The sequence below is a fragment of the Schistocerca piceifrons genome, chromosome 9 (assembly GCF_021461385.2).
Source record: "Schistocerca piceifrons isolate TAMUIC-IGC-003096 chromosome 9, iqSchPice1.1, whole genome shotgun sequence".
Classification (NCBI taxonomy): domain Eukaryota; kingdom Metazoa; phylum Arthropoda; class Insecta; order Orthoptera; family Acrididae; genus Schistocerca; species Schistocerca piceifrons.
Genome location: NC_060146.1, coordinates 214,509,148 through 214,581,236, shown reverse-complemented (window position 1 = coordinate 214,581,236; position 72,089 = coordinate 214,509,148). Strand labels below are relative to the sequence as shown.

Sequence of the window (72,089 nt, the reverse complement as noted above, 5' to 3'; positions counted from 1 at the left end):
GACATGAAACCATCCAACTTTTGAAACTAAATACTTGATATGGGCATAAGCCGTATGGCGAGTAATTTTTGAGTTACAGCACATGCGAAAATGCAGCTTGTCGCTGGATGAACGGTCAGTATTGGCAGACATGAAAGCAACCAACATTTGAAACTAAATACTTCATATGGGCATAAGCCGTATGCCGAGTAATTTTCGAGTTACAGCACATGTGAATATGCAGCGTGTCGCTGGACAAACGGTCATTATTCACAGGCATGAAAGCAACCAACATTTGAATCTAAATACATCATATGGGCATAAGGCGTATGGCGAGTAATTTTCGAGTTACAGCACATGCGAATATGCAGCGTGTTGCTGGACCAAATGTCAGTATTCACAGACATGAAAGCAACCAACATTTGAAACTAAATACTTCATATGGGCATAAGCCATATGGCGATTAATTTTCGAGTTACAGCACATGCGAATATGCAGCATGTCGCTGGATCAACCGTCAGTATTCGCTGACATGAAAGCAACCAACATTTGAAACTAAATACTTCATATGGGCATAAGCCGTATGGCGAGTAATTTTCGAGTTACAGCACATGCGAATATGCAGCGTGTCGCTGGACGAACGGACAGTATTCACAGACATGAAAGCAACCATCATTTCAAACTAAATACTTGATATGGGCATAAGCCGTATCCTGAGTAATTTTCGAGTTACAGCACATGCGAATATGCAGCGGGTCGCTGGACGAACCGTCAATATTCACAGACATGAAAGCAAACAACATTTGAAACTAAATACTTCATATGGGCATAAGCCGTGTGGCGAGTAATTTGGGAGTTACAGCACATGCGAATATGCAGCGTGTCGCTAGACCAACCGTCAGTATTCACTGACATGAAAGCAACCAACATTTGAAACTAAATACTACATATGGGCATAAGCCGTATGGCGAGTAATTTTCGAGTTACAGCACATGCGAATATGCAGCGTGTCGCTGGACGAACGGTCAGTATTCACAGACATGAAAGCAATCAACGTTTGAAACTAAATGCTTCATATGGGCTTAAGCCGTATGGCGAGTAATTTTCGAGTTACAGCACATGCGAATATGCAGCGTGACGCTGGACGAACGGTCACCATTCACAGACATGAAAGCAACCAACATTTGAAACTAAATACTTGATATGGGCATAAGCCGTATGGCGAGTAATTTTGGAGTTACAGCACATGCGAATATGCAGCGTTTCGCTGGACGAACGGTCAGTATTCACAGACATGAAAGCAACCAACATTTGAAACTAAATTCTTCATATGGGCATAAGCTGTATGCCGAGAAATTTTCGAGTTTCAGCACATGCGAATATGCAGCGTGTCGCTGGACGAACGGTCAGTATTCACAGACATGAAACCATCCAACATTTGAAACTAAATACTTGATATGGGCATAAGCCATATGGCGAGTAATTATCGAGTTACGGCACATGCGAATATGCAGCGTGTCGCTGGACGAACCGTCACTATTCGCTGACATGAAACCAATCAACATTTGAAACTAAATACTTCATATGGGCATAAGCCGTATGGCGAGTAATTTTCGGGTTACAGCACAAGCGAATATGCAGCGTGTCGCTGGACGAACGGTCAGTATTCACAGACATGAAAACAACCAACATTTGAAACTAAATACTTGATATGGGCATAAGCCGTATTCCTAGTAATTTTCGAGTTACAGCACATGCGAATATGCAGCGTGTCGCTGGACGAACGGTCAGTATTCACAGACATGAAAGCAACTAACATTTTAAACTAAATACTTCATATGGGCATAAGCCGTATGCCGACTAATTTTCGAGTTACAGCACATGCGAATATGCAGCGGGTCGCTGGTCGAACCGTCAGTATTCACAGACATGAAAGCAACCAACATTTGAAGCTAAATACTTCATATGGGTATAAGCCGAATGCCGAGTAATTTTCGAGTTACAGCACATGCGAATATGCAGCGTGTCACTGGACGAACGGTCAGTATTCACACACATGAAAGCAACTAACATTTGAAACTAAATACTTCATATGGGCATAAGCTGTATGCCGAGTAATTTTCGAGTTACAGCACATGCGAATATGCAGCGTGTCGCTGGACGATTGGTCAGTATTCACAGACATGAAAGCAACCAACATTTGAAACTAAATTCTTCATATGGGCATAAGCCGTATGCCGAGTAATTTTCGAGTTACAGCACATGCGATTATGCTGCATGTAGCTAATTGAACGGTCAGTATTTACAGACATGAAAGCAATCAACATTTGAATCTAAATACTTCATATGGGCATAAGCCGTATGCCGAGTAATTTTCGAGTTACAGCACATGCGAATATGCAGCGTGTAGCTGAACGAACAGTCAGTATTCACAGACATGAAAGCAACCAACATTTGACACTAAATACTTCATATGGGCATAAGCCGTATGCCGAGTAATTTTCGAGTTACAGCACATGCGAATATGCAGCGTGGCGCTGGACGAACGGTCAGTATTCACAGACATGAAAGGAAACAACATTTGAAACTAAATACTTGATATGGGCATAAGCCGTGTGGCGAGTAATTTTGGAGTTACAGCACATGCGAATATGCAGCGTGTCGCTGGACCAACCGTCAGTATACACTGACATAACAGCAACCAACATTTGAAACTAAATACTTCATATGGGCATAAGCCGTATGGCGAGTAATTTTCGAGTTACAGCACAAGCGAATATGCAGCGTGTCGCTGGACGAACGGTCAGTATTCACAGACATGAAAGCAATCAACACTTGAAACTAAATGCTTCATATGGGCATAAGCCGTATGCCGAGTAATTTTTGAGTTACAGCACATGCGAATATGCAGCGTGTCTCTGGACGAAGGTCAGTATTCACAGACATGAAAGCAACCAACATTTGAAGCTAAATACTTCATATGGGTATAAGCCGTATGCCGAGTAATTTTCGAGTTACAGCACATGCGAATATGCAGCGTGTCACTGGACGAACGGTCAGTATTCACAGACATGAAAGCAACCAACATTTGAAACTAAATACTTGATATGGGCATAAACCGTATGGCGAGTAATCTTCGAGTTACAGCACATGTGAATATGCAGCGTGTCGCTGGACGAACGATCAGTATTCACAGACATGTAAGCAACCAACATTTGAAACTAAATTCTTCATATGGGCATAAGCCGTATGCCGAGTAATTTTCGAGTTACAGCACATGCGATTATGCTGCGAGTCGCTAATTGAACGGTCAGTATTTACAGACATGAAAGCAACCAACATTTGAATCTAAATACTTCATATGGGCATAAGCCGTATGCCGAGTAATTTTCGAGTTACAGCACATGCGAATATGCAGCGTGTCGCTGAACGAACAGTCAGTATTCACAGACATGAAAGCAACCAACATTTGAAACTAAATACTTCATATGGGCATATGCCGTATGCCGAGTAATTTTCGAGTTACAGCACATGCGAATATGCAGCGTGGTGCTGGACGAACGGTCAGTATTCACAGACATGAAAGCAACCAACATTTGAAACTAAATACTTCATATGGGCATAAGCTGTATGCCGCGTAATTTTCGAGATACAGCACATGCGAATATGCAGCGTGTCGCTAGACGAAGGGTCAGTATTCACAGGCATGAAAGCAACCAACATTCGAAACTAAATACTTCATGTGGGCATAATCCGTATGCTGAGTAATTTTCGAGTTGCAGCACATGCGAATATGCAGCGTGTCGCTGGACGAACGATCAGTATTTACAGACATGAAAGCAACCAACATTTGAAACTAAATACTTGATATGGGCATAAGCCGTATGGCGAGTAATTTTCGAGTTACAGCACATGCGAATATGCAGCGTGTCGCTGGACGAACGGTCAGTATTCACAGACATGAAAGCAACCAACATTTGAAACTAAATGCTTCATATGGGCATAAGCCGTATGCCGAATAATTTTCGAGTTACAGCACATGCGAATACGCAGCGTGTCGCTGGACGAACGATCATTATATACAGGCATGAAAGCAACCAACATTTGAAACTAAATACATCATATGGGCATAAGCCGTATGGCGAGTAATTTTCGAGTTACAGCACATGCGAATATGCAGCGTGTCGCTGGACCAACCGTCAGTATTCACAGACATGAAAGCAACCAACATTTGAAACTAAATACTTCATATGGGCATATGCCGTATGCCGAGTAATTTTCGAGTTACAGGACACGCGAATATGCAGTGGGTCGCTCGACGAACCGTCAGTATTCACAGGCATCAAAGCAAACAACATTTGAAACTAAATACTTGATATGGGCATAAGCCGTATGGCGAGTAATTTTCGAGTTACAGCACATGCGAATATGCAGCGTATCGCTGGACCAACCGTCAGTATTCACTGACATGAAAGCAACCAACATTTGAAACTAAATACTTCATATGGGCATAAGCCGTATGGCGAGTAATTTTCGAGTTACAGCACATGCGAATAAGCAGCGTGTCGCTGGACGAACGGTCAGTATTCACAGACATGAAAGCAACCAACATTTGAAACTAAATACTTCATATGGGCATAAGCCGTATGCAGAGTAATTTTCAAATTACAGCACATGCGAATATGCAGCGTGTCGCTGGACGAACGTTCAGTATTCACAGACATGAAAGCAACCAACATTTGAAACTAAATACTTGATATGGGCATAAGCCGTATGGCGAGTAATTTTCGAGTTACAGCACATGCGAATATGCAGCGTGTCGCTGGACGAACGGTCAGTATTCACAGACATGAAAGCAAACAACATTTGAAACTAAATACTTCATATGGGCATAAGCCGTATGCAGAGTAATTTTCGAGTTACAGCACATGCGAATAAGCAGCGTGTCGCTGGACGAACGGTCAGTATTCACAGACATGAAAGCAACCAACATTTGAAACTAAATACTTCATATGGGCATAAGCCATATGGCGAGTAATTTTCGAGTTACAGCACATGCGAATATGCAGCGTATCGCTGGACCAACCGTCAGTATTCACTGACATGAAAGCAACCAACATTTGAAACTAAATACTTCATATGGGCATAAGCCGTATGGCGAGCAATTTTCGAGTTACAGCACATGCGAAAATGCAGCGTGTCGCTGAACGAACGGTCAGTATTCACAGACATGAAAGCAACCAACATTTGAAACTAAATACTTCATATGGGCATAAGCCGTATGCAGAGGAATTTTCGAGTTACAGCACATGCGAATATGCAGCGTGTCGCTGGACGAACGGTCAGTATTCACAGACATGAAAGCAACCAACATTTGAAACTAAATACTTCATATGGGCATAAGCTGTATGCAGAGTAATTTTCGAGTTACAGCACATGCGAATATGCAGCGTGTCGCTGGACGAACGTTCAGTATTCACAGACATGAAAGCAACCAACATTTGAAGCTAAATACTTCATATGGGCATAAGCCGTATATCGAGTAATTTTCGAGTTACATCACATGCGAATATGCAGCGTGTCGCTGGACGAACGGTCAGTATTCACAGACATGAAAGCAACCAACATTTGAAACTAAATACTTCATATGGGCATGAGCCGTATGCCGAGTAATTTTCGAGTTACAGCACATGCGAATATGCAGCGTGTCGCTGGACGAATGGTCAGTATTCACAGACATGAAAGCAACCAGCATTTGAAACTAAATACTTCATATGGGCATAAGCCGTATGCCGAGTAATTATCGAGTTACAGCACATGCGAATATGCAGCGTGTTTCTGGACGAACGGTCAGTATTCACAGACATGAAAGCAACCAACATTTGAAACTAAATACTTCATATGGGCATAAGCCGTATGCCGAGTAAGTTTCGAGTTACAGCACATGCGAATATGCAGCTTGTCGCTGGACGAACGTTCAGTATTCACAGACATGAAAGCAACCAACATTTGAAACTAAATACTTCATATGGGCATAAGCCATATGGCGAGTAATTTTCGAGTTACAGCACATGCGAATATGCAATGTATCGCTGGACCAACCGTCAGTATTCACTGACATGAAAGCAACCAACATTTGAAACTAAATACTTCATATGGGCATAAACCGTATGGCGAGCAATTTTCGAGTTACAGCACATGCGAAAATGCAGCGTGTCGCTGGACGAACGGTCAGTATTGACAGACATGAAAGCAACCAACATTTGAAACTAAATACTTGATATGGGCATAAGCCGTATGGCGAGTAATTTTCGAGTTACAGCACATGCGAATATGCAGCGGGTCGCTGGACGAACCGTCAGTATTCACAGACATGAAAGCAAACAACATTTGAAGCTAAATACTCGATATGGGCATAAGCCATATGCCGAGTAATTTTCGTGTTACAGCACATGCGAATATGCAGCGTGTCGCTAGACCAACCGTCAGTATTCACTGACATGAAAGCAACCAACATTTGAAACTAAATACTTCATATGGGCATAAGCCGTACGACGAGTAATTTTCGAGTTACAGCACATGCGAATATGCAGCGTGTCGCTGGACGAACGTTCAGTATTCATAGACATGAAAGCAACCAACATTTGAAACTAAATACTTGATATGGGCATAAGCCGTATGGCGAGTAATTTTCGAGTTACAGCACATGCGAATATGCAGCGTGTCGCTGGACAAACGGTCAGTATTCACAGACATGAAAGCAACCAACATTTGAAACTAAATGCTTCATATGGGCATAAGCCGTATGCAGAGTAACTTTCGAGTTACAGCACATGCGAATATGCAGCGAGTCGCTGGACGAACGTTCAGTATTCACAGACATGAAAGCAACCAACATTTGAAGCTAAATACTTCATATGGGCATGAGCCGTATATCGAGTAATTTTCGAGTTACAGCACATGCGAATATGCAGCGTATCGCTGGACCAACCGTCAGTATTCACTGACATGAAAGCTACCAACATTTGAAACTAAATACTTCATATGGGCATAAGCCGTATGGCGAGCAATTTTCGAGTTACAGCACATGCGAAAATGCAGCGTGTCGCTGGACGAACGGTCAGTATTCACAGACATGAAAGCAACCAACATTTGAAACTAAATACTTCTTATGGGCATAAGCCGTATGCCGAGTAATTTTCGAGTTACAGGACACGCGAAACTGCAGCGGGTCGCTGGACGAACCGTCAGTATTCACAGGCATGAAAGCAAACAACATTTGAAACTAAATACTTGATATGGGCATAAGCCGTATGGCGAGTAATTTTCGAGTTACAGCAGATGCGAATATGCAGCGTATCGCTGGACCAACTGTCAGTATTCACTGACATGAAAGCAACCAACATTTGAAACTAAATACTTCATATGGGCATAAGCCTTATGGCGAGTAATTTTCGAGTTACAGCACATGCGAATATGCAGCGTGTCGCTGGACGAACGGTCAGTATTCACAGACATGAAAGCAACCAACATTTGAAACTAAATACTTCATATGGGCATAAGCCGTATGGCGAGCAATTTTCGAGTTACAGCACATGCGAAAATGCAGCGTGTCGCTGGACGAACGGTCAGTATTCACAGACATGAAAGCAACCAACATTTGAAACTAAATACTTCATATGGTCATATGCCGTATGCCGAGTAATTTTCGAGTTACAGGACACGCGAATATGCAGCGGGTCGCTGGACGAACCGTCAGTATTCACAGGCATCAAAGCAAACAACATTTGAAACTAAATACTTGATATGGGCATAAGCCGTATGGCGAGTAATTTTCGAGTTACAGCACATGCGAATATGCAGCGTATCGCTGGACCAACCGTCAGTATTCACTGACATGAAAGCAACCAACATTTGAAACTAAATACTTCATATGGGCATAAGCCGTATGGCGAGTAATTTTCGAGTTACAGCACATGCGAATAAGCAGCGTGTCGCTGGACGAACGTTCAGTATTCACAGACATGAAAGCAACCAACATTTGAAGCTAAATACTTCATATGGGCATAAGCCGTATGCAGAGTAATTTTCAAATTACAGCACATGCGAATATGCAGCGTGTCGCTGGACGAACGTTCAGTATTCACAGACATGAAAGCAACCAACATTTGAAACTAAATACTTGATATGGGCATAAGCCGTATGGCGAGTAATTTTCGAGTTACAGCACATGCGAATATGCAGCGTGTCGCTGGACGAACGGTCAGTATTCACAGACATGAAAGCAACCAACATTTGAAACTAAATACTTCATATGGGCATAAGCCGTATGCAGAGTAATTTTCGAGTTACAGCACATGCGAATAAGCAGCGTGTCGCTGGACGAACGGTCAGTATTCACAGACATGAAAGCAACCAACATTTGAAACTAAATACTTCATATGAGCATAAGCCATATGGCGAGTAATTTTCGAGTTACAGCACATGCGAATATACAGCGTATCGCTGGACCAACCGTCAGTATTCACTGACATGAAAGCAACCAACATTTGAAACTAAATACTTCATATGGGCATAAGCCGTATGGCGAGCAATTTTCGAGTTACAGCACATGCGAAAATGCAGCGTGTCGCTGGACGAACGGTCAGTATTCACAGACATTAAAGCAACCAACATTTGAAACTAAATACTTCATATGGGCATAAGCCGTATGCAGAGGAATTTTCGAGTTACAGCACATGCGAATATGCAGCGTGTCGCTGGACGAACGGTCAGTATTCACAGACATGAAAGCAACCAACATTTGAAACTAAATACTTCATATGGGCATAAGCCGTATGCAGAGTAATTTTCGAGTTACAGCACACGCGAATATGCAGCGTGTCGCTGGACGAACGTTCAGTATTCACAGACATGAAAGCAACCAACATTTGAAGCTAAATACTTCATATGGGCATAAGCCGTATATCGAGTAATTTTCGAGTTACAGCACATGCGAATACGCAGCGTGTCGCTGGACGAACGGTCAGTATTCACAGACATGAAAGCAACCACCATTTGAAACTAAATACTTCATATGGGCATGAGCCATATGCCGAGTAATTTTCGAGTTACAGCACATGCGAATATGCAGCGTGTCGCTGGACGAATGGTCAGTATTCACAGACATGAAAGCAACCAGCATTTGAAACTAAATACTTCATATGGGCATAAGCCGTATGCCGAGTAATTATCGAGTTACAGCACATGCGAATATGCAGCGTGTTTCTGGACGAACGGTCAGTATTCACTGACATGAAAGCTACCAACATTTGAAACCAAATACTTCATATGGGCATAAGCCGTATGCTGAGTAATTTTCGAGTTACAACACATGCGAATATGCAGCGTGTCGCTGGATGACCGGTCAGTATTCGTAGACATGAAAGCAACCAACATTTGAAACTAAATACTTGATATGGGCATAAGCCGTATGCCGAGTAATTTTCGAGTTACAGGACACGCGAATATGCAGCGGGTCGCTGGACGAACCGTCAGTATTCACAGGCATGAAAGCAAACAACATTTGAAACTAAATACTTGATATGGGCATAAGCCGTATGGCGAGTAATTTTCGAGTTACAGCACATGCGAATATGCAGCGTATCGCTGGACCAACCGTCAGTATTCACTGACATGAAAGCAACCAACATTTGAAACTAAATACTTCATATGGGCATAAGCCGTATGGCGAGTAATTTTCGAGTTACAGCACATGCGAATATGCAGCGTGTCGCTGGACGAACGGTCAGTATTCACAGACATGAAAGCAACCAACATTTGAAACTAAATACTTCATATGGGCATAAGCCGTATGCAGAGTAATTTTCGAGTTACAGCACATGCGAATATGCAGCGTGTCGCTGGACGAACGTTCAGTATTCACAGACATAAAAGCAACCAACATTTGAAACTAAATACTTGATATGGGCATAAGCCGTATGGCGAGTAATTTTCGAGTTACAGCACATGCGAATATGCAGCGGGTCGCTGGACGAACCGTCAGTATTCACAGACATGAAAGCAAACAACATTTGAAGCTAAATACTCGATATGGGCATAAGCCGTATGCCGAGTAATTTTCGTGTTACAGCACATGCGAATATGCAGCGTGTCGCTGGACCAACCGTCAGTATTCACTGACATGAAAGCAACCAACATTTGAAACTAAATACTTCATATGGGCATAAGCCGTATGACGAGTAATTTTCGAGTTACAGCACATGCGAATATGCAGCGTGTCGCTGAACGAACGGTCAGTATTCACAGACATGAAAGAAAACAACATTTGAAACTAAATACTTCATATGGGCATAAGCCGTATGCAGAGTAATTTTCGAGTTACAGCACATGCGAATATGCAGCGTGTCGCTGGACGAACGTTCAGTATTCACAGACATGAAAGCAACCAACATTTGAAACTAAATACTTGATATGGGCATAAGCCGTATGGCGAGTAATTTTCGAGTTACAGCACATGCGAATACGCAGCGTGTCGCTGGACAAACCGTCAGTATTCACAGACATGAAAGCAACCAACATTTGAAACTAAATGCTTCATATGGGCATAAGCCGTATGCAGAGTAACTTTCGAGTTACAGCACATGCGAATATGCAGCGTGTCGCTGGACGAACGTTCAGTATTCACAGACATGAAAGCAACCAACATTTGAAGCTAAATACTTCATATGGGCATAAGCCGTATATCGAGTAATTTTCGAGTTACAGCACATGCGAATATGCAGCGTGTCGCTGGACGAACGGTCAGTATCACAGACATGAAAGCAACCAACATTTGAAACTAAATACTTCATATGGGCATAAGCCGTATGCCGAGTTATTTTCGAGTTACAGCACATGCGAATATGCAGCGTGTCGCTGGACGAATGGTCAGTATTCACAGACATGAAAGCAACCAGCATTTGAAACTAAATACTTCATATGGGCATAAGCCGTATGCCGAGTAATTATCGAGTTACAGCACATGCGAATATGCAGCGTGTCTCTGGACGAACGGTCAGTATTCACAGACATGAAAGCAACCAACATTTGAAACTAAATACTTCATATGGGCATATGCCGTATGCCGAGTAATTTTCGAGTTACAGCACATGCAAATATGCAGCGTGTCGCTGGACGAACGGTCAGTATTCACAGACATGAAAGCAACCAACATTTGAAACTAAATACTTCATATGGGCATAAGCCATATGGCGAGAAATTTTCGAGTTACATCACATGCGAATATGCATCGTGTCGCTAGACCAACCGTCAGTATTCACTGACATGAAAGCAACCAACATTTGAAACTAAATACTTCATATGGGCATAAGCCGTATGCCGAGTAATTTTCGAGTTACAACACGTGCGAATATGCAGCGTGTCGCTGGATGACCGGTCAGTATTCGTAGACAAGAAAGCAACCAACATTTGAAACTAAATACTTGATATGGGCATAAGCCGTATGCCGAGTAATTTTCGAGTTACAGGACACGCGAATATGCAGCGTGTCGCTGGACGAACGGTCAGTATTCACAGACATGAAAGCAACCAACGTTTGAAACTAAATACTTCATATGGGCAGAAGATGTATGGCGAGTAATTTTCGAGTTACAGCACATGCGAATATGCAGCGTGTCGCTGGACGATCGGTCAGTATTCACAGACATGAAAGCAATCAAAATTTGAAACTAAATACTTCATATGGGCATAAGCCGTATGCCGAGTAATTTTCGAGTTACAGCACATGCGAATATGCAGTGGGTCGCTGGACGAACCGTCAGTATTCACAGACATGAAAGCAAACAACATTTGAAACTAAATACTTGATATGGGCATAAGCCGTATTGCAAGTAATTTTCGAGTTACAGCACATGCGAATATGTAGCGTGTCGCTGGACCAACCGTCAGTATTCACCGACATGAAAGCAACCAACATTTGAAACTAAATACTTCATATGGGCATAAGCCGTATGGCGAGTAATTTTCGAGTTACAGCACATGCGATTATGCAGCGTGTCGCTGGACGAACGATCAGTATTCACAGACATGAAACCATCCAACATTTGAAACTAAATACTTCATATGGGCATAAGCCGTATGGCGAGTAATTTTTGAGTTACAGCACATGCGAATATGCAGCTTGTCGCTGGATGAACGGTCAGTATTCACAGACATGAAGCAATTAAAAAATTGAAACTAAATACTTCTTATGGGCATAAGCCGTATGCCGAGTAATTTTCGAGTTACAGCACATGCGAATATGCAGCGGGTCGCTGGACGAACCGTCAGTATTCACAGACATGAAAGCAAACAACATTTGAAACGAAATACTTGATATGGGCATAGGTCGTATTGCGAGTAATTTTCGAGTTACTGCACATGCGAATATGCAGCGTGTCGCTGGACCAACCGTCAGTATTCACTGACATGAAAGCAACCAAAAATTGAAACTAAATACTTCTTATGGGCATAAGCCGTATGCCGAGTAATTTTCGAGTTACAGCACATGCGAATATGCAGCGTGTCGCTGGACGAACTGTCAGTATTCACAGACATGAAACCATCCAACATTTGAAACTAAATACTTGATATGGGCATAAGCCGTATGGCGAGTAATTTTTGAGTTACAGCACATGCGTATATGCAGCGTGTCGCTGGACGAACGGTCAGTATTCACTGACATGAAAGCAACCAACATTTGAAACTAAATACTTCATATGGGCATAAGATGTATGGCGAGTAATTTTCGAGTTACAGCACATGCGAATATGCAGCGGGTCGCTGGACGAACCGTCAGTATTCACAGACATGAAAGCAAACAACATTTGAAACTAAATACTTGATATGGGCATAAGCCGTATGGCGAGTAATTTTCGAGTTACAGCACATGCGAATATGTAGCGTGTCGCTGGACCAACCGTCAGTATTCACCGTCATGAAAGCAACCAACATTTGAAACTAAATACTTCATATGGGCATAAGCCGTATGGCGAGTAATTTTCGAGTTACTGCACATGCGAATATGCAGCGTGTCGCTGGACCAACCGTCAGTATTCACTGACATGAAAGCAACCAAAAATTGAAACTAAATACTTCATATGGGCATAAGCCGTATGGCGAGTAATTTTCGAGTTACAGCACATGCGAATATGCAGCGTGTCGCTGGACGAACGGTCAGTATTCACAGACATGAAAGCAACCAACATTTGAAACTAAATACTTCATATGAGCATAAGCCCTATGCCGAGTAATTTTCGAGTTACAGCACATGCGAATATGCAGCGTGTCGCTGGACGAACGGTCAGTATTCACAGACATGAAACCATCCAACATTTGAAACTAAATACTTGATATGGGCATAAGCCGTATGCCGAGTAATTTTCGAGTTACTGCACATGCGAATATGCAGCGTGTCGCTGGAACAACCGTCAGTATTCACTGACATGAAAGCAACCAACATTTGAAACTAAATAGTTCATATGGGCATAAGCCGTATGCCGAGTAATTTTCGAGTTACAGCACATGCGAATATGCAGCGTGTCGCTGGACGAACGGTCAGTATTCACAGACATGAAAGCAACCAACATTTGAAACTAAATACTTCATATGGGCATAAGCCGTATGCCGAGTAATTTTCGAGTTACAGCACATGCGAATATGCAGCGTGTCGCTGGACGAACGGTCAGTATTCACAGACATGAAAGCAACCAACATTTGAAACTAAATACTTGATATGGGCATAAGCCGTATGGCGAGTTATTTTCGAGTTACAGCACATTTAATGTTGATTGTTATTTATTTTCTATATTATTCAGTACGTCGTTAGTTTTATACATGTATACTTGTACATATGCGCAACCGTTAGTAAACATTACAACTTACATTTTACAAAGTAAGAAATACGTAATTTTAACTCATTCACCTCTAAACATTACCGCACACGTAACATTACAGCTGTTGTACCGATCACAATAAACGTTCGAATATCCGACCATCAAATTCAGCTCATTTGTGCACGCTTGATACAACACGTTGTTTTGCTGGTTTAAGTGCCTCTGCACATTCCCTAATGAGACCAGCAGCATCCATAATACGACTAAGCAGTTCATCCCGCGTATCCTCCTTTTATTTGTACACCTCAAACTTCATCTGACCGCATGAACAAGATACTAAAGCCTTAAGGTAGGGCGATCTCCGTAGCCAGTTAACTGTACTACCGCGACCAATCCAGCGATTAGGGTAAGTGGAGTTGAGATGTTTCCTCACACGTTTGGTACAATGTGGAGGGACTCCGTCGTGCTGGAAGTACATTGCAATGCGCGTGGTGAAATGAACCTCCTCAAGGCGTTCAACGAACGAATTTCCAAAAAGAAGTGCAAGTAATTTTCTCCCGTCATTCTTCTAAAACGACCTATCAACATGTCACCAATCTTGCTGCACCAAACATCGAGCCTCTCTAGCATACTGCGACCGTCGTTGATTATGATGTGTGCTGTTCATTTCATTCTGTGCAAACATGGCTTCATCAGTCGACAGTAGTAACGGAAGCAAATGATGACTGTAGTTTAACCAGTAACGAAACTCAAGATTTGTGGGACTGTCGCCAGTGTGAAAATTGTCGACACGCTGTATGTGAAATGGGTACAAGTTTGTCGCTTGTAATGTTCGCCACACACGTGTTTTCGCTGCAACATTTCAACAATGTGTTGCTGTTCCTACACAGGTTGGCGTACGACACGTCCAGAAGAAAAGTGGGACCTTGGAAGAGTACCTGCTTCTTCAGGCAATGTGCTCAAAGCTCCGGTGAACACTACACGGCCTTGAGTAAAATTCGAGGTGTTCTGAGAACGCAGGCGGTTTTCCTTCGTGAGAGGAGTAGCACTACCATCGCACAAGCCGTGAACACACACAATATGTATCTGCGTGTTATTCTTAGGCGTTTTAGCAAGAGCCTATACAAACAGAGTTAGCCGATGCTTCCCTCCGATACATTCTCCATCCCTCGCAACTAATTTGCTCACAACGCACTATGGACAGCTGCGCGTTCAAGCGCCTTGTTTAATGGCAGAAATACATCACGTCAAATAGGTTGTAATCAGCGACGTAGGTAGAGCCAGACAAAACGTCAAAGACGTTGTGTGCAACTCGCCCGAAAACAAATCGACAATAAGTGTGTACTGTCCTGGAAACTATTTGCAATAGGCTGTACATCCATACGAAGTCTGTTGCTTGAAATGGGCGTTGCTGTCATACCCGTGAATATTGACTGTTCGTCCAGTACGTTTTATGACATTGTACAACAGTGAAATATCATGATTTTGCAAGTATGTAGCACAATATAACTGTGATTTTATCGGCGATTGTGTTAAGTGTTGCGTCAAATATTGCAACGTGGAATAAATTCCTGGCATTCCTTAAAAATTACACACCCATTTCTGGGAAAAAGAGCTGCAAATTTAAGTAGCACAACCACAGATCTAAGTCACCAACGGAACCACGGCTGTCTGAGAATTTCTGTGAGAGGGACACAACGCTGGGAGGCGCCAGATCAGCAAACAGAACTTTTGCCACGTGTGCCTGATGTGACCATGTGTACATGTAAGCCCTATGCCACTTTCAGGTTGTTACATCCAGTCACAGCATCACATTCTTGAGACTCTGATCCAAGTATCACAAACGGCAACCGTTCGCGGATCCACCATGCCAGAGTTTCTTGAAGCCTTGGGGAACATGAAACTCGGAATGGCTACTGGAGTGGATGATCTTCCAGAGGCGTTCCTCAGTAAGATCACCGGAAAGGCGAAGATACCAACCGAGTGGACGTCGTCCACTGCACTCTCAATTTAGAAACAGAACCTAAGCCCTATCGAATATCGAATGTCCCAACTGTTGACCTGTACACCTCATACCACATACCATGAAGATAATCATAGCAGCAGATTACTCAAAGTTTTCAGTATTTAATAACAGTCAATGTGGTTTTGTGAATCGCTGTGAGACCATAGATGCTATGCAACTCATTTGGTTACTGACCTGGAAAAGACTTTTGACCGAGTTCCATCTGATGTCGTTTGGTCTGCCTTGCAAGAGGATGAAGCACCTGAACACTAGCATTACAGAGATGCTTCGGGAATTCAAACTGGAATCACTGAAGGGAAGAGAAAGTTCTGAAACGTCTCTGTGAAGTCGTTTCATAAGACGCTTGTCGAATTTGGTACAACTTATTCACTTTACTACCTGACTTTAGCTCAATTCATGAACTAAATGGTTCAAATGGCTCTGAGCACTATGGGACTCAACTGCTGTGGTCATTAGTCCCCTAGAACTTAGAACTAGTTAAACCTAACTAACCTAAGGACATCACAAACATCCATGCCCGAGGCAGGATTCGAACCTGCGACCGTAGCGGTCTTGCGGTTCCAGACTGCAGCGCCTTTAACCGCACGGCCACTTCGGCCGGCAATTCATGAACTCTTCCAGAAAGACTGAGCACTCAAATAAGGCCTGTTGAATATTATATGTGTGGGGTTTCGGTTTTGTTTTGTGGGAAACGCTGAGTTGGTCATCGTCTGCTGGGAGCAGACTATGTTGCTTCTCGATCCAAGGAGAGCACAGGATGACCAACTTAGGTTTCCAGTACCTGAACAGAGAGGTTTACCCATCTTAGTCGAAGGCTGTGTCGAAGGCTGTATTTGTGTGTGAGGTTGGTGACGGAGGGCTACCCCTCTGGTAGCTTCCGCTGCACGGGGAGCTAGGTAATCTCGAAAGAGAAAGGGGCACTCTTCGGTGAACGCTTGGTGAGCACGGATCGTAGCTCTAAAGGGGGGTTTCAGGTGATAGGAATCAGGTTGAGTTAGGATTTCGTTATGTTTAACTGTTGAAATACTTAAGAACTTCAGCTTAATGAAGCGTGTGAAGCGAGTTGTTTTTCCGAATGTGCCATAATTATATTGCTTTAAATAGGCGATTTTTGGGTGTTTGAGTTAAAAGTGTGGAAGTTACTTTGTTCATTTTGAACAACGATGATGTAGAATTTCAAACGGTAAATCTGATTAGGAGGAGCTGGTTAGAATCACCTAAACCGTACGTGAGTGCAATACTGTGTCGAAGCGAGTATGATTTTTAATCTTATATTTTGTGGAAGTTGCTTTTGTCTTGATGTGTCGATTTTGTGCCACGTGCTTGGTAATCAATGACCCTTCTGGTCCACCACGGCAGCGCAATAGGCTTTATTTTAACAGTTTGCTTGTTTAATGAGCTATTATTTCTGCAAGAATATCTGTTCTTTCGTGCGCTTTCTACAAAGCAGCACAACAGTTTGATTCGGAATACACCACGTGCTCTAGTTCAGCCGTTTGCAAGCAGCAGATGCAATTAGTATGTTGAATAATTATCGCACAACCTCGTCCATTGGTTAAACCTCTGTCCAGAATAGTGCATGCGTAGAATGGTAATGCGAATCTCACTGAGATATTTTTATGGTATGAATGCAAAGGAGATGATAGTATCATTGTCTCCCTTCCCCGTTCTCTGTGTTTCTTCTTCTAGTTAAATTACGCTCTGTTACATTGTCACGTAATTCTTACATTAAACATTTCTAATCAGGCACCAGTTATGTGTAGTTAGGATGTGCAACCAAATACTTAGATACAATAAATAATCTACGTGAAAGATAAATTCTGTGGTGTTGATCTTACTCACTTATTCTGTTTTCCAATCCTGAATTAATCAAGTTGCTTCATGCATGACATGGAGTGCTATTTATCTGGCTACTTAAAGAAATTTGCATACTAGTAATTATATTATTAAAGTAATTAAACTAATAATTTTCCAGCTCTGTTTTTTTTTTCTAAATGGTTAGGAAGGTCTTGGGCGGGTGGCGACCTTGAATTTCTGAATTTTTATCATTATTTGTGAGAGAGAAGCAGCTAGAATTGCGAGATAACGTATATGGCTCGATGGGACACGTCGTATAGATAGTAATATGTCACAGCTCTTTTCGAGGAACACTGTCTAGAAAATTTAGAGAAAAGACTCTTGAAGCTGACTGCAGAACGGCTCTAATGCCGCCAACGCACATTTCGCGTACGGACCACGAACATAGCACCAGAGATACTAGAGTTTGTGCGGAGGCGTACAGACAGCGAGTGAAATAGAGCAGGAAATGACTAGTAGCGGTACAGGGTACCCTCGGCTACGCACCACAACATGGCTGCTGGGTATGTACGTAATGAAGATGTTTCCAGCTTGCCTGCCACAACCCTAAAACTCGGTCATTACGTGCTGCTTGGTTTTTACGTGACTTCCTAGTACCTGTAGGTGTCCATCAGGGACATACCCTTTCTGCTCTCTTCTTAGTCATACTAATCGATACTGCCACCATAGATCTTCAGAAATGAGCGCCTCGGACACTTACACATGCTGGTCACATTCTATTGACTGCTGAAGACAAGAACGACCTTGAAAGACAAGTCCAAGGACGGAAGAACCGACTTCAACAGTTGGAACTACACTTCAGTGTAATGAAAAGTCAATAACTGCTAACAGATAAAAATAATGTGCACACCAAGATCATCGATAGTATAAATCTGACAAAGATAAAAGTCTTCAAGCGCCTTCGCTCAAAATTGATTGGTTTCCTTTGTGGTAGGAAGATTCCAGACCGACTCAAATCAAAAATATACCGCTCTACAATCCACCCAGCGCTCTTGTACGGTGTAGAATGTTGTCCCGTAACAAAAGAAGGAGCGCAGCGACTTGCTGTAATGCAAATCAAAATGCTTCGGTGGCCATATGGCCCCATATATTACGATATTGTGATCAGTGGTGAAATTCGTAGGCGGTATGGAAACATACTTCGAGCAGATCAAAAAATAATAGCTAAACGCAGCGTTTCGTAAGAAGTCGATAGTAAACCATCTTTTCTACTGTGTAAATAACAATAATAACACTCAACACCATTCAAATTACCATACGAATTACAACAGCTAAAAATTCAAGGATGGTGAGGTGCTCCCAAAAGCCGCACAGCCGAATGAAGGTGTTTTATTCGCAACTACCAGTTTCACGTCAGTCTATAGACGCATCTTCATGTTTATTTGTCAAAAATACAAATCACTGTGTGAAATTTTTGAAATGGTAGAAATGCAGAACCATGGTGTTTACATTCAAAAGAAACAATGACGAGTACTCAAAATGTTTATATTTCCATAATGTAGATGGACAATTACGGAGTCTCAGCTTACCGGAAGTTATCCAAGTTAAAAGTCAAACTACAGTGGTGGGGTGTCATAATAAAACTGATTACACTCAAAACATGCTTTTAAAAATGTACAGAGCATGACAGCTGAATGACCTAGGCCTAGAAAACAGCGGGGGGGAAACTAATAATGAACGGGGATAAAATGCCTAAAAATAAGTACCTTCCAGGGAAAGTGCTATAAGTATACGGGAAATATTACAACAAAAATAATTAGTACGAAACGAAAATTTCGAGAAAGCAAGAAATCTGAAGGAAAGCTTACCGGATAACGCCACGTAGGATATATAGTAAGATCCGGTACACAGCAACTGTATACAACCAACGAAGTAAAACTTAAAATCGCCTGTACTGTGCGCACTTCCGCCGTGTTGATAACCGACCGATGCAGTGTTTGGAGCCTGTGGAGGCCAGCAATGCACTGCAAGGCGGATGGCGGCTGTGCCTAACAGGAAAACAAAGTAAACTCACAAGCAGCTGCAAGGAGGAAATCATAACTGGGAAAACAACGGAAAGCTGGGAAACGGATTACAAAACTTAGAAATCAGTTGTTTATTGTAGGTATAAATGAAACTAAAGTATCATTTGCATCACATCGGTTCCTCAGTATTATAAAATTACTAAAGAAGTAGTATTTAAGTATAACGCAGTTGATAAACTAACCGGTACCTCAGTATTATAAAATTACTAAAGGAGTAGTATTTAAGTATAACGCAGCTGCTAAACTAACGTGAAAATTATCCTAATAGCGACCGGTGACAATTCAGACAGTCATAATTCGACAGGATACTGCAGTGTCTCAATTCAATCTGATTATTCAGACTTAAACCTCAAGCTCGCTTTCATTTGTATTTCTTTAAAAACATTTAAAACAAAATGTTTCAATTGACTCTGAGCACTATGGGACTTAACATCTGATGTAGTCAGTCCCCTAGAACTTAGAACCACTTAAACCTAACTAACCTAAGGACATCACACACATCCATGCCCGAGGCAGGATTTGACCCTGCGACCGTAGCGGGCGCGCGGTTCCAGAACGTAGCGCCTAGAGCCGCTCGGCCACTCCGGCCGCCATTTAAAACATGTCCTTTTGCCGCGCGTGGTAGCCGCGTGGTCTTGGGCGCCTTGCCACGGTTCGTGCGGCTACCTCCGACGGAGGTTCGAGTCCCCCTCGGGCATGGGTGTGTGTGTTGTCCCTAGCGAAGTTAGTTTAAGTTAGTTTACGTAGTGTCTAAGTCTAGGGACAGATTACTTCCGCAGTTTGCTCCCACAGAAGCTTACCATAAATGTTCCATTTCCTCAGCCCCTTAAATACAATACGCTAACTTTTTTCAATGTTGGAAATAGAGTGATCCGTTTCTTTTAGATGAGCTGAGATACCTGATTTGTGGCTGGCAACGTTTATCTGTTCTTTAAACCATATATTAAAATTGCTTCCAATCTGTCTTATACACTATATGATCAAAAGTATACGGACACTCCCAAAAATATTAGGTGTCACCTACTACCAGGTACTCCATACCAACGACCTCAGTAGTCATTAGACATCGTCAGAGAGCAGAATGAGGCGCTCCGCAGAACTCACGGACTTCGAACGTGGTCAGGTGATTGGGTCTCACTTGTGTTATACGTCTGTACGCGAGATTTCCACACTCCTAAACATCCATAGGTCCACTTATTCCGATATGATAGTGAAGTGGAAACGTGAAAGGACACGTACAGCACAAAAGCGTACAGGCCGACCTCGTCTGTTGACTGAGAGAGACCACCGACATTTGAACAGGGTCGTAATGTGTGATAGGCAGACTTCTATCCAGACCATCACACAGGAACTCCGAACTGCAATAGGATCCAATGCAAGTACTATCACAGTTGGGCGGGATGTGAGAAAACTTGGATTTCATGGCCGAGCGGCTGTTCATAAGCCACATATCACGTCAGTAAATGCCAAACGACGCCTCGCTTCGTGTAAGGAGCGTAAATGTTTAAACAGTGGAAAAACGTTGTGTGGAGTGACGAATCACGGCATACCATGTGGCGATCCGATGGCAGTGTGTGGGTATGGCGAATGCCCGGTGAACGTCATCTGCCAGCGTGTGCAGTGCCAACAGTAAAATTCGAGGGCCGTGGTGTTACGGTGTGGTCGTGTTTTTATGGAATGGGCTTGCACCCGTTGTTGTTTTGCATGGAACTATCACAGCACACAGGCCTACATTCATGTTTTAAGCACCTTCTTGCTTCCCACTGTTGTGATTGCATATTTCAACACGATCGAACACCTGTTCATAATGCACGGCCTGTGGCGGAGTCGTTACACGACAGTAACATCCCTGTAATGGACTGGCCTGCACAGAGTCCTGACCTGAATCCTATAGAACACCTCTGGGATGTTTTGTAACCCCGACTTCGTGCCAGGCCTCACCGACCGACATCGATACCTCTCCTCAGTGCAGCACTCCGTGAAGAATGGGCTGCCATTCTCCAAGAAACCTTGCAGCACCTGATTCAACGAATGCCTGCGGGAGTGGAAGCTGACATCAAGGTTAAGGTTGGGCCAACACCATCCTGAATTCCAGCATTACCGATGGAGGGCGCCACGAACTTGTAAGTCATTTTCACCCAGGTGTCCGTATACGTTTGATCGCATAGAGTACATTTATGCGGCTAGTCGCTGCAGGCAATCTCATGTTCCTGTTATTGTATTCGGCGTTTTCACTATGTCTGTATCTACTGCCTACATTCCTTGGAATAAAGAATACTGGACGGATATTTTTCTTTTTCTGTTTTAACTTTCTGCCAAGATATTCCGATGTACGGCAGTCTGTGACAACTTGGTCTGACGATATTTTGATGAGATGGAGTTAGCGTTGTGGCCGAACCAACAGTGCTCGCCGAATGGACGGAGTGAATGAAACTTTTTTTTTTTTTACTGAAGACCTCTTTATTGAGCTTCTAAACAAAATCCCTATCTTAACAGTTCAGTGCTGCTATATGCTGAATAGTGCGGTGTTCTCATTAAAACGCTTCCTTTTTAAGCAGTATGCTGTGTAACCGGTGTAACAGTGGCCTATGAGCTGCCTTTCTGTACTTGATGGGATGAGTAGTTAACGGATGGTTAGATGTGCTGGTACTAGTAGGTTTCAAGAAAACGTCAAAAGAGAAAATAGAGGCATTCATCATAGCGCAGAGGTCCAATTACGGTAAGGAGTTATCCCCACTATGAGCTACTGGAAAATGAATTTCATCCTGCACAGAGTTCAGACGATTTACAATCTGATTATAATCATCATTTGAACCTCTGTACAGTATAAATACGTCATCTGCATATCGCAGGCACAAAATAATCTTATCATTGTGCTATATGGATTGGTGAACATACTGATTCTCTAAGTGCATCATGTAGACGTTGGAAAGGCAATAAGACAAAGGGGGAACCCGTTGAAAGTCCACTCTCTTGGGTGTAAGTACAATCTCCTAACTTATAATACAAGAACTTCAAAACAATTTCTAACGACTGTAAGACCTCTTCCAGATCTTCTTTTGGACGTCCACTAAATGCCCATAAATTCCTAGCTACGATTTCCTGGACACGTTTTGTAGGGATGTTCCAGTACATAACGTTGACATCAAGCGTCACAATACTGGTGCCTTCTGGTATACTTAGCTGTGAGAATTCACAAGTTAAGTGCTCTCTATTTTGGATTGTAGTCCGAACCGGATGCTTGTAGTATTTATTATTTATTCAGTTCGTACTAGAGTCTTATTTTTGGGATAATATTTCCCGTGCACTTACAGTACATTCCCTAGACTTTAATTATTTTATAGTAATTTTCCATTTATTATTAGTTTTCCCCCGCTTTTTCACTAGGCCTGGCTCATTCAGCAGTCATCCTTTGTACATTTTTACGAGCGTCTTTTCGGTGTATTCAATTTCATTATGACAACCCACCATTGTAGTTTGGCTTTTAACGTGGATAACTTCCCGGAAGCTGGGATTCCGTAACTGTGCATCCACATTGCGGAAATACACTGAAGGGCCAAAGAAATTGGTACAGACAGGCGTACTCAAATACAGACATATGTAAACAGAATGAATACGGCACTGCGGTCAGAAACGCCTATATAAGACAAAAGGTGTCTGTAGCAGTTGTTGGATCGGTTACTGCTGCTATAATGGCAGATGATCAAGATTTAAGCGAGTTTGAACCTAGTGTTACAGTAAGCGCACGAGCGGTGGGACACAGCACCTCCCTGGTAGCGATGAAGTGGGGATTTCCTGTGCGACCATTTCACGACTGTACCGTGAGTATCAGGAATCCGGTAAAACTACGAATCTCCGACATCGCTGCGGCCGGAAAAAGATCGTGCAAGAACGGGACAAACGACGACTGAAGAGAATCGTTCAACGTGACAGAAGTTCAACACTTCCGCAAATTGCTGGGCCATCAACAACCATCAGAGTGCGAACCATTCAGCGTAACAACAATGCGACATACCACACGTCAGAACTGCTACAGAACCTTCCAGGAACACTCTTATGAGTTTAAACACTTCCTCTGGCCACCAAACTTCCCAGGCATGAACATTATTGAGCACATCTGAGATGCGTTGTAACGTGCTGTTCAGAAAAGATCTCCACCCCTTCGTACTATTACGGATTTATCGACAGCCCTGCAGGATCCATGATGTCAATTCCCTCCAGCACTACCTCAGACATTAGTCGAGTCCATGCCACGTCGCGTTGCGGCGGCCGTACACGACATTAGGCTGGTATACCAGTTCCTTTGGCTCTTCAGTGCTTAACCATTGTGAGTACTCGTCACTATTTCTTGTTGAATGCGAACACTATGACTCTGCATCTCTACTGCTTAAAAAATTTCACACAGGGATTTGTATTTTTGGCAGATAAACCTAAATATGCGTCTACACTGACGTGAAACCAGTAGTTGCGAATAAAACACCTCCTTACAGCTATGTGGCTTTTGGAAACACCTCATCGTTCTTGACTTTTTAATTGTTTTAATTTTTATGATGATTAGTTATCGAGTATTGAGTGTTGTTATTGTTATTCAAATATGTCTCGAAGCACTATGGGACTTAACATCAGAGGTCATCAGTCCCCTAGACTTAGAACTGCCCGAGGCAGGATTATAGCCAAAAAAGTCACTCCAGGTCAGCGGCTTTGTCATATATTATTTTACGCGCCATGAAATAGGATAAGAAGAAGAAAAGATAACAGAATACCTTTGTGAGGGTATGCGACGTAGTCCAATGAACGAAAAACTTGATCAGGCCTACACAGATGTGGCATCATGCGACCATGTCGGAACTGTAGTTGCTCGGTGGGGCAAGCATAGGCACAACTTGTAATGACTTGTTTGAGCCACCATTGCCTCGGTTGCCTGGTCTCATTATTTTTCTTAGTTGTCAGATGTATGGTCACAATTCCCATTACATATTCTCCAACTGATGTTTCACATTTGAAAACGACTATATAGTTCATTGAAACCCGTAATGTAAAACATTTTTTAAAGAAATATTTACTTATATTATAGTCACACACCTTTTCGACAAATATGTCGGATTATAGAATTATAGCGTAAGGTCCCTACCCCCTCTGTCCTAGATGCATGCACTGATTCGGTTGAGAAGGCTGTCAAGCAAGCTCGTCCACATGCTCTGGAACTGGTCTTCGATATTCAAGATAGGGCCATTCGGACAGAGTTGACGTTCCGATCGTTTTTATTGGGGACTGATCTGGAGATTTTGATGGAGCACACAAGTAACTGAACATCACATAGACAGTTCAGAGAGGCACAATCTGTGTGTAACAGAATGGAACACCTACAGCCATCTTTATGATGTCATTTATTGTACGGCTACCAGTTTCGGTGTTTCAGCGCTCCATCTTCAGGCCTTCACTGTATACAAGATGCATCAGTGGTCAACATCTATAACTGGTTTACGCAGACTACCTGTGTTAGCGATGCTTTCTCCACTATTAATATAATTCATGGTTGAAGAGACAACATTGCTGATACAGGTAGTCTGTGTAAACAAATTATACAGGGTGGTCCATTGATCGTGACCGGTCAAAATATCTCACGCATAAGAGTCAAACGAAAAAACTACAAAGCACGAAACTTGTCTACCTTGAAGCGGGAAACCAGATGGCGCTATGGTTGGACTGCTAGATGGCGCTGCCATAGATCAAACGGATATCAACTGGTTTTTTTTTAATAGGAACCCCCTTTTTATTACATATTCGTGTAGTACGTAAAGAAATATAAATGTTTTAGTTGGACCACTTTTTTCCCTTTGTGATAGATGGCGCTGTAATAGTCACAGACACATGGCTCACAATTTTAGACGAACAGTTGGTAACAGGTAGGTTTTTTAAATTAACATACACAACGTAGGTACGATTAAACATTTTATTTCGGTTGTTCCAATGTGATACATGTACCTCTGTGAACTTATCATTTCTGACAACGCATGCTGTTACGGCGTGATTACCTGTAAATACCACATTAATGCAATAAATGCTCAAAATGATGTCTGTCAACCTCAATGCATTTGGCAATACGTGTAACGACATTCCTCTCAACAGCGAGTAGTTCGCCTTCCGTAATGTTTGCACATGCATTGACAATGCGCTGACGCATGTTGTCAGGCGTTGTCGATGGATCACGATAGCAAATACCCTTCAACTTTCCCCACACAAAGAAATCCGGGGACGTCAGATCCGGTGAATGTGTGGACCATTGTATGGTGCTTCGACAACCAATCCACCTGTCATGAAATATTCTATTCAATACCGCTTCAACCGCACGCGAGCTATGTGCCGGACATCCATCATGTTGGAAGTACATCGCCATTCTGTCATGCAGTGAAACATCTTGTAGTAACGTCGGTAGATCATTACATAGGAAATCAGCATACATTGCACCATTCAGATTGGCATCGATAAAATGGAGGCCGATTATCCTTCCTCCCATAATGCCGCACCATACATTAACCCGCCAAGGTCGCTGATGTTCCACTTGTCGCACCCATCGTGGATTTTTCGTTGCCCAGTAGTGCATGTCATGCTGGTTTACGTTACCGCTGTTGATGAATGACACTTCGTCGCTAAATAGAACGCGTGCAAAAAGTCTGTCATCGTCTCGTAATTTCTCTTGTGCCCAGTGGCAGAACTGTACACGACGTTCAAAGTCGTCACCATGCAGTTCCTGGTGCATAGAAATATGGTACGGGTGCAACCGATGTTGATGTAGTATTCTCAACACCGACGTTTTTGAGATTCACGATTCTCGCGCAATTTGTCTGCTACTTATGTGCGGATTAGCCGCGACAGCAGCTAAAACAACTACTTGGGCATCATCATTTGTTGCAGGTCGTGGTTGACGTTTACATGTGGCTGAACACTTCCTGTTTCCTTAAATAACGTAACTATCCGGAGAACGGTCCGGACACTTGGATGATGTCGTCCAGTATACCGAGCAGCATACATAGCACATCCCCGTTGGGCATTTTGATCACAACAGCCATACATCAACACGATATCGACCTTTCCCGCAATTGGTAAACGGTCCATTTTGACACGGGTAATGTATCACTAAGCAAATACCGTCCGCAACGGCGGAATGTTACGTGATGCCACATAATTATACGGTTTTGACTATTACAGCGCCATTTATCACAAAGCGAAAAAAGTGGTCCAACTAAAACATTCTAATTTCTTTACGTACTACACGAATATGTAATAAAAATGGGGGTTCCTATATAAAAAAAACGCAGTTGATATCTGTTTCACCTATGGCAGCGGCATCTAGTGGGCAAACCACAGCGCCATCTGGTTTCCCCCTTCAAGCTAGACGAGTTTCGTTCTTTGCAGTTTTCTCGTTTGGCGCTTATTTCGTGAGATATTTGGCCCGGTCACTATCAATGGACCACCCCGTAGATGTTCACCACTAAAGCATCTTGTATACATTTGGTGTTAACTATATCTCAGCGTCAGCTAAGGCCTGAAAATGGTGCACTGAAGCACTGGAAGTGGTAGCTGTACAACAAATGGCATGGTAAGGATGGCTGTAGGTGTTCCAGTTTATTACATAAGGTAATGGCTGAAGTCCCTCAGACATCCAATCACAAGGATGGACGTAGAAAAATAATCTATGTATGGTGGAGCATTGCCCTGTAGAAAATTGTCTCCATGATGCTGTCAAATGAGAGGTGATACATGAGAAGGCATGATATCAGTGACCTATGGTTGCCCCCCCCCCTTGCCCCAGACGTCGCTCAGTTACTACCAGATGCAACATGAAGCCATAGTCTATGGCTCCCCACAACATGGCACCAGGGATTATGGCCCAACGACTCTTCAAAACATTGGAACAATAGGACCTCTCCCAACGTCGCTGCCGCACCTGCTGCCAACAGCAGGTGAAGACAATCCAACGCCATCCATCAGCAGTCCATGCTACCTGGCACGACACCACTACAAATGCAGCCTACACACGAGACAGTAATTCTCTAGTCCGGCTGCTGTTACTCTCATATAGTAGCGCGAGGTGACACAGAATGTTGCAACCAGTCCATTCCTTTTTTCTCAGAAGGCAGGTGTGAATGTGGAGGAGATACAATGCGCTTGGTGCCCAATACTATGATCCTCCCTTGTGGTTCCATGCAGTCGAACATTAGGCCACTGTTCCATAAGTCTGGATATTGCAGAATTCGACTAGCCAGCGGGATTCATAGTGAGAACCCCTTGCAAACTCGGTCAGGTGTTGACAATAATGTCTCACACAAGTGTGCAGGAACTCTGTGTCCTTCTGTGATAACTCATACAGCTGACGCTGTTCACATTCCTTATACATGGTTTCTCAGGGGTGGCCGAGCGGTTCTAGGTGCTACAGTCTGGAACCGCGTGACCGCTACAGTCGCAGGTTCGAATCCTGCCTAGGGCATGGATGTGTGTGATGTCCTTAGGTTGGTTAGGTTTTAGTAGTTCTAAGTTCTAGGGGACTAATGACCTCAGAAGTTAAGTCTCATAGTGCTCAGAGCCGTTTGAACCATGATGCCTCAAACTCTTTGGATCAAACTGGAACGGGAGTTAGTGGGTTCACAGCAGATTATACTGAGAAAGGGAATCAGTGGGTTCACAGCAGATTATACTGAGATAGGGAATCAGTGGTTGGAAAAGCATATTTATTGTGTTATGGACATACACAGTGAATACCACATAACAACAACAAAGATCATAGTAACTGTTCAGTGAAACCACTGCCAGTCTCAATGCATGTATTGCAATAGTGCATGCAGTTCTGCTGCTCTCCTAAGAAGATCCCTGGGCATCTGCTGTACACTGGAACATACAGCGGGTGATAAACAGCGTACAGCCCTGACCACCAAACAGACGTGCTGTACACATCTTCGCTCACATCATGTGTGTTGTGTGACGACCACATGCATTGCACCTGTGCATTAACCTGTGCCACACACACACACACACACACACACACACACACACACACACACACACACACACACACACACACACACACACACGCACACGCACACACGAATATCCTAGTTGTCGGTTTCCCGTACTACCAGACACTTTGTGATGTATCCGTGGTGAGCCGTGATACTGTGTATATTGCATGATGTGTAGTCAAAGGTGGAACATTACTCGTCACAAGAGTTCGTATACACGAATGAAATGTATGGTCCAGCAGGATGTAGTGCCTGTAAACTGGCATTAATGTACAGAGAATACTTTCCCCATAGACGACATCCTCATTGGAAGAAGTTTATCTCAGCAGATACCAACTTATGAGAGAAGGAGTCATTCACACTGCAGAGAGATGGCCAACGTTCCCACCAAAGACATCTCCAAACACCAGACCTTGAGGAGAGGTGTTGGATTTTGTGGCCAATCACCTAGCAGCAAGCACCTGTCAAATTACCAATGAAATGCACACTTCGAAGGATACAGTGCGGATGGTGGTTGTGGACCAGATATGACACCCCCATCACAAAGAACACGTAAAAGTACTGTGACCCACACATTCAGTACTGTCAATGGGTTACCCACAGCAGTGCTGTAGTTCCAGACTTCACACAGATTCTTTTGCTCCTGCATGATGCCTCATTCACCCATTATGGTGTTTTCAGGAGCCACAGCAGCCATGTCTGCAGTGAGGACAATCCCCAGGCCACCCACATTGGTGGGCACCAGCAACGATTCTCTGTCAATGTATTGATGGTCATTGTTTGACATCACCTAATACGACCCTACTTGCTGCCTCCCATTTGAGTGGTCCACATTACCTGGTTTTTCTATGGGATGTGCTGCCACAGTTCTTGGAGACTCCACCCCATCTTGTCAGTTGAAGGATGTGGTTTTAACAAGACTGTGCACCAGCTCACTTTGCTGTTAATGTCTACGAACACCTGAACAACACTTGCCCTCATCATTGGACTGGAGTTTTCCTTTGAGGCTACATCAAGACGTTAGTGTGTGCATTTCCATATCTTAATATAATAAGCGAAAGGCTATTTACAATTTGTACAGAAGGCAGATGGCAGTTATAAGAGTCGATGGAACCAGTGGTTGGGAAGGGAGTGAGACAGGGTTGTAGCCTCTCCCCAATGCTATTTTTTGTGGCGGTGTTCGTAGCGACAAACACTTGGCTGTAGAAATGGCTTACGAAGTCACCGCCACACTTTTAATAGCGGGCCGACCGGTCCGCTGGAACAGTAAACAGAAAGATGAAAGCCCAAACACTCATATTAAATAAAAGTCGGTACTTATCTTTATTGATGAAGATACAGAAACACAGTAGTGAACTTTGTGTCTACAGAAATCTGTCTAGTTCGAGTCGGAGCGGCTAGGTCAGCGTCGGCTGACGACAAACAACAACTCTGCTGCGATGAACACACAACTGACTAACAAGTACACAATTCGGTGGCGAGTATACAACTGAGCGGCGAATACAGAACTGTCCTAGCGCTCGCGACTCCTGCGCTTAAGAACCCAGAAGCCAGCGGTGGCGCTCGCAGACTTGCGGCGATTTCCTGTATCGCTGGCGCTGCTTATGCGGACGGCGTCCGGACTTTGATGGTGCCAACCTTTTGGCAGCGGGCTCGGTTGGCATTACTGGCTAGGACATAACACTCCTCCCCCCCAAATCGCCGCACCGTCGTTGAATAATGACGTGGCGAGCGTCGACGGCGGGGGAGGGGTCTGGCCGCAGGCGTAGCAGAAGAGACCGGGGCGGAGACTGTTGTCGGTGGCAGTCCCCGGTCCGCACCCCAGCATTGGCTGCGAGGGGCCTCGGGAAACACCGACTGAAAACCGAGGTCAGGGCGCGACGGGGCGTCGGGACCCACGAAGAGAGGCAGCGTCTCCTGACGCTGCGTCGACGGCTGCTGAGTGGGCGCCGGACAAGGCGCTGCGGTGTCAGACTCCTTGGGGGTGCCCAAGGAAAGCGGCTGCAGGACAGGCTGCACAGCCACCGCTTGGGAAGGCGGCCCGGCTGAGGGGTCGACGTCCATCAGCTCCGAAGGCGGTGGCGACTGAAGAGGGACCACAGGCGCCGGAGCGACCACCTGGGGCGCTCCCGGAGGAAGCTGCGCGGGAGGCATCAACGGGACGGGCTGTCGGCGTGGTAGCGGCGACGGCTGCCGCTGCTGCTGCCCCAGGGGCGGCAGCGAAGTCGGAAGGCGCGGCTGGAACCCGCCGCGGACCAAATCTGTGGACAAAGAACGAGCGGCAGAATCCGGGCGGCCAGCGCGGCGCAACTGGTTCTGATGCCTCCTGTGCACCCCACTAGCACCTTGAACAGTATAAAAACCGCGACCCTGGACACTTATCACGGTACCACGTTCCCAACGACGGCGACTGTGATAAACTCTGAAAAAAAACGGCGTCGTTGCGCTGAAAACGCGTGCGATGCTCAGAAGCGGCGGGTCGATCCGGGGGGTGCAACAACCGTAGTAGGGTGCGATGACGACGGCCGTGGAGAAGCTCCGCAGGCGAAGGGCCGTCGCGTGGCGTGGTCCGGTACGACGACAGGAACGTGATGAGGGCCTGCTGACGAGAGTGCGTAGCACGAAGGCGGTCCATATGATCCTTGAATGTGCGTACAAAACGTTCCGCTGCACCATTCGATTGAGGGTGGAACGGCGGAGTAAGAACATGGCGAATGCCATTGGCAGAACAAAAACTTTCAAATTCAGCAGAGGTAAATTGTGGACCATTGTCAGACACTAAAACTTCTGGAAGACCCTCAATACAAAAAATTGAAGTCAACGCCTGTATAGTTTGTGCAGACGTTGTAGACTGCATGGGCACAACAAACGGAAAATTACTAAATGCATCTATCACGATGAGCCAACGAGAATTCCAATATGGACCAGCGAAATCAATATGTACTCGCTGCCAGGGACCAGCAGGGCGTGCCCACTCAAAATAGCGTTGAGGCGGAGCAGCTTGGTGTTCGGCACACGTCGAACAATCTGTAGACATCTGCGTAATCTGCTTATCAATGCCGATCCATGTACAATGACGGCGGGCAAGCTGCTTGGTGCGGACCACTCCCCAATGAACTTGATGCAACAAGTCGAGGACCTTGGATTGGAGCACTTGGGGAACCACTACACGAAGCTGGTCATTCTCGGTGTGTAACAGCAAAACTCCGTGCGAAACAGACAACAGATGACGTTGCGGATAATAGCGACGAACCACAGGATCCGATATGTCCTTTGCCTTGGACGGCCAACCACGTTGAACAAAACGTAATAGTAAACTCAGATGAGGATCCGTAGCTGTCTCACGTGCCACCTGACGATAATCAATCCGAAAATCCCGGAGGGATTGATGCTCATCGGCGTCAATCTGATGGCAAGAGTCTTCGGAGGAATCGAAGACATCATCCGCAGCAATCGGCAATCTAGAAAGCGCGTCAGCGTTTGCGTGCTGAGCTGTAGGGCGATACAGTATCTCATACTGGTATTGTGATAACAAAAGAGCCCAACGTTGTAGTCTCTGAGCTGTCCGCTGAGGAACTGGTTTAGACGGATGAAACAGCGACGTCAGGGGCTTGTGATCTGTTACTAAATAGAAGGGTCTACCATAGAGGTAGTGATGGAATTTTGTGACACCGAACACAATAGCCAACGCTTCCTTGTCCAATTGGCTATAATTACACTGAGCTTTGTTGAGCAATTTAGATGCGAACGCAATAGGACGTTCGGTGTTACCGACTCGGTGAGACAACACAGCACCGAGGCCGAAAGAAGAGGCATCACAAGCTAACACCAGAGGCTTGTGAGGGTCGTAATGGACCAGACAACGATCATTCAATAAAGCCTCTTTAAGCTGCTGAAAGGCTGATTGGCAATCAGCTGACCACACAAACGGAACATTCTTACGGCGGAGACGATGCAACGGTGCAGCAATCTGTGATGCATTAGGTATAAACCTAATATAATACGTCAATTTGCCAAGAACTGCGTGCAAGTCATTCAGATTGCGAGGGGCGGGCAAATCACGAATAGCTGCTAAATGTGACTGGGAGGGATGAATGCCTTGAGCATTAATAACATGTCCCAGATACTCCATCTCCGTAAGGAAAAATGAACATTTATCGATGTTGCAACGTAGGCCTGCCTGAGACAACACTTTAAACAAACACTCCAAATTACGGAAATGTTCAGCAGGCGTCCGACCGGACACAACAATATCGTCTAAATAGTTGCAACACGATGGCACATTAGCCAGAAGTTGGGACAAAAAACGCTGAAAAACAGCTGGAGCTGACGCACAACCAAAAGGCAAACGCAGAAAACGGAACAACCCCAACGACGTGTTTATGACAAAATACTGTTGTGATTGCTCGTCGAGGGGCAATTGCAAATATGCTTCCCGGAGATCAATTTTGGAAAAGAAACGAGCTTCCCCTAACTTGTCCATCAGCTCGTCCGGTCGAGGCAAAGGAAAAGAATCAATGACAGTCTGAGGATTAACTGTCGACTTAAAATCAGCACACAAACGTAACTTGCCAGACGGTTTCTTTATAACAACTAAGGGAGAAGCCCACTGGCTCGCTGAAACGGGTTGAATAACACCGTTGTTTTGCCAACGACGAAGTTCATCTTCTACAGGTGCCCGGAGGGCGTGAGGCACTGGACGAGCACGACAAAATCGAGGCTGAGCATTATCTTTTAACGTAATATGAGCGGCAAAGTTCGCAGCACAACCTAGTTCGTCTTTAAATATGTCACTGTATCGTTTACACAAATCGGTTATGCTGTCTTGAGGAACAACAAAGAATTTATTTGCAACACATTGTCTTGGATAGACAGGCCAAACAAGTCAAAACAGTCTAATCCGAAAATGTTTACACTGTCTGTAGCGCGGAGCACTGTGAATGAAACTGTTTTTGTATTGCCACGGAATGTGGCTGGCACGCTACATACACCTAACACAGGAATTCGTTCTCCACTATAAGTAGCCAAAGAATGTTTTGCCGCTGAAAGTTTAGGGCGGCCGATAGCCGCATACGTAGCACTATTTATGAGAGTCACAGACGCACCAGTGTCTAATTGAAAATTGAAGGTCTTATCATGGATGCGTAGCTTCACAAATAGTTTATTACACTGTCTCTGGATCGGTGCAGTGGAGGCGGACGACACAAAATCAGCGCGTTTAGCGCGTGTTCGCTGCTTACGACAACTCGTGGGTTGGGCGGGTGGAACAACTCCCGCTTCACTTGCAGTCTGTACATTACTGTTTACAGCGTTTGAATTACGCTTGGTTCGCATAGCAGAGGGCTGGGTGGGTGGCTTATTGCGAACAAGTTTATTACCCACACGAACCGTGGAAGAGTCTTTGAACGCGACCTTCTGGGCGGGCTGGCTTTGAAGAACATGAATATCCATGGGCTGGGCAGCACGAGAATTGTTCTTGCGTTTACGCAAACAAACAGTCTGGATGTGTCCTTTCCTTTGACAAAAGTGACAAACCGCGTTTCTTAACGGGCAACGTTCACGAGGATGAGCAAGAACACACTTAGGGCAAGACTTAACTCTATCATTTTGCACACGCGGCTGACGAATGTGTTTAACATGACGCGGCCGGCTAGTGTTTACAGTCTGACTCTGCCGGTGGGGCCGCGAGCGTGACATAACTTGCTTAGCACAGGCAATTTGAGAAATACATGGCTGATCTAACTCACACTCAGCATAGTCAAAAGTATCTTGGGCTTCAATGATGTTCATCACAGTCTCTAATGACGGGTCAGGCAACTTTAAGATAGCAGCACGAATACGAGAATCTGCAATGTTTTGAGTAATAGCGTCTCGTAGCATGACATCACTGTAGGAAGCGCCACACACACAATTAAATTGGCACTGACGGGTGAGGCCCCGTAAATCTGTTAACCACTGTTTATTAGATTGATGCGGCAGTTTCTTTAATCTGAAGAACTTGAATCTGGCTGCTGCCACATGAACTCGCGACTCGAAATACTCAGCAAGCTTGTTAACAACAACGTCATAGTCTAAAGCTTCTGGCTGGGATTCCGGGAACAACTTACAAAGCAGTCGATAGACTTCCACGCCTGCAGTGGAAATTAAATAAAGCTGCCGCTCAGTACCTGTGATTTTGTAGACTGACATGTGCGCTTGCAACTGCGCGAAATATTCTCGCCATTCTTCTCTGGATTCATTAAAAGCCCGAAACTGTGGTGCTGCCTGTGCTTGTTCCTTTTGTGTTGGAGGATTAGCCGCTTGTTTGGCGATTGCTTCCACCAGACTTTGTATTTGCTGACTCTGTAACAAGATCAACTGTTGTAATTCGGCAGACATAGTGAACACAAATTAAACCAGCCCCCAAAAGTTTATCGCTGTAATTAGTATAACAAGAACAAGTTGAACCAGCCCTGCACACGAGTTCGGAAGACCTCGTCGCCAGTTTTGTGGCGGTGTTCGTAGCGACAAACACTTGGCTGTAGAAATGGCTTACGAAGTCACCGCCACACTTTTAATAGCGGGCCGACCGGTCCGCTGGAACAGTAAACAGAAAGATGAAAGCCCAAACACTCATATTAAATAAAAGTCGGTACTTATCTTTATTGATGAAGATACAGAAACACAGTAGTGAACTTTGTGTCTACAGAAATCTGTCTAGTTCGAGTCGGAGCGGCTAGGTCAGCGTCGGCTGACGACAAACAACAACTCTGCTGCGATGAACACACAACTGACTAACAAGTACACAATTCGGTGGCGAGTATACAACTGAGCGGCGAATACAGAACTGTCCTAGCGCTCGCGACTCCTGCGCTTAAGAACCCAGAAGCCAGCGGTGGCGCTCGCAGACTTGCGGCGATTTCCTGTATCGCTGGCGCTGCTTATGCGGACGGCGTCCGGACTTTGATGCTGCCAACCTTTTGGCAGCGGGCTCGGTTGGCATTACTGGCTAGGACATAACACTATTCAATATGTATATTGAGCAAGCAGTAAAGGAAACAAAAGAAAAATTCGGAGTAGATATTAAACTCCATGGAGAAGAAATAAAAACTTTGAGGTTCGCCGATGACATTGTAATTCTGTCAGAGACAGCAAAGGACTTGGAAGATCAGTTGAACGGAATGGACAGTGTCTTGAAAAGAGGATATAAGTTGAAAATCAGCAAAATCAAAACGAGGATAATGCAATGTAGTCGAATTAAGTCGGGTGATGCTGAGGGAATTAGATTAGGAAATGAGACACTTAAAGTAGTAAAGGAGTTTTGCTATTTGGGGAGCAGAATAACTGATGATGGTCGAAGCAGAAAGGACATAAAATGTAGACTGGCAATCGCAAGGAAAGCGTTTCTGAAGAAGAGAAATTTGTTAACATCGAGTATTGATTTAAGTGTCAGGAAGTAGTTTCTGGAAGTATTTGTATAGAGTGTAGCCATGTATGGAAGTGAAACATGGCCGATAAATAGTTTGGACAAGAAGAGAATAGAAGCTTTCGAAATGTGGTGCTACAGAAGAATGCTGAAGATTAGGTGGGTAGATCATATAACTAATGAGGAGGTATTGAATGGAACTGGGAAGAAGAGGAGTTTGTGGCACAACTTGACTAGAGGAAGGGATCAGTTGGTAGGACACGTTCTGAGGCATCAACGGATCACCAGTTTAGTACTGGAGGGCGGCATGGAGGGTTAAAGTCGTAGGGGGAGACCAAGAGATGAATACACCAAGCAGATTAAGAAGGATGTAGGCTGTAGTAGGTACTGGGAGATGAAGAGGCTTGCACAGGATAGAGCAGAATGGAGAGCTACATCAAACCAGTCTCAGGACTGAAGACCACAACAACAACAACAATATAATCTGTTGTGGGGCCACTATCCTCTGTTTCAATTTGACCCAAAGGTTTGAGACACTCTATACAGCCGACTAGGGCTTGTAACAACACTAATTCGCTCTGGTGTCCGTTCCACCTGTCATAGAGAATTGATACTTTAATCGTGTACATACTTACCTGGCCTGTGTTCGTGTACAAAGTCACACTGACACTTGGACGTGCTTCTGGAGGCTTGACTTTCTATGTCTAGCAATATATTAGTTTCTGTGTTGGTCATGACCTCTGTCTACCACTGTCGTGTTGGCCTTTACCCAAGCGCGTGCAGTATCTGCTGCTGCATGTACCTGCCACACACACACACACACACACACACACACACAGATTCCACTGCGTTTGCCACGAATGCCTACAGAGCTTCGTTTGCCCCACTCCGTCCTCCACTTCCCAGCTGAAGGCCACCTCGCCAGCCCCACGTCCCCCTGCCCCCCCTGCCGCCCACTCGCTTAACCGTATCCCGCTCTGCGTCTCCATTTCCATTAAATTTGGGAGCTCCCAAGCCACGCCGTGCCTCTGCCGGCGACGCGCAACTTTTGCCCAAGTTTCGGCGCGGAACGGCGGATTCCTCTCTCTCTCTCTCTCTCTCTCTCTCTCTCTCTCACTCCCTCTCTCTCTCCTCCCTCTTTCCTTTTCGAGGCACTGACGCCGCTCCCCCCTCCGCCACACACAAACGCGTAGCCATGGTTACCGGCCTACAAATGACGGCCGCGTGGAAGCGACGCTAGCGCCGCTATCGGCCGCTGTTGGGACTAGACATTCTGCGTGGGGCCTCGTCCGCACGGTTTTATCCGTACCCTCGCAAAGAGGGTGGGGTGGAAAAAAAAGTAGAGGTCGAGAAAAAGGTGGAGAGGGGTTAGGAAGGTGGAGAGAGAGACAGAGGGAGAGAGAGAGAGAGAGAGAGAGAGAGAGAGAGAGAGAGAGAAGACAAGTTCTTCTTTTTTTCTGACGTAGCTTTGAGGCTTCCTCGCAAGATGATCTCTTCAGCCTTTAATTCGTACCTTATAAGTAGCGCCTCTTCTGCACCTACGCTTCTGCGCCCGCGTGACGTTACGAGCATTCGTGAAAAGTGGCGCTCTTTTTTTTTTAAAAAAAAAAAAAAAAAAGAAGAGCGACGACATATGACCAACCAGAATTAGCTTCGTGACGATTTTACATAACTAAAAAAAATCTCTTCAGCAGATTCCGTCAATGCAGGGGGATGGTTAATGTCGTGGAAACCTCAGCCGGTCATCAGACACACCCTGCTGTGCAAGTCGTTTATCGCTATTCACTTAATTATTTATTTATTTCGTCTTTTATTTAGCCTAACCAGACTAGCGTTTTTGGGGCTCCTCTTGCATCGGATCATGATCTATGTGGACACTTACTAGTGCACATTAACACATTGAAGCGCCAAAGAAAATGGTATAGACATGCGCACTCAAATACAGTGTAAACAAGCAGAACACGGTGTTGCAGACGCCAACGCCTATATAAGACAACAAGTGTCTGGCGCAGTTGTTAGATCAGGTATTGCTGCTACAATGACAGGTTATCAACATTTAAGTGAGTTTGAATGTGGTTTGTAGTTGGAGCACGAGAGACGGGACACAGCATCTCCGAGGTAGCTATGAAGTGGGGATTTGCCGTTATGATCATTTCACGCGTGTACCGTGAATATCAAGAAGCTGGTAAAACATGAAATCACCAACGTCGCTGCGGTTGGAAAAAAAATCCTGCAAGAACGGGACCAAATACGACTGAAGAGAGTCGTTTAACGTCGTGAGAGGAGTGCAACCTTTCCGCAAACTGCTGCAGATTTCAGTGCTGGGCTATCAACAAGTGTCAGCGTGCGAACCATTCGACGAAACATCATCGATATGGGCTTTCGGACCCGGAGGCACACTCGAGTACCCTTGATGACTGCACGACACAAATCTTTACGCTGCGCCTGGGCCGATCAACACCGACACTGCACTGTTGATGGCAGGACACATGTTGCCTGGTCGGAAGAGTCCTCTTTCAAATTGTGTAGGACGGATGGACGTCTGCGTGTATGGAGACAACCTCATCAATCCATGGACCCTGCATGTCAGCATGGGACTGATCAAGGTGGTGGAGGCTGTGTAATGGTGTGGGGCGTGTGCAGTGGGAGTGATTTGGGACCTCTGGTACGTCTAGATACGACTGTGACAGCTGACACGTACGTAAGCATCGTGTCTGATCACCAGCAACCATTCATCTCCACTGTGCATTCCGACGGACTTGGGCAACTCCAGCAGGAGAATGCGACACCCCATACGTCCAAAATTGCTACAGAGTGGCTCCAGGAACACTTTTCCGAGTTTAAACGCTTCCGCTGGCCACCAAACTCCCCAGAGGTCAACATTATTGAGCATATCTGCGATGCCTTGCAAAGTGCTGTTTAGAAGAGATCTCCGCCCCCTCGTACTCTTAATGATTTATGGACAGCCCTGCAGGATTCATGGTGTCAATTCCCTCTAGCACTACTTCAGACAACAGTCGAGTCCACGTCACGTCGTGTTTCGACATTTCTGCGCGCTTTCGGGGCCCTACACGATATTAGGCAGGTGCGCCAATTTCATTTCCTCTTTAGTGTATGTGGTGATCAAACCTTCACCTTTATGGCGACCTAATCTCTACTGAGGACGCTCTGAATCAGGTGTCTTAATGTCTTTGGAGGAATGCCACCAGATTGTTCTCCGAGAGCCGAAACCAGAGACGGTGTGATGTCGGAGGCTAGGGTGTGGAGCGAGTTCAACATTGTAACTCATCCCAAAGGTGTCCCATTGGGTTCAAGTTGGAACTCTGGCCAGGACAGTCCATTTGAGGAAAGTTACTGTGAAATAGCCATTACCTCACCGATGCTGCTTTATGGGCACAGTGCATTGTCGTGCTGATACAATCGTCATCTCCGAACTGTTCCTCCATTGCACGGAATACAAACGCCGTAAAATGTGTTCATTCATTCTTCATTTACCACTTTCTAAAGCGCAAGAAAGGGACCAAACTTTAAACAATAAAAACACTCCCAATATCGTAACACGAAACTCTTCCACACCTAAGTGATTGCACTGCAGATGATGGCAGGTAATGTTCTCCAGGCATTCGCCTAAAGAAAAGCTTGATTCATCACTCTAGATCACTAGTTTTGAGTCATCCACTGTTCAGTGGTGTCTCTCTTGACACCACGTGAAGCGCCTCTTACCGTTGGCTACAGGCACGCGTGGTTTATGAGGAGCTGTCGATCACTGCACCCCCTTACGTACACTCACTGTGTTAGATGTACTGTCGGTGGCACTTTGGAACTCACGAGTGATTCGCCCCGCTGATTTCGTGCGATCTTTGCAACCACCCTACGAAATTCCCCACGGTCCGTGTCCATCAGTAGACGAGGTCTGCCTGGTCTTGGTTTAGGTGTAGTTTTTCCTTCCCTTTTCCACTTCAGAATCACGTCAAAAGCACTCGTCCTCTTGGGCAACCTCAGAAGGCCTGGAATGTCCCTGCTGAACTTGCTATTCAGGTGGCTTCCAAGTTGAAACCCACTGTGCTATGCTGACCGACCAATTCCTCTGTTACTGCTTCTGTACTGACAACACAATCTTCTCCCATCCTTCACCCCTACTTTTGTATTGGCGGATCTGCGTCTCGTGACACCTGGTGGCCAGGTCTACGTTACTGGAGACTGATGATGTTTGGTTCGTGGGGCGCTCAACTGCGCGTTCATCAGCGTTCGTACGAAGGCCCAGTTTTTACACAGTCCAGTTTTTTCTCAATCCAACCTATCCACTGTCACGAATGTGATTATGATGATGATGATGATGATGATGATGACAACACAAACACCCAGTCCCTGGGTAGAGATAATTCCCAACCCGGCCGGGAATCGAACCGGGGACGCCTTGTGAACCACCAATTAGGGCGGTTCACAAACAAGTCGGGTACACATGTGATTCCGAAACGTTATCTTGGAAGTAGGGGCCAGGAGGTGCTGGTGAAATAACACACACTGCTAAATATATCGTTTTATTTTAAAGGACTTTCTCAACAATAAACTTTTAAGTGTGGTATTTTTTTTAAAAACAATTTCAGAAACAATTTCCAATAGCTGACAAATTTTCTTCGTGAAAAGGAGATTGCAAGGTATACGTTAACAATTTCCCTATAATAAGATTTTAAACTCATCATATATATATGTATATGAGCACAATTCCTTAAAAAAAACCTTTATGTAGCTAGTTTGTACTAAAGTTAAAATAGTTGTCTCTTGCCAATTAAATAACTTACATTACTCCTGTCAGTTGTTACAAGATGAATGTGAATAAGCCAGCACCCAAACCTTCACATTAAAGGCAGTTCATAAAAAAAAAAAATTTCCTTAGCTCGGTGAGGGTGTAACACGTCTGAAGGGGCCCAAATCACAATAGCCGGAGTAGTTATCGGTGGTCTACAGGGCCACAGAAGATGAGCCCCAAAACTTGCACTACAAGCCACCATCTCCCCGAGTTACTCAAAACCAGAAGATGTAGCAATGGCGGTGCCTGCACAGACTCTGAACCACAGAGACACACGACACCGACCCTGAAACACCCAATCAAGGTGTGGATGAAACGGCCCCGCCAAAAAGGAATTGCCACATTCCCGCGGACAGGCAAACTAAAACTGTGGTCGGAAGACCCCAACACAACCACTTCACTAGAACTTGAAAAACCCCACATACAGGGTGATTCAAAAAGAATACCACAACTTTAAAAATGTGTATTTAATGAAAGAAACATAATATAACCTTCTGTTATACATAAATACAAAGAGTATTTAAAAAGGTTTTTTTTCACTCAAAAACAAGTTCAGAGATGTTCAATATGGCCCCCTCCAGACACACGAGCAATACCAACCCGATACTCCAACTCGTTCCACACTCTCTGTAGCATATCAGGCGTAACAGTTTGGATAACTGCTGTTATTTCTCGTTTCAAATCATCAATGGTGGCTGGGACAGGTGGTCGAAACACCATATCCTTAACATACCCCCATAAGAAAAAATCGCAGGGGGTAAGATCAGGGCTTCTTGGAGGCCAGTGATGAAGTGCTCTGTCACGGGCTGCCTGGCGGCCGATCCATCGCCTCGGGTAGTTGACGTTCAGGTAGTTATGGACAGTTAAGTGTCAATGTGGTGGCGCTCCACCCTGCTTCTCTAACATCTCCAGATACTGTAGTCCAGTTACAGTAGCACCTTCGAAGAAAAAGGGACCAAAAACTTTATTGACTGAAATGGCACAGAAAACGTTCACCTTAGGCGACTCACGTTCATACTGAGTTGTTTCCCGCGGATTCTCAGTGCCCCATATACAGACATTGTGACGGTTGACTTTCCCGTTAGTGTGGAAAGTTGCTTCATCACTAAACACAATCTTTGAAGCGAAAGATTCATCTGTTTCCATTAGAGCAAGGATAAAATCACAGAAATCGATTCTTTTAATCTTATCAGCTGCAGACAGTGCTTGAACCAATTTCAGACGATAAGGTTTCATAACTAACCTTTTTCGTAGGACTCTCCATACAGTTGATTGTGGAATTTGCAGCTCTCTGCTAGCTCTGCGAGTCGATTTTCCTGGGCTGCGAACAAATGCTTGCTGGATGCGTGCTACATTTTCATCACTCGTTCTCGGCCGTCCAGAACTTTTCCCTTTGCACAAACACCCATTCTCTGTAAACTGTTTATACCAACGTTTAATACACCACCTATCAGGAGGTTTAACACCATACTTCGTTCGAAATGCACGCTGAACAACTGTCGTCGATTCACTTCTGCCGTACTCAATAACACAAAAAGCTTTCTGTTGAGCGGTCGCCATCTTAGCATCAACTGACGCTGACGCCTAGTCAACAGCGTCTCAAGCGAACAAATGTACAACTAAATGAAACTTTATAGCTCCCTTAATTCGCCGACAGATAGTGCTTAGCTCTGCCTTTTGTCGTTGCAGAGTTTTAAATTCCTAAAGTTGTGGTATTCTTTTTGAATCACCCTGTATAACTCTGTTACATAAAACCAGTACTCAACTTCTCACACTCCACTACAGCGCAGGGAACACGTTGCACTTCCTCATGCTCGTCAGAGCCAACCGCTGCCAGTGGTTCCAGCGGCCGATAAGAAGACATATGGCGCCACGCGCTGATCTCCTGCACCACGGCTTCTAAGCTTCATAAGCCACGTACGTGCGGGTGAGGCACACTCAGCCCCTGACAGCCGAGAGGTCGGCCAAAGCACGTGGCGGGCAGTTGACGACCCCCAACAGCAGGGCCCCGCTCGCGCCACCACCTCTCTCCATCACCCCCCAGTACGTACCCCCCGATCGTCACTCGACCCTACACTTGCTCCACCTCATGCCAGAGGGCGGTAGCGATGCAAACAGCGCGCCAAACCGAAAGCGCCATCGCAAACACTGGACGCGAAGCGAAAGCACTCCGCCTGGCGCGCTTTTCGAAGAGCCGGACATAACTACGGCTCACCTTGATCCAGAGGGAGCAAACTTAGGACTGTCCACATGTCTCTGATCAGATGGTGTATACATTACAAAATTATTATTAGGCATTGTTTACAAGACTTCTCAATTTCTATGAGCCGGCCGAAGTGGCCGTGCGGTTAAAGGCGCTGCAGTCTGGAACCGCAAGCCCGCTACGGTCGCAGGTTCGAATCCTGCCTCGGGCATGGATGTTTGTGATGTCCTTAGGTTAGTTAGGTTTAACTAGTTCTAAGTTCTAGGGCACTAATGACCTCAGCAGTTGAGTCCCATAGTGCTCAGAGCCATTTGAACCATTCAATTTCTATGCGTACTTGCGACTCGGTGACGTACAAATCTAAGATACCGTTATAATGACAACTCAGAAACCAATGGAAGCTTAGAACATGCTGAAACAAACCGGTGTTTCCAGAATGAGATTTTCACTCTGCAGCGGAGTGTGCGCCGATATGAAACTTCCTGGCAGATTAAAACTGTGTGCCCGACCGAGACTCGAACTCGGGACCTTTGCCTTTCGCGGGCAAGTGCTCTACCAACTGAGCTACCCAAGCACGACTCACGCCCGGTCTCACAGCTCCATTTCTGCCAGTATCTCGTCTCCTACCTTCCAAACCTTCTTTCAGGAGTGCTAGTTCTGCAAGGTTCGCAGAAGAGGTTCTGTAAAGTTTGGAAGGTAGGAGACGACATACTGGCAGAAGTCGAGCTGTGAGACCGAGCGTGAGTCGTGCTTCGGTAGCTCAGATGGTAGAGCACTTGCCCGCGAAAGGCAAAGGTCCCGAGTTCGAGTCTCGGTCGGGCACACAGTTTTAATCTGCCAGGAAGTTTCAAACCGGTGTTTGTTCGCTGTCAGTACACGCAGCGCACGGAGAAATTGCATACTGGCAGCCTTACCTAAAAGGTAGGTGCAATATATATCCACGCTTATTAGTGATCTAACTGAATTAATGCGAAATACATATAGTTCCTACCTAAAGGCGGCATACAATGAACACAGGTTCATGCGTTGTCAAACTAGCTATAAATTGTAAAACACCGGTCTTACATAGATATAAAAATTTGTTAGATTGTGTTCACCGTCCTTGCGCTAGATGTGAGCGTCTTCTATAAGATACTCAAGATTTTTCAAAAGCCTAAAGTATACAAATTTACTATTAATATTTAGGCCAAATGTACATTAAATTTAAGATTACAGAAAAGATCAATAAATCCGTAAAATAACATTTCAGAACAAGGAGAAAACATTGCTATAGATGAAAATAATACAGCGACATCGGGCGTCAGAAATACGCTCTACAAGTGCTACTTATGGTGAACACAATCCAACAAATTTTTATGTCTCTATAAGACCGGTGCTTTACATTGTACGGCTAGTTTGACGACGCATGAACCGGTGCTCATTGTATGCCGCTTTCAGGTATTAATTATATGTATTTCGCATCAATTCAGTTAGATTACTAATAAGAGTGGATATACACTCCTGGAAATTGAAATAAGAACACCGTGAATTCATTGTCCCAGGAAGGGTCAGATACATCACATGAACACATTGACGCCGGCCGCGGTGGCCGTGCGGTTCTAGGCGCTGCAGTCCGGAGCCGCGCAGCCGCTACGGTCGCAGGTTCGAATCCTGCCTCGGGCAAGGATGTGTGTGATGTCCTTAGGTTAGTTAGGTTTAAGTAGTTCTAAGTTCTAGGGGACTGATGACCACAGCAGTTGAGTCCCATAGTACTCAGAGCCATTTGAACCATTTGAACACACTGACAGAACCACAGGCACATAGACACAGGCAACAGAGCATGCACAATGTCGGCACTAGTACAGTGTATATCCACCTTTCGCAGCAATGCAGGCTGCTATTCTCCCATGGAGACGATCGTAGAGATGCTGGATGTAGTCCTGTGGAACGGCTTGCCATGCCATTTCCACCTGGCGCCTCAGTTGGACCAGCGTTCGTGCTGGACGTGCAGACCGCGTGAGACGACGCTTCATCCAGTCCCAAACATGCTCAATGGGGGACAGATCCGGAGATCTTGCTGGCCAGGGTAGTTGACTTACACCTTCTAGAGCACGTTGGGTGGCACAGGATACATGCGGACGTGCATTGTCCTGTTGGAACAACACGTTCCATTGCCGGTCTAGGAATGGTAGAACGATGGGTTCGATGACGGTTTGGATGTACCGTGCACTATTCAGTGTCCCCTTGACGATCACCAGTGGTGTACGGCCAGTGTAGGAGATCGCTCCCCACACCATGATGCCGGGTATTGGCCCTGTGTGCCTCTGTCGTATGCAGTCCTGATTGTGGCGCTCACCTGCACGGCGCCAAACACGCATACGACCATCATTGGCACCAAGGCAGAAGCGACTCTCATCGCTGAAGACGACACGTCTCCATTCGTCCCGCCATTCACGCCTGTCGCGACACCACTGGAGGCGCGCTGCACGATGTTGGGGCGTGAGCGGAAGACGGCCTAACGGTGTGCGGGACCCTAGCCCAGCTTCATGGAGACGGTTGCAAATGGTCCTCGCCGATACTCCAAGAGCAACAGTGTCCCTAATTTGCTGGGAAGTGGCGGTGCGGTCCCCTACGGCACTGCGTAGGATCCTACGGTCTTGGCGTGCATCCGTGCGTCGGTGCGGTCCGGACCCAGGTCGACGGGCACGTGCACCTTCCGCCGACCACTGGCGACAACATCGATGTACTGTGGTGACCTCACGCCCCACGTGTTGAGCAATTCGGCGGTACGTCCACCCGGCCTCCCGCATGCCCACTATACGCCCTTGCTCAAAGTCCGTCAACTGCACATACGGTTCACGTCCATGCTGTCGCGGCATGCTACCAGTGTTAAAGACTGCGATGGAGCTCCGTATGCCACGCCAAACTGGCTGACACTGACGGCGGCGGTGCACAAATGCTGCGCAGCTAGCGCCATTCGACGGCCAACACCGCGGTTCCTGGTGTGTCCGCTGTGCCGTGCGTGTGATCATTGCTTGTACAGCCCTCTTGCAGTGTCCGAAGCAAGTATGGTGGGTCTGACACACCGGTGTCAATGTGTTCTTTTTTCCATTTCCAGGAGTGTATATTGCACTCATTGTTTAGGTTTTAATATAAATTTTCTTTTGTATTGTTTTAGCATCTGAAGATGGTCATTGTATGGCCGAAACCGGTTATGACTGTGTCATAAACATGTGATTGTGTCTATAAATAAACAAAAAAAATCAATCACGCACTCCATAGACAAAACGTCGTTTTTTCCAAAATGAGAAGAGAGCCAGAAGGTGTAACGATGGCTGCGCAAGATCTCGAGACTAACTCTACGGAAGTTATAATGGAAACCACTGAACACGGCTGACGTCGTCTATGTGGCATAACATTTACACAGGTGTCAAAGACTGGCTGCGATACGCACTGGATGGCCTGACTAAGTGAACGACACGCTTTCTGGCCCGCGGAGAGATAGGGACGCATGGCCATGTGGTGTCTCACTGTTATTTCCACTGACTGGAACGAGGCAATGGACTGCATAATTTCAACCCGGATAATGTTATCCATCTGGTGAAACAGCGACGGTGTGGTGTACTACGAACTGCTTTCCCAAGGTGTAGCCATCACAGCTGACGTTCATTGTCAACAACTTAGACATCTCACAGACGCAGACAAGAACAACGACCAGTAAGACTGCTTGAAGCGATGCCACTCCACGATAATGCCCGCCTACACTCTATTAGACGGACAAAAAACACTATAAAGGAATTGGGCTTGGGAAGCCCTTCCGCACCCATCTTCGTCACCCGATGCTGTGCTCTCAGATTTTCACCTTTCGCGCTGTCTGGCGAACAACCTTCATTGACCTTCCTTTCCAGATGAAAATGGGCACCGAATATGTCTCGAAGTGTTATTCGCCTCAAAATCATGCGATTTCTACAGTCACGGAATCGACAATTACCCATGCGCTGGCAAACTGTTGTAAATAGTGAAGGAGAATATGTTACTCATGACTAAAGTCTCTGTCATGTTTATCTGCTGTGTTTGTTAAACTTACGGAAAATCATTACCAGGTTATGCACCAACCTAATATATGCGGTCTCTTTTGCAGATGAATTCCTAGAATTCTCCCAGCCAGTAATCCTAAGTCAGCCACTTTCCTTCGCTACTACTGTCCTTACAAGGTAGTTCCTTTTCATATAGCTTTAGAACGCCAAGATGTTCAATCGACCCGACTGTATCAAGTAGCGCACTCCTAACACTGTATTCGAACTTTATAGGATGGTTCTCCCTACTCATCTGCAGTAATTTACACTTTTCTTCATTTACAGCTAACTACCGTTCATCACATCAATTAGAAATTTTGTCCAACTCATCTTGTTTTCTCCTACAGTCACTCAATGAAGGCACCTTCCGGCGCACCACTGCATCCTCAGAAAACAGCTGCAGATCGTTGCTGATCCTGTCCGGCCAAATCATTCATCTACGAGGGCAGTTCAATAAGTAATGCAACACATTTTTTTTCTGATACAGGGGTTGTTTTATTCAGCATTGAAATACACCAGGTTATTCCCCAATCTTTTAGCTACACAACACTATTTTTCAACGTAATCTCCATTCAATGCTACGGCCTTACGCCACCTTGAAATGAGGGCCTGTATGCCTGCACGGTACCATTCCACTGGTCGATGGCGGAGCCAACGTCGTACTGCATCAATAACTTCTTCATCATCCGCGTAGTGCCTCCCACGGATTGCGTCCTTCATTGGGCCAAACATATGGAAATCCGACGGTGCGAGATCGGGGCTGTAGGGTGCATGAGGAAGAACAGACCACTGAAGTTTTGTGAGCTCCTTTCGGGTGCGAAGACTTGTGTGAGGTCTTGCGTTGTCATGAAGAAGGAGAAGTTCGTTCAGATTTTTGTGCCTACGAACACGCTGAAGTCGTTTCTTCCATTTCTGAAGAGTAGCACCATACACTTCAGAGTTGATCGTTTGACCGTGGGGAAGGACATCGAACAGAATAACTCCTTCAGCGTCCCAGAAGACTGTAACCATGACTTTACCGGCTGAGGGTATGGCTTTAAACTTTTTCTTGGTAGGGGAGTGGGTTGGCGCCACTCCATTGATTGCCGTTTTGTTTCAGGTTCGAAGTGATGAACCCATGTTTCATCGCCTGTAACAATCTTTGACAAGAAATTGTCACCCTCAGCCACATGACGAGCAAGCAATTCCGCACAGATGGTTTTCCTTTGCTCTTTATGGTGTTCGGTTAGACAACGAGGGACCCAGCGGGAACAAACCTTTGAATATCCCAACTGGTGAACAATTGTGGCAGCACTACCAACAGAGATGTCAAGTTGAGCACTGAGTTGTTTGATGGTGATCCGTCGATCATCTCGAACGAGTGTGTTCGCACGCTCCGCCATTGCAGGAGTCACAGCTGTGCACGGCCGGCCCGCACGCGGGAGATCAGACAGTCTTGCTTGACCTTGCGGCGATGATGACACACGCTTTGCCCAACGACTCACCGTGCTTTTGTCCACTGCCAGATCACCGTAGACATTCTGCAAGCGCCTATGAATATCTGAGATGCCCTGGTTTTCCGCCAAAGGAAACTCGATCACTGCCCGTTGTTTGCAATGCACATCCATTACAGACGTCATTTTAACAGCTCCGTACAGCGCTGCCACCTGTCGGAAGTCAATGAAACTATACAAGACGAAGCGGGAATGTTTGAAAATATTCCACAAGAAATTTCCGGTTTTTTCAACCAAAATTGGCCGAGAAAAAAATGTGTTGCATTACTTATTGAAGTGCCCTCGTACATAGAGATTAATGGCGGTCCAATCACATCTCCCTGAGACTCCCACTACAATAATCTTGTTGTGATTAACACTCGCCATCGAGCAAAACGCACTGGTTTTTGTTTCTTATGAAGCCGTCGAACTACTCTTATACCTGTGAACCTCATTCGTATTCTCGGGACTTCGTTAACAGCCCGCAGTGAACCACGGTTCGCAGGATATTGTGCGAGAAAAGGGAAAACTGACTTTCTCACGTGCCGTACTTTCTAAATCTGTGGTGATTTGTAGACTCAAGTTTTTCAGTCTCAATAAATTTTAAAAATCAATATGAACAGTCACAATGGCAATAAACTTTCTTTTTCTTTATATGACGTTACCGGTTTCGGTCTAATTTACACCGTCTTCCGACCTTAAACTGAAATATGTACATACAGTAGAGCTAGAGTGACACAGTAATATAGAAAATACACCTTACGTGACAAATAATATGGTTCAGATGGCTCTGAGCACTATGGGACATAACTTCTGAGGTCATCAGTCCCCTAGAACTTACAACTCCTTAAACCTAACTAACCTAAGGACATCACACACATCCATACCCGAGGCAGGATTCGAACCTGCGACTGTAGCGGTCGCGCGGTTCCACACAAATAATAAAAGAAGAACATATACCCATGATGGTAGATGGTGGATGTGAACGGAGCAGGAGCTACACCTCCACCAAGACTACCTGCTGAGGAGAGAGACGCAGCTGTGGCTTAAATACGCGATGTTCCGCCCACTGCACACCGAATTACATCAGCGACAGCCAGTCAGGCATGCAGGACGTCAAATAGTTGTTACAGTGAAGTATATGCAAAATGGTCACACGACAGCTAACAGCAGAAGAGGAAATAGGTACATTATATTATGTAAAGTAACTGATATAAACAGCATTAGGTCAAACTATTATATATGACATAGCCAATCGTAATTTCTTGTCGAAACATCGATAGCCATGTGTGGGTAAACTCCTAGACTGTATGGCAGAAAAGATGGCGGTCAGGCGGCACTAAAGTTTCCCATGAAGACGGCGTGGTCATATCGATATGTGCCATCCAGCAGGGGAGGATCTGAGAGCTGTGTCAGTGTCTGGACGTCAAATACGTACTGCCATGTAAGTCGATATGTATAAATGCATGCAAATGATTGCGTATTGCTCTTAGATCGTAATGCCAGTGAAAATGCTGCTTGACCGGCGCCATTATGTATGATCGAGGTGACGGTGTACTCGTTTCATAGGGGCCGATTTAAAAGCTGCGACAGTGACTAGTTGTTATCAGCTATTCGCATGCAAGTAACACGACTGTCATACTATGTGTCAAATCCCTCACGTGACATTAACCATGTGACTCACAAGATAACAAATGAAGTATTACACCTGAAACATTAAAAAGGAAAAAAATATGTAAGTTACATCAAAAGAAGTATGGAACAAAGTCTCATTTCCCCATCAAGGTAGCCAAAGACAAAAAAATGGGCATAAAAAACTGAAGTTTAAGAAACTGAACATAGTTGTTTACGGTCATTCCATAAAATAGGTGTACAAAATGTGCAATGTACAGAAATACAGGTTACAACAGTACGATGTAACACATAATGGACCCATCTAGATAGTCATAAAAGTAAAACAATCGCATAAACAGTCAAAAGTTTAACGATACCGTGGCTGTAGTTTTTTTACAGTCACGAAAATATCAATAAGGATGATGTTACAATTATCATTTGGAGACATAAAAGAGGAATAAATGCGAAATGAAGTAAGATAGCGTTCTTCAGTTAGCCTAGGGCACAATCCTCATGAAATGAAGCAGTGCCCACAAACTGAGGCTATTAAGATAGTCTAAAAATTATAAAAACGTAAGCATCGAAGAGTTTAGAATAAATTTCATAAAGTTTATTACAATCATTAAGACATTCCGTAAAAAGTAACAGAATAAAAAGTAACGGAAGAGCCCACAGATAGCTATCGATGTTCTCACAACTGTTTATGATCAATATATTATTATTACTATTATTGGTGTTTTGCCCTTAAAGAGCGCAGTTGGACTAAACTACATGGCCAGTTCCTTTTGGTGCCTTCCTTGCTGTGTTTCTGTTTCCGGTCCCCTGTCCATGCTTCTTGTCGGCTTTGTGTCTTCGGCTTGCGTCCTTCTGTCCATTTTACACCTGTTCGTTTGTCTCAGTGTGTCACATGTAGTTTACTTTTCTTAATGATGTTTCTGAATTTTATTCTGTCATTTATTGTGTCTGCTGTGATGTTGAGTTGGTTCAGGTCGATTTTTACCTCTGCCACCCATTTGTTGTTTCTAGTGGATACCCAGTCAAAGAACTGTTTGGTCAGTCTGTGTGATGGCATTCTGTATAGGTGTCCATAGAATTGTAGTCTGCGTTTTCTAATCTTTTCTGTGATTGTCTCCGTATGTTTTTATAGTTACTCTGTAGGTTTCTTGATCCATATTCCATTGTTGTTAGTTGCGCCAAATATTTTCCTAAGTATTTTCCGTTCTACTTTTTCTAGTTGTCTGATACGTGTATGCCCTAGGAGTAGTGTGGTCTCTGCTGCATATAGTGCCTCGGGGAGCACCACCGTGTCGTAGTGGCGTAATCTGGCTTTTTGTGAGATAGACTTCTTGTTGTAATGATTCCACACTACTTTGTATGCCTTGTCCAATTTAGTTTTTCTTTCTTCGTTTGAGCCTCTGTTATGACTGCTCATTTGTAGTGTTTCACGGAGATATTTGAAGTTTCCCGTTTTGTAAATCGTGCCGTACTTCGTGTTCAGAGATGAGAGTTTCTTTGTGCTCATAAACTGTGTCTTTTCGTAAGAGATGTGTAGTCCAGTTTTAGAAGCGATTTCATGTAGTTTTTCGATTGCGTCTTTTGTTTCGTTTATACCTTTCGTGACAATCGCCAAATCGTCTGCAAAAGCCAGGCATTTAATGTGTAGGTTTCCTAAGGTTATCCCCTGTTGTGATGTTTCCCATTATTTTATTACCTTATCTAACACGAGATTGAAAAGAAGAGATGAGAGGCCATCGCCTTGTCGGACACCTGTGCAAATTTCATAGCGCTCTGATAGTTCCCCACAGAACTTTACTTTGGAGGTCGTGTTGGTGAAGGTTTGCTCTATGATAGTCCGTGTTTTCTTGCTTACTTTGTATTCAGCTTATATTTTTAAGAGAGTTTTCCGGTCGATAGAGTCGTACGCCTTTTTGAAGTCGGCAAAGGCAATGATCAGGTTCTGTTTGTGTTGTAAAATCATTTTCGGGTTCCAAATTTGTTCCGCACAAGACAGCCCTTTACGGAAGCCTGCTTGGTATTCCCCAGTCATATCTATATATTACAGTTTAACATAATGCTGGTTATAGCAGTTATTTAACATTGGGCAGAGCATCGCGTATTTACGCAACAGTTGCATCACTATACTTCGCAACTGGCCTTCGTGGAGGTGTACCATCTACCGTCATGGGTATAAGTTCTTCTTTTATTATTTGTTGTGTAAGGTATATTTTACGTATTACTGCATCCCTCTAATTCTATTGTATGCACACATTTCAGTGTAAGGTCTGAAGATGGTCTAAATCAGACCGAAACCGGTAATCCAATATAAAGAAAAAAGAGTTCATTGCGTCTGTGACTGTCCACATTCATTTTTGGTAATAAATATACCACTGTACTCCAGAGGGACATGTTCTCAAAAATTAGTCATTAAATTTTATTATACAGGGTGATTTGCATAAGTCGTAACACGCCCTTTATTCCGGGTGCAATTGCACGTATCGACAAGCGGTGTACGGCGAATCAAAGCCGACTATGGGGCACATACTTTGTTAGATGCACAATAATCACAATGTTTAGATTGACCGAGATAATGAACCAAGTTCATGGTTTTTAAATGGCACACTATACTTTCTTTACCATCATTCGAACGCTCTTGAAAAGACGCGTATAGTGATGTACGGCGTGTTGCTATTGTGATTCAAACTTTGCTTAAAAGACGGTGGGAAATGAAGATTTACCTACTTAGCGTAGGCCGAGCATGCTGCATAGAGCACGGTAACTCGCTCTGCGCGTCGCGCGAGGCGTGTTTACAGTCTGCAGCCTCTACCGACAGCTAAGACCTTCAATCGTACAATATTTCCCAGCGTCTTTTAAGCAAAATTTGAATCACAATAGCAACATGCGTTACATGACTATACGCGCCTTTTCCAGAGCGTTCGAATGACGGTAAAAAAAGTATAGCGTCCCATTTTAAAAAACTTGTACTTGCCTCATTATCTCGGCCAATATAAACGTAGTGATTATTGTGCATGCACCAAAGTATGAGCCCCATAGTCGGCTATGATTCGCCGAACGCCGCTTGCCGATACGTGCTACCGCCCCCCAGAATAAAGGGGGTGTTACGTCTTACGCGACTCACACTGTATACGTTCAAGTCGAAGCATCAGTACTGAAATTAGTTTGAGAAATGTAAAGCTAGTGCTGCTGAAAAGTTTGTTACGACTTTTTCTGGAAAAACGGCGTACCCAGAACTTCACAGTGCACTCGGTACCTTTTGAAATGCAATGTACGCAGCCAACAGGTGTAGTGCAGGCTGCGCGACGTCCGCTAGGTGTCGATGACGTCACAACTACAAACCGCCCGCCCGCAGACACTGGCCCGCACCCCACGCAGCTGGAGAATCGGCCATGAATATTTATCGCTAATCCGTGATTGAGCGCCCGTGTAAGCGCGTGCATAATGCAGACTCTCGCTGACCCACCCCGAGCCGCCCCCACACTACACCCACCACCGTCACCAGGTTCCCTGCATTACCCTCCCCCTCTGCCCCTCCCCCCTCCCTCCCTCCCCCCTCCCCTCGCCCACACACACACAAACCACACTCTTATCTCTCTCCCTCACAACGATGACCTCCTTGTTGATGCCGCTATGTTGCGTCTGTAACAACGTCGTACTCCTCCCCGAAAGAAGATGCAGTAAACATCCTCGAATTCGAACCGAAAACAGCTGCGACATCGATAATTTAGAAGCAGAATCCATCGGTCTAGCGAGTCAATTCAAGTCCCTTATAAAAGGCAAGCCTTTTGGTCCAGATTTTTCTTTTTTTATTTCAGACGTGGTTTGATGCAGCCCGCCACAAATTTCTCTTCCTTGCCAACATCTTCATCTCAGAGTAGCACTTGCAACCTACGTGCTCAGTTATTTGTTGGACGTATCCAAATCTCTGTTTTTACCCTCTGCGGCTCCCTCTAGTACCGCAGAATTTATTTCGTGATGCCTTAATAGATGTCGTGCCATACTGTCTCTTCTCCTTGTCACTGTTTCCCACATATTCCATTGCCCTCCGATTCTGAGCAGAACTTCCTCATTCTGTACATTACCACTCCACCTAATTTTCAACATCCGTCGGTAACACCACATCTCAAAAATTGTTCAAATGTGTGTGAGATATTATGGGACTTAACTGCTAAGGTCATCAGTCCCTAAGCTTTCACACTACTCAACCTAAATTATCCTAAGGACAAACACACACACCCATGCCCGAGGGAGGATTCGAACATCCACCGAGACCAGCCACAGTCCGTGACTGCAGCGCCCAGACCGCTCGGCTAATCCGGCGCACCACATCTCAATTGCTTGGATTCTCTTCTGTTCTGATTTTCCAACACTCCATGTTTCACTAACATACAATGCTGTGCTCCAAATGTACATTCTCACAAATTTCTTCCTCAAAGTAAGCCCTATGTTTGGTACTAGTAGACCTCTCTTGGTCAGCAATGCACTTCTAGCCGGTGCTCGTCTCCTTTTGATGTCCTTCTTGCTACATCTGTCAAAAATGGTTCAAATGGCTCTCAGCACTATGGGACTTAACTGCTGAGGTCATCAGTCTCCTAGAACTTAGAACTACTTAAACCTAACTAACCTAAGGACATCACACACATCCATGCCCGAAGCAGGATTCGAACCTGCGACCGTAGCAGTAGCGCTGTTCCAGACTGTAGCACCTAGAACCGCTCGGCCATTCCGGCCGGCGCTACATCTGTCATCCGTCGTTTGTATATTGTATACCAATGAGTGAGCCGACAACTATTTGAAGAACCAAATTCCAACGTGTAAAAAAGCTTCGAACTCTGATTAAATTTACAAAAGAGTTGATGTGTTAAATATTTTACGTCAACTATGTAGCCGGACGCTGTGGCTGAGCGGCTCTAGCCGCTTAAATCCGGATCCGCGCTGCTGCTGCGGTCGCAGGTTCGAGTCCTGCCTCGGGCATGGATGTGTGTAATGTCCTTAGGCTAGTTAGGTTTAAGTAGTTCTAAGTTCTAGGGGACGGATGACCTGAGATGTTGAGTCCCATAGTGCTTAGAGCCATTTGAACCATTCAACGATGTAAGCGACAAAAAGTTTTAAAAAGATTTCAAATTAGACTACCGATAAAAATTTTTTGATCATCGAAACTGTGGATTTGGGGTCAACACAGGGATTTCCTTTCGAATATTCTATCATTACCCCGTTCTGATCACAAAAAAGGTATAAACATGTACAGAATAAGGGCATTTTTTGTGTATTTGGCTGGTTGTTCGCATAGAGCGATGTTTAAGACTATGCACAACAAAACTGATGTGCCTTTAGGTAAGACACGTCCACTCAAATAGGCCTAGTTCCTTCTGCTGTCTCTGTAGCAATCAGTTCGCATTGATTTATATTGAAAATCATGTAAGAGATATGCGTCCAAATGTTTTGTTCGAGTAGCGTGATTATCTGAGCACTATGGGACTTAACTTCTGTGGTCATCAGTCCCCTAGAATTTAGAACTACTTAAATCTAACTAACCTAAGGACATCACACACATCCATGACCGAGACAGGATTTGAACCTGCGACCGTAGCAGTAGCGCGGTTCCGAGCTGAAGCCCCTAGAACCGCTCGGCCACAACGGCCTGCTTCAATATGTGTAATATATACACATAACATACTACACAGAAAAATTCTTAGCAAAAATCTCTGAAAGTTCTTGATCGATTTACTTCATATTTTTGCACAATAGTAAACACTGAGTGAGACATAGGCTACATAGTTTTTAAGGAAACACTGAGCCGGTACGCTGTTAAACCAGACTGCGGGAAGGAAATACTGTGCTGTGAAAATTTGATTATTAATTTGCTTTCTCGCAGTCAATTTTTAACTATGACATCAGGGCATTTAAAACATTGGACAAATTCTTTCTCCTTATATGATAGTATAATTTTGTACAAAATTTACATACACAACAATGCGAAGTTTTGGTGTTATACCACGCAATCGGTTTCAGCAAAAAAAAGGAAACCATATAATTATCCGCTTATGACTAGAATACTACTACGGAATCTGAATCGTCCGAAACTTTGTAATTCTACGCTTTCGCAGATTAAAACGATGTGAAATACTGTCCTTGAGGCTACTATTCTAACAGATCTATCAGCTGAAGAGGTCTGCCTCATTCCCCGTATACCAATTCATCCATTCAGCTTAAGGTTCTCCAGTTTCCAAAGTTCCTTTCAGTCACCACTAAACAAAGTTCAGAAGATGGTGGAAGAGGAATTGGATAGAGAGGGGGAAGAAAATGAACAGAGTAAGGGGTAAGGAGGAGATGGAAAGAGAGACGGGTTAGGAGGGAAAAGACACGGAAAGGCAGGAGCAAGAGGTGATTGACAGAGAAAGGGGGAGAATGAGTGGAAGGACAAAGAGAGGGTGGAGGGGAAGGTGGTGAGAGAGGGAGAGGGGACGGATCTTACGATGTATGTCCGATTTCCAACAGTTGCGAAGCATTGCTGGCTTCGCTACTTGCTGCAGTTCTCTCTTAATCAAAAGGATTATTATACTACCGGCCATTAAAATTGCTACACAAAGAAGAAATGCAGATGATAAACGGGTATTCATTGGACAAATATATTGTACTAGACCTGACATGTTATTACATTTTCACGCAATTTTGGTGCATAGATCCTGAGATATCAGTACCCAGAACAACCACCTCTGGCCGTAATAACGGCCTTGATACGCCTGGGCATTGAGTCAAACAGAGCTTGGATGGCGTGTACACGTACAGCTGCCCATGCAGCTTCAACACGATACCACAGTTCATCAAGAGTAGTTACTGGCTTATTGTGACGAGCCAGTTGCTCGGCCACCATTGACCAGACGTTTTCAGTTGGTGAGAGATCTGGAGAATGTGCTGGCCTGGGCAGCAGGCGAACATTTTCTGTGTCCAGAAAGGACCGTACAGAAACTGCAACATGCGGTCGTGCATTATCCTGCTGAAATGTAGGGTTTCGCAGGGATCGAATGAAGGGTAGAGCCACGGGTTGTAATACATCTGAAATGTAACGTCCACTGTTCAAAGTGCCGTCAATGCGAACAAGAGGTGACCGAGGCGTGTAACCAATGGCACCCAATACCATCACGCCGGGTGATACGCCAGTATGGCGATCACGAATACACGCTTCCAATGTGCATTCACCGCGACGTCGCTAAACACGGATGCGACCATTATGATGCTGTAAACAGAACCTGGATTCATCCGAAAAAATGACGTTTTGCCACTAGTGCACCAAGGTTCGTCGTTGAGTACACCATCGCAGGCACTCCTGTCTGTGATTCAGCGTCAAGGGTAACCGCAGCCATGGTCTCCGAGCTGACAGTCCATGCTGCTGCAAACGTCGTCGAACTGTTCGTGCAGATGGTTGTTGTCTTGCAAACGTCCCCATCTGTTGACTGAGGGATCGAGACGTGGCTGCACGATCCGTTACAGCCATGCGGATAAGATGCCTGTCATCTCGACTGCTAGTGATACGAGGCCGTTGGGATCCTGCACGGCGTTCCGCATTATTCAATATTCTGCTAAGAGTCATTCGATCTCGTCCAACGCGAGCAGCAATGTCGCGATACGATAAACCGCAATCGCGATAGGCTACAATCCGACCTTTATTAAAGTCAGAAACGTGATGGCACGCATTTCTCCTACTTACACGAGGCATCACAACAGCGTTTCACCAGGCAACGCCGGTCAACTGCTGTTTGTGTATGAGAAATCGGTTGGAAACTTTCCTCATGTCAGCACGTTGTAGATGTCGCCACCGTCGCCAACCTAGTGTGAATGCTCTGAAAAGCTAATCATTTGCATATCACATCATCTTCTTCCTGTCGGTTAAATTTCGCGTTTGTTGCACGTCATCTTCGTGGTGTAGCAATTTTAATGGCCAGTAGTGTAAATTATGTTTGAGTCATTTATCTTATCAAATTTACGTCATTCCGGTTACGCTCTATGAAGATCTGAACCCCTGATTATGCTCCTAGTATTAATAGTAACCATCTGGCTGGACAGGTTACATATCTCCTCATGATAATCTGAAACAGAAGCCATTTTCGCTTCTTTAAGAGCGACGTACTGCATTTTCTTATAATTCATCCTGCTAATTGAAAATATAAATCGCATATCTGTTGCTTTTGACTATATGCATCTTTAAGCGCTCCTTTTATCAAACTCACATCAGCTTCGAGTGACATTCTCTGTGAAATGTGAGATTTATTCCGCAGACGTGTCCTGCGCTGTGAGATGGCACCGAGCAGTAGACAATAGAGGTTAAACTAAATCCTACTGTTGACTCTCATCGGGTTGAAGATTAACTGTGAATGCACTCTAAGACAAAATAAAAAAAGACGCACCACGAAGAATTTTTGCAAACGGGTCACACAAAATTCAAAATTGTAAACTATGGCGGCCGATGGCTGAATATGTGGCGCTGCAGCGCAGCAGGACAGGTGGCAAGGATAGTGAACAGGGAACATGTCGACAACAGGAGATGCAGTCTTTGCGAATTTCATTCCGGTACTCAGTTGGAAAGTACCCATGCTATGGAGACAGACGTATGAACGATATACGCGGATACCATCGTTTGAGAGAGCAAATGGTTCAAATGGCTCTGAGCACTATGGGACTTAACATCTGTGGTCATCAGTCCCCTAGAACTTAGAACTACTTAAACCTAACTAACCTAAGGACTTCACACACATCCATGCCCGAGGCAGGATTCGAACCTGCGACCGTAGCGGTCGCGCGGTTCCGGTCTGAGCGCCTTAACCGCGAGACCACCGCGGCCGGCGTTTGAGAGAGCACTTGCGCTTGGGCACGAAGAACCAGGTTGCAGTAATCGGCGAATCGCTCGACATTTGAACAGGAGTAAAGCCACTATGCGGCGATGTTGGTAGGAATGGGTGAACCGTGGCTGAACACAACGTCAAGAAGGAAGCGGTAGACCTAGAGAGGCGACAGAATGTGGGGACCGCGCAGTCTTCAGAGAGGCACTCAGAGCACCAGATTCATCAACATCATCATCATCACCACCGATCCAAAGTGCGACAGGTGCTTCACTGACCACAAGCACCATTAGCAGGTGGCTCACGGAAAGGGGGTTGAGCTCATAGCGCCCTTGCACTGACTGACACTGACCTCTGTACACCAACAAGCCTGTTTGCAGTGGTGTCCAACACATTCGGCCTGGAATCTCATCGACTGTAGTGTAATCGTCTTCAGCGATGAGTCTTGCTGCGAACTGAGCCCAGATGACCAGTGATGACGTGTTTAGAGGCTCCTGGTCAATGGTGGGATACGAACCTGACTGCCGCGTGCCATAGAACCAGTCAGCCAGGACTGATGGTCTGGGCTGGCAGTTCATTTCACACCTTTCCACCTGTGGTCGTCATCCTTGGCACCCTAACAGCACAGATATTCTAAGCTCCGTTTTGTTGCACTTCGTGGCAGACCCTCCTGGTCTTACATTTCAGCAAAATAACGCCCGTCCTTACACGCCTAGAGTTTATACTGCTTGTCTTCGCACTTGTGAAACCCTACCTTGGGCAGAAAGGTCGCCGGATCTCTCCCCAATTGAGATCGTTTACAGAATTAAGGGCAGGTACATCCAACCAGCTCGGGATTTTGACCATCTAGCGCGCCACCTTGACAGAATGTGGCACAATATCCCTCAGGAGGACATGCAACAAATCTCTCAATCAATGCCAATGCCAAATGGTTGCATAACGGCCACAGGTGGACCAACGCGTTATTGATTAGCTCAGTTTGTGGAGCTCTTTCTCTTGAATAAATCATACAATTTTTATGAAATCGTAATCATTTGCCGGTCAGTAGATGTACATCACATCAACTAATTTCCGTCCCGTTGGGATGTTCAAAAAATGTGTGTGGAATCTTATGGGACTTAAATGCTAAGGTCATCAGTCCCGAAGCTTACACACTACTTAACCTAAATTATCCTAAGGGCAAACACACACACCCATGCCCGAGGGAGGACTCGAACCCCCACTGGGAGCAGCCACACAGTCCATGCCGTTGGGATGTTTCCTTCGTGTGGCACCTTTTTTTCTCTTTATCTTGGGATGTATCTCTGAACCAGTCCCCACAACCGGCTGGCCACAGATTGGACAAATTCAGGGACGGCCTGTCGTGGACGCAGAGTCCACTGTAACTAGTATATCCATGGGCAGTACACAGTTCGAGTCACACGCGAGCACCATGATATCTGTCAAAAAAAATAAAAAAAATAAAAAAGACACCAAAGTATTTCCCAACAGTGTCAAATAAAGTTAATCACCAAAAGAAAAAAATCGGCAAAATTTATTGGATGAACACAGTGCGTTCAACTGGAACAGGTTTTATCGGTTATTTAAAGATGTCTGCAAAGCGCGCTGTTTCCACTTGATGAGTCTTACGTGGAATGTCATTCACATGCATATGGAGTAAATGTGGGCCCACAACTCAACCCTGTGGAACTTCCGTTGTGACTTCTCTGCAGGTACCAAAATCGTCCCTCCTTCCAATGTCAGTATGAATTACGCAGCATATACAAGGTTAAGCTACTACCTGTCCTGTGCATATCGATTCGACTCACATGTTACCATTAAAATGTGGTAGGTTCCACAGTTCTGATCATGCACCCGACCAGTCAACGTATAGTAAACATTAGAGATTCAAGACACACCACTTCCTGTTTCACTGTGGTACCCAACGGTGCGTTCGATCCCCCAAATGCAGAGATGGGTACGTTAGCCACCCACAGACCTCTCGCATTCTCTTACTTGCGAACGCAGTCGAAGAACGCCGACAATACACGATCGACAGCGGTCGCTCGAGTTTGTAGTCACGTGAAAGCGAAGAAGAATTACGGTGCAGGATCTGTTGAACGAAATAAACAATATAATGAGTACAAATTATGCGTTGAGAGTAATTCGAAGGAAGACGAAAGTGATGAGAAGTAGTAGAAATGAGAACGGCGAGAAAGTTATCGTCATAATTGGGGATCAGGAACTAGATGAAGTTAAGCAATTGCGCTATCTAGGCAGCAAAATAACCAATGATGATCACAGCAAGGAAGACATAAAAGAGCAGACTAGCACTAGCAAAAAGGACATTCCTGGCCAAGAGAAGTCTACTAGTATCAAACATAGGCCTTAATTTGAGGAAGAAATTTGTGAGAATGTACGTTTAGAGTGCAGCGTTGTATGGCAGTGAGACATGGATTGTGACTAAATCGGAACAGAAGGGAATCGAACTATATGTGATATGGTGCGACAAAAGAATGTTCAAAATTAGGTGGATTGATCAGATATGGAATGAGGATGCTCTGCGCAGAATCGGAGAGCGAAGGAATATGTGGAAAATACTGACAAGAAGAAACAACTGGATGACAGGACATCTGTTAAGACATTATGGAATAACTTCCATTGCACTAAAGGGAGCTTAGAGGGTAACAAAATTGTAGAAGGAAGTCAAAGGTTGGGATACACCCAGCAAATAGTTGAGGACGTAGGTTGCAAGTGCTACTCTGAAATGAAAAGGTTGGCACAGGAGAGGAATTTGTGGCGGGCCGCATCAAACCAGTCACAAGACTGATAACTCGTCAAAAAAAGTTACAGTACATAAGTGGTACGAATACCTACGACGAAATATAACTTGTCCATAATATTTGTGAAGGTTTTGTGTTACGTGAAACTCCTATCGAATGAAAAGGTAATAACAATTTGCTTTTTGCTGTTCTACCGTGAAGAAAAACTAATTAATTTACGCTAGTGAGCATGCTTTCGTGCGCCATCTTGTCACATAAGGCGTTCATAGCCGTTATTATGCTGTAAAACAACCGTGTTGCTTTCCTGTGTTTGCAAGTGAGTGACATCTTATTTTAGGTGTCTGTGTGTGTGTGTGTGTGTGTGTGTGTGTGTGTGTGTTTGTGTGCGTCCGACTAGCTCGTACTTCTTGTTTCACTTTTGTTCGAGGGCGGATGTACCGTTCTCACTTCCTTCGCAAAAACTGAAGCAGTTAAAAAAGTTCAAGTGATACCAGCAGACCAAAGAAAAACGGCTGACCGTCTGCAGTTCGACAGTGGGCAATACAGCAAAAAAAAATTCTATATGTACTAATAATAATACTGTAAAATCGCCGTGGACTGATGACCTAGGATCGTAAGTCCCATAGTGCTTAGCGCCATTTTGAAAATCACCGTGACTGTTTGAACACGCTAATCCTCAAAACGATTTGACGAATCTTCATTGGTTTTTTCCGGGTAACTTCAGCATAGCCCGGAGCATCGCACTGGCTTTGGTTCATCACAATTGGATGATTAAAAAAAGTATCGGAATAAAAATTTTAGGATTCTGCTCAGCTTATTATTTTAGAGACGGCGTAATACACCAAAAAAATCATTAGATGACACTCTTAGTGTTTTTACTTCAGTGACAGAAGTTTACGTCAGTGACAGAAATAAGGACACCATTTCTCTCTTCAATAGTGCAAACTAACATTGAATTTACTTTTCTAGAATATACAGATTTCGATATTTGGCATTATGTATTAAAAATTGACGAAATCGCTTTCCTACTTTCATAAGGTTTGATTTATGTACAGTCCAGCCACATTAATGTGACCACCGCAGATGTACAACGTCGACGTGCAGTGGCCATTCACAGACAGCAGGTGGCAGGGTATGTAAAGCATGTAGAGGGACTCGGAAAACAGTGCTGTCGTCGTCGTAATGCGGAAACGGAGCGATGTATCTGTCCAAAAGGGCTAAAGCATTGACTTTTGGGCCAATGGCGGAAACGTTTCCGAAACCGCTAAGTTTGTAAACAGTTCGCGTGCCACCGTGGTTAAAGTATACAGTGCGGGGGAAAATGGCGCTATCCGAAACCGGCACCGAGGCAACTGCGGTGTACCACAGGCCATAGATGACGAGGGTGAACGACGACGGATGAGGAGAGCTGTACGGAAGAGTGGACGTGCAAATGTCTAGCAGCTAACCGCCCAGATAAACTAACGGGCTGCCGACAGCGTCTGCTTTGGGCCGGTCAGCGATCGTTCCCGCCTGTAGGCGCCTCGATCGTGCGCCCATGCTGGCTACTCTTCATCGCCGATGAAAGCTGGAATTTGCACTCCAGCAACGCAACTGGACCTCTAGTGAATCGCGACAGGTGGGCTTTTCAGACGAATTATGCACCACTGAACAGAGGGGCGTTGGCGGGTATGGCGTGAAAACTCTGTAAGTAAGTACCATGCAACAACTTTCGGAAGGGTCCAGGACGGAGAACATTGCCTCGGTGATCTGGTCACTCTGGAAACCACAGTGGATCGACACAAGCACGCGGACCATGTTGGTTGGTTGATTTATTTGGGGAAGGGAGCAAAGAGCGAGGTCATGCGTGCCATCGGATTGGGCAAGGACGGGAAAGGAATTCCTGTGTCTCGTTTTGAGGGAACCATCCCCCCCATTTGCCTTTAGCTGCAAAGGGAAATCACGGAAAACCTACACTACTAGCCACTAAAATTGCTATACCAACAATATGACGTGCTACAGACGCGAAATTTAACCGACAGGAAGAAGATGCTGTGATATGCAAATGATTAGCTTTTCAGAGCATTCACACTAGGTTGGCGCCGGTTGCGACACCTACAAATTGCTGACATGAGGAAAGTTTCCAACCGATTTCTCTTATACACAAACAAACGTTGTTGTGATGCCTCGTGTCAGGAGGAGAAATGCGTACCATCACGTTTCCGACTTTGATAAAGGTCGGATTGTAGCCTATCACGATTGCGGTTTATCGTATCGCGACATTGCTGAAATGTAGAGTTTCGCGGGGATCGAATGAAGAGTAGAGCCGGCCGGAGTGGCCGAGCGGTTCTAGGCGCTTCAGTCTGGATCCGCGTGACCGCTACGATCGCAGGTTCGAATCTTGCCTCGGGCATCGATGTGTTTGATGTCCTTAGGTTAGTTAGGTTTCAGTAGTTCTAAGTTCTAGGGGGCTAATGACCTCAGATGTTAAGTCCCATAGTGCTCAGAGCCATTTGAACCATTTGAACCAACGTACCGCTCCTAAAGGACCATCTTTTCACTGCGTAATGAGCACCGCAGAGGCGCGAAGTACGAGGGTAATCCCAAAAGTAAGGTCTCCTATTTTTTTATAAGTACACAACTCTGTCTGGGCGGCAGTTCGTCACACTGTTATGAAGAGGGCTTCACGCGATGTGTGTAAACATGGCGCACGCCGCGCCCAGGCGCTCAGTCTTGGCTTGGCAGCCGTTGAGAATGGAGCACCCGTTGGATGCTACCGCCAAGTGCGAATTGCGCGCAGTTATTCTGTTTCTGAACACAAAGGGCACTGCGCCGATTGAAATCCATCGCCAACTGACGGAACTGAGTCGTGCATGGATGTCAAAAGTGTTCGTAAGTGGTGTAGAGAGTTTGCAGCTGGTCGGACCGAAGTTCACGACGAACAAAGGAGCGGGAGACCGTCAACTTCTGAGGTGATGAAGGTTGAGCAAAGCATGCGTGAAGCTTCCAAACTCCACAGAGGTTCTCGTGCGAATGTGCCAAGACCAGCACTCCAGGAAGAAAGGACATTGCGTAGACATGGCTTAGACACAGCCTGATGGAAGCTTCCAGAACCAGATCTCGAGTCGTTCTTGTGTAGCTCACTCGTTAGAGCAGTCGTCCGCGTAAGGCAAAGGTCCTGAGTTCGACTCTCGGTCCGGCACACAGTTTTAGTCTGCCAGGAAGCTTCTTATCAACTCACACTCCGCTGCGGAGTGGAAAATTCAGTCTGCAAGGAGTAAACTGAAATGTGACAACTATCGAGGAATCGTTCTGCTTAACGTCTGCTATAAGATCCTGTCCAATTGCCTCATACATACAATTCAGCCAGTGGCAGAATCGATGATTGGGGAGTACCAAGGAGGTTTCCGGCCAGGGCGGTCAACAGTAGATCACATCTTTAATCACCAGCAGCTCACTGAGAAACTGGGTGAATATGGTAAAGATTTGCATATTTTATTCGTTGGTTGTAAGAAGGCCTATGATTGTATACATCACAAGAGCCTGTTCAGCTCTTTAAGACTTTGGCAACGCAGAGAAGCTCATCAGTCTGATAAAGATCTCTCTAAGCGAAACACGTGGGAAAGTGAAGATGGGAAATCGCGTAACTGTGGAATCTGAGATTGTGACAGGACTCAGGCGAGGAGATGGGTTGTCCCCTATCCTGTTCAACTTTGCCCTCGAGAAGATAGTACGCGAGACCTTCCAAGAGAACTGAAATCGAAGGAAAGAGACTGGCATATTTAGCCTATGTAAACGACATGTGTTTACTCTCCAGGTCTGAAGAGGAGTTGGAGCAAATGACCAGAGCACTAAAGGAGGCTGCCAGCAAATTTGGGCTAAACCTAAACGAAGCCGAGACAGAGTACCTCGTTATGACGCGTGGTCATTGTCAGACTGCTGGTCGTCTAGAATCACTGCAGGTTGTGGACCGGTCCTACAAGAGAGAGCACGAATTCAAATACCTAGGGGCACTTTTCACTGAGAACTCGTCGTGTGAAGCAGATATCAATACCAGAATACAAGCAGGAAACCGATGTTACCACGGCCTAGCACAAATGCTTCGGTCCAGATATCTCTCCAGACAGTTCAAGATTCGGCTATACAAAACCCTCATCCACCATGTTGCTCTATGTGGCTGTGAGACATGGAGTATCCGAAAACAGGACTTCCATAAGCTCCTCGTTTTTGAGAGAAAAGAGCTTCGGAAGATTTTCGGTCTGGTTCTGGGTACAGGCACAGGTGAATGGAGCATCATAAACAACCAAGAGCTTGAGATACTATTCCAGCAGCCCATCATAGCAGGAATTGTCAAAGCCAAACGAATGCAGTGGGCCGGCCATGTGGCCCGGATGCAGGATCACAGATGGCCTCGGAAGCTCCTGGATTTCACAACTACAGGAAAGAGATCGCCAGGGAGACCCAAGAAGCGTTGGAGGGATGGACTCCATGAAGATTTAAACCAAGTGTCAATAGATGTGGACGGATGGCGGTGGCAGCAATGGACAGAATACAACGGAGGAGGAAACTTGTAGCACCGTGCGGTCCACTGGGCCTGATCACGTAGAAGAAGAAGAAGGAGTCTGTAGGTTGACAGCAGTTACGGCCCGTAACAAGCGTACCAACATCAATCGTTCAAGGGTGAGCGCGGAGAGTGCACATGGGTCAACAAAAAGAGAATAAAATACCACTCTTGTCGACTTAATTTCTTGATCACAAATACAGCACCGACATAATGTAATAAGCAAAGAAGACGCGCTTCTTTCATTATACTTTTTTAACTTAATATACAGAGGTGGCAATTATTGAACTATACGAAATAAAATCGTCATAACTTCTGAACGGCTTGCGTTAGGACTTCCAAACTGAACTCATGGCGCATGCGCAAGCACCTTGTTGTTGTCGGCCATTTTCACGTGAAAATGGCACAGTGCAGCGTGCCTGAGCGTATAGCGCTTGTGAAGACCTACTATGTATGCGAGCAATAACAGCCCAACTACGGCTCTAAGCCAGTCTGCGACCACGTTCAAGCTGAAGAGAACCGGTCCAAGTGTGCTAACAATCAAGAACCGGTGACTACCGAACGGTACGTGAAGGTTTCGGAAGATGATTTCATCCCCCATATCCAAAGTGATCCTGATTTACACAAGATGTGGTTCAAGCAAGACGGAGCGCGACCCCATCGAAGCAGGAGAGTGTTTGATGTCCTGGAGGAGCACTCTGGGGATCGCGTTCTGGCTCTGGGGTACCCAGAGGCCACTGGCGTGGGCCTCGATACTGCAATAACCCACAAAACTATATCTCAGCTGAAAACAGCCATTCAGGAGGCCATGGACAGCATCGATGTTCCGACACTTCAAGGGGTCCTGCAGAATTTCGCTATTCGTCTGCGCCACATTATCGCCAATGATGGCAGGCATATCGAACATGTCATAACCTAAATCCGAATACCTGTAGTGACGTTTACGTGTTGAATAAAGTGCGAGCACGCCGTCCTTTATAACTAGTTTACGTTTTTTTTTCATGTAGTTCAATAAATGTCACCCTGTATGTAATCTAACACAGAAATATCACGTTCGGAGGGGGCCTACTAATCATTCGTTTTTTACTCTACAATACTTTTTGTGGTGTCACCGCCAGACACTACACTTGCTAGGTGGTAGCTTTAAATCGGCCGCGGTCCATTAGTACATGTCGGACCCGCGTGTCGCCACTTTCAGTGATAGCAGACCGAGCGCCACCACAAGGCAGGTCTCGAGATACGGGATAGCACTCGCCCCACTTGTACGGACGACGTAGCTAGCGATGCACACTGTCGAAGCCTCGTTCATCTGCAGAGCAGATAGTTAGAATAGCCTTCAGCCAAGTCAGTGGCTACGACCTAGCAAGGCGCCAGTAGCCTTACATAGCTTGTATCTAAAGAGTCTCACTTATATCGTCAGTAGCGATGTACCAAGGATGGATTAAAGTTAAGTATTACAGAAGCTACGTACTTTTCTTTATAGCATTCATTACGTATCCTGTTACAGACCTATCTCTTGCCTGCGTGAGCTAAGCGCGTGCCTTCCGGCTACTTCCGTGGAGTGGCTGTCTTGCTACGCCACAACACTTTTCAAATGCTTTGTTGATAGCATCTCGATGTTTGGACTGAGATTAGCGATCATCAAACGCATTGCTTCGGTAAGAGTACTCTTGAGCTTCGATTTTGTTAATTTTTTACTTCAAAAAACAATCTCACACAAATACGTGGTCCCTTTTACACATTGCAGACATGAGCAGCTATTTTCAACATCTGCAGGCTCTATTCTCTAGGGCAGTCGTTATAAAACACTTCAATATTTTCTGCATTGCGAAACTTCTTCCTAAGCATACTACTGTGCTGAAATTTGATGAGCTCCAATTGAATTTCAGGACTCGCACTTTCAGCGTTCACTGCAAAGCGAGGTGCAAAAAATACTAAAATCGAATTCACTAAATATACTGTCAAAGTTTTTAGAACGAAGTCTGTAGCACCGTAAGAAAGTCATCAAAATGTTCGCTTCAGTGTATCCCTTTCAAGATACCTTACACTACTGGCCATTAAAATCGCTACACCAGGAAGAAATGCAGATGATAAACGGGTATTCATTGGACAAATATATTCTACTAGAAGTGACATATGATTACATTGTCACGCAATTTGGGTGAATAGATCCTGAGAAATCAGTACCCAGAACAACCACCTCTGGCAGTAATAACGGCCTTGATACGCCTGGGCATTGAGTCAAACAGAGCTTGGATGGCGTGCATAGGTACAGCTGCCCACGCAGCTTCAAAACGATAACACAGTTCATCAAGAGTAGTGACTGGCTTATTGTGATGAGCCAGTTGCTCGGCCACCATTGACCTGACGTTTTCAATTGGTGAGAGATCCGGAGAATGTGCTGGCCAGGGCAGCAGTCGAACATTTTCTGTATCCAGAAAGGCCCGTACAGGACTTCCAACATGCGGTCATGCATTATCCTGCTGAAATGTAGGGTTTCGCAGGGATCGAATGAAGGGTAAAGTCACGGGTCGTGACACATCTCAAATGTAACGTCCACTGTTCAAAGTGCCGTCAGTCCGAAGAAGAGGTGACCGAGACGTGTAACCAATGGCGCCCCATACCATTACGACGGGTGATACGACAATATGGCGATGACGAATACACGCTTCCAATGTGCATTCACCGCGATGTCGCCAAACACGGATGCGACCATCATGATGCTGTAAACAGAACCTGGATTCATCCGAAAAAAATAACGTTTTGCCATTCGTGCACCCAGGTTCGTCGTTGAATACTCCATCGCAGGCGCTCCTGTCTGTGATGCAGCGTCAACGGTAACCGCAGCCATGGTCTCCGAGCTGATAGTCCATGCTGCTGCAAACGTCGTCGAACTGTTCGTACAGATGGTGGTTGTGTTGCAAACGTTCCCATCTGTTGACTCAGGGATTAAGACGTGGCTGCACGATCCGTTACAGCCATGGGGATAAGATGCCTGTCATCTCGACTGCTAGTGATACGAGGCCGTTGTGATCCAGCACGGCGTTCCGTATTACCCTCCTGAAGCCACCGATTCCATATTGTGCTAACAGTGATTCGATCTCGACCAACGCGAGCAGCAATGTCACGGCACGATAAACCGCAATCGCGATAGGCTACGATCCGACCTTTATCAAAGTCGGAAACGTGATGGTACGCATTTCTCCCCCTTACACGAGGCATCACAACAACGTTTCACCAGGCAACGCCGGTTAACTGCTGTTTGTGTACGAGAAATCGATTGGAAACTTTCCTCATGTCAGCACGTTGTAGGTGTCGCCACCGGCGCCAACGTTGTGTGAATGCTCTGAAAGCTAATCATTTGCATATCACAGCACCTTCTTCCTGTCTGTTAAATTTGGTGTAAGTAGCACGTCATCTTCGTGGTGTAGCAATTTTAATGGCCAGTAATGTATATTTGTAACTAGAGCAACATTCGAAAAGTGCGCAACTGACATTTCTAAAAGTTACTTCATCCACAACTGCAATTTTCTTTTAAAATCCAAAGCGGTGTGCGAAACTTCAGTAATTAGTTTATGCCTACTCTGAATAGTTCTGCTCAAGAAATTCACGTGCTTTGTAAGGATAATGTTCAAATGTGTGAGAAATCTTATGGGACTTAACTGCTAAGATCATCAGTCCGTAAGCTTACACGCTACTTAACCTAAATTATTCTAAGGACAAACGCACACACACCCATGCCCGAGGGAGGACTCGAACCTCCGCCGGGACCAGCCGCACAGTCCAGGACTGCAGCGCCTTAGACCGCTCGCCTAATCCCACGCGGCACTTTGTAAGGTCAGTTAGAGATGCAAGACGTAATATTCACTGGGAGGGGGTCATCAAACTCTTTTACTAGCACTCCTTTCATGTCCATGAATAATGCTACGTTTTTACGCAGGTTGGAAAAAAGTTCTAAAACAACATCTCGCCTCACACAGTATACTTCAAAAAAGTATTGCACATAGCTATCTTCACACTGCACCTCTGCCAGGAACGATTTAAACATCCGATAACCCAAACCGTGCGACCTCAGTTTATTATCTGTTTTTACAAAGTCCGTGACGTCACTTAGGCCCATTCTGATAGCAGAATAATGCGATGTAGGACACAGTATATCGCTATTCTTTGTTACTGGCCACCACCTCCTTTCACCTTTTTCTCTTATCAAAGCAACGCCGCCAGACCTTTGAACAGCCTTCGGCGGAACCCCGTCTGTTGCAATCGATCGACGTTAGCAGAGAGGTGGAAGGAAAACTGCTGTCTGACAGCAATTGCAGGCAAGCGTAGAGAAAAGGTCTCTAACTATCATTAAAGATTGTTGGAAGCCACTGAATGCTCTTGTTATTAAACAATGGAAGAGCTTTATCAGAAATAGGTACCCCGCTCACCCAATTACAGTATACGGTGACTTCAGTCTACTCTCGATATACTGACGAAAACACTTGTTTGAAGTCCATGGTAGGGCTAAAACGTTTCCCGAATTCGTTCTGAATGACTTCTCACAAAATTATTTTGAACAAATAGCTCAGGAGCCCACTCTAAGAGTAAATGCAGAACTATAAACTCCGCCCAAACGGGTCACGAAGGCCCAACGGCACCGACCGGCCACCGTGTCACCCTCAGCCACAGGCGTCGCTGGATGCAGATATGGAGGGGTATGTGGTCAGCACACCGCTCTCCCGGCCCTATGTCAGTTTACGAGATCAGAGCCGCTACTTCTCGCTCAGGTATCTCCCCAGTTTGCCTCACAAAGGTTGAGAGCACCCCACTTGCCAACAGCGCTCGGCAGACCCAGACGGTGACCCATCCAAGTGCTAGACCAGTCCGACAGCGCTTAATTTAGGTGATCTGACGGGAACCAGTGTTACCACTGCAGCAGCGCCGTTGGCTACTCGAAGAGTAAATGGCTGCGCAAAAAGTACTTGACCTCTTAGCAACAAACAAGACATACGGGGATAAGTGACCACAATATTGTTGTACAGTGACTGAAGACCATAGCATCCAAAACTACGACACATAAACACGAAGGACATCTGTTTAAAAAGTAGATAAAAATTCTCTTGATACTTTCCTAAGAGGCAGTTCCCACTCCTTCCAATCTGACTATGTAAGAGTAAACCAGATGTGGTTTAAATGGAATGAAATATTACCGACGGCAGTTGAGATACACGTAAGAAATAAATTAATAAGAGGTGCTACTGACGCACTATAGAACACAAAATAGGTCAAACACTACTGTAGAAGCAACAGCAGCGAGGAGTGGCCGCGCGGTTTAAGTGTCAGGAAGTCGTTTCTGAAAGTATTTGTATGGAGTGTAGCAATGTATGGAAATGAAACATGGACGATAAATAGTTTAGACAAGAAGAGAATAGTAGCTTTCGAAATGTGGTGCTACAGAAGAATGCTGATGATCAGATGGATAGATCACATAAGTAATGAGGAGGTATTGAATAGAATTGGAGAGAAGAGAAATTTGTGGCACAACTGGACAAGAAGAAGGGATCGCTTGGTAGGGTATATTCTGAGGCTTCAAGGGACCACCAATTTAGTATTGGAG

The 72,089-nt window shown here is 45.1% G+C and overlaps 1 pseudogene; it reads right to left on the bottom strand.

Moving 5' to 3' along the window:
- Nucleotides 1-71,302: 71,302 nt before the first annotated feature.
- On the bottom strand, nucleotides 71,303-71,421 carry LOC124717588 (annotated as a pseudogene).
- Nucleotides 71,422-72,089: the final 668 nt, after the last annotated feature.